The sequence below is a fragment of the Eumetopias jubatus genome, unplaced genomic scaffold, assembly GCF_037043125.1.
Source record: "Eumetopias jubatus isolate StellerSeaLion01/CBP00866 unplaced genomic scaffold, mEumJub1_p1.0 scaffold_16, whole genome shotgun sequence".
NCBI lineage: Eukaryota > Metazoa > Chordata > Mammalia > Carnivora > Otariidae > Eumetopias > Eumetopias jubatus.
This window is the reverse complement of record NW_028274822.1, coordinates 41,359,599-41,428,865: the sequence shown is the minus strand read 5'-3', so window position 1 is coordinate 41,428,865 and position 69,267 is coordinate 41,359,599. Positions and strand designations below refer to the sequence as shown.

At 38.4% G+C, this 69,267-nt stretch overlaps 1 protein-coding gene across 2 annotated transcripts; it reads right to left on the bottom strand.

Annotated features, from left to right (window-relative positions):
- Positions 1-29,089: 29,089 nt before the first annotated feature.
- DSC2 (desmocollin 2) lies at positions 29,090-61,362 on the bottom strand. 2 transcript variants are annotated; one of them, XM_028098335.2, is made up of 16 exons: positions 61,294-61,362; positions 53,754-53,838; positions 52,464-52,663; positions 51,409-51,528; positions 49,987-50,142; positions 46,475-46,619; positions 45,372-45,538; positions 41,441-41,575; positions 41,008-41,193; positions 39,255-39,511; positions 38,748-38,890; positions 34,258-34,485; positions 32,086-32,322; positions 31,607-31,731; positions 30,063-30,320; positions 29,090-29,287 (listed from the first exon to the last, which is right to left on the bottom strand). In XM_028098335.2, the coding sequence occupies exons 1-16, from the start codon at positions 61,360-61,362 to the stop codon at positions 29,090-29,092; spliced, it is 2,709 nt and encodes a 902-aa protein (XP_027954136.1). The 2 variants fall into 2 exon arrangements, with proteins under 2 accessions (XP_027954136.1, XP_087875851.1); XM_088019725.1 differs by lacking the exon at positions 29,090-29,287 and adding an exon at positions 29,384-29,419.
- Between the last annotated feature and the right edge of the window lie 7,905 nt (positions 61,363-69,267).

The following is a 69,267-nucleotide window of genomic DNA, read 5'->3' as shown; positions in this document are numbered from 1 at the left end:
TCATAGATTGTGGTGATGATTTCACAGATGTATACTTATCTCCAAACTCATCAAGTTGTATATATTAAACATGTACAGCTTTTTGTATGTCAATCTTGCCTCAATAAAGTGGTTTAAAAAAAAAGAAAAACAAAACCACATGATTATCCCAACAGATGCAAGCAATTGACAAAATCCAACCTCTATTTACAATTAAAAGCCATCAACAAACTAGGAATACAAAGGAACTTGCTCAACATGATAAAGGACATGTATGGAAAATTACAACGAACATCATACTTAATGAAGAAAGACTGAATGCTTTGCTTTGACATCAGCAACAAGACAATGAAGCACTCTCTCACCACTTCTATTCAACATTATACAGGAGCTTCTAGACAGGGCAATTGTACATGCACACACATGCGTGCGCGCACACACACACACACACATATATACACACACAAATCAAAGGCCTCTAGATTGGAAAGGAAGGAGCAAAAAGTCTCTTTTTGCAGATGATGTGATCCTGTATGTAGAAAATCCAAAGGAATCAAAAATAATAAATGAGTTCAGCAAGGTTGCAAGATACAAGATTAACATACAAAAGTCGACTACATTCCTATATATTAGCAATAAAAAATCTGAAAATAAAGGTAAGCAACTACTTCCATTCATGATATGTGTTCCATCTTCATGGATCAGAAGATAAATTTCCAAAATTCACCAGAGTCAATGCAATCCCCATTAAAATCCCAAAAAGCTTTTTTCAGAAATTAAAAATTAATCCTTGTAGAAATGCAAGGGACCCAAAGACCCAAATACACTTGAAAAACAACTAAGTCGTAAGACTTACATTTCCTAATTTCAAAATTTACTGCAAAGATACGATAAGACAGAGTGTTACTCGCATAAGGGTAGACATATAGACAAATGGGACAGAACTGAAATCCTATAAATTAGCCTTTATATTTGTGGTTAGCCAATTTGGGGCAAAGGTTTCAGAAAGTTCAAGGGAACTGGTCTTTTCAACAAAGGGTGCCGAGACAATTAAATATCCTCATTAAAAAATGAATTTGTACCCTTACCTCATACCACATGTAAAATTACCTCAAAGTGGATCACAGACCTAAAGAACTAAAACTATTTAGAGGAAAACTGAAAAATAAATCTTTATGATCTTGGGTTAGGCAATGATGCCTTATAACACCAAAAGCACAAATGATAAAAGAAAAATGAATAGGACTTAATCAAATTTAAAACTTTTGCTCTTTAAAAGATACCATACTGCAGAAAGTGAAATTATAACCTACAGCATGGGAGAAAACATTTCCTAATCACATAAAAATAAAGGACATATCCAAAAAATATTAAAAATTTTTACAACTCAATAATAAAGAGACAAACACAAAAAATGGGCAACGGATTTGAGTAACTGTTATCCAAAGAAAATATATAAGCAGTCAATAAGTGGATGAAAAGATGCCCAACATCATTAGGCCCTACAGTTAGGCAAACTTAAACCATAATGAGATACACACTAGGATGGCTAAAATAAACAAGAAAGAAAAATAACAAGAGTCGCCAAGGATGGAACCCTCATGCATTCCTGGTGGAAACATAAAATGGTGCAACAGATTTGGAACATAATTTGGCAGTTTCTTAAAAAATTCATCATACACTTAACATATAATCTAGCAATTTTACTCCTACCCATAAAAAATGAAAACCTACATCCATACAAAATCTTGTACACAAATATTCACAGCAGCATTATTTACAATAACGAACGAATGGAAACACCCCACAGGGCCATCAGCTTACAAATGGGTACACAAAATGTGATACATTCAAATGAAATATTATTTAGTCATAAAAAGAGACAAGGAACTGATGTAATGTTACAACACAGATAAACCTAAAAAACATTATGCGCAGTGAAAGAAACGACACAAAGGAGCACATATTGTGTGATTCCCTGTATATGAAATGTCTGAAAAGAGTAAATACATAGAAACAGACTAGAGTAGTTGTGTAGGGCTGGGGGTAGGAATGGGAAGTGACCATAAATGGGCATGAAGTTTCTTTTTAAGATAATAGAAATATTCTAAAATTAGATTGTGGTAATGATTGTGCATTCTGTAAATGTGCTAAAATTTATCAAATTGTGCACAACGTATGTGAGTTTTATGGAATGTAAATTATATCTTTAAAAAAGAGTTTTAAAAAATGGATAACATTGTCATTGATAAAAAATCATTCTTTGCACACCCAACTCTACAAATTGGCAGTGAGAAGCTCTTCCACATTTACAAATTAACATAAGTAATTTCAGCAAGACAAAATTGGATAATAACCACAAAGAAGTATTTCACTTCTGACATAATCAAATGTAAAACAAATTCCTTCACAAAATTAAAAGTCATGGTGGTAACAAATTATAAATATATATATGCATATACATATGCTTAATCAAATCTTATACTAATATGTTAGTGCAATATAACTACAATGTAAGATCTATCTTACCCTTGCTTGAATTAGCAAGGAAAATAACACAAAGATAGGGTCAACATGTAATAGTGTTGTTTAATTTAAATATAATAAGCAAAAAAGTCATTTTCATAGCATCATAATCATATTGCTGTGACAATAAAGCAATAAGTTGTTTGCTCTTAAAAATAATTCAACCATATGATGTATGCTCAATTGAATATTGTCTCTAAGAATATAGTTGTCAGCATAGATGAAAAATGGCTTTATTTAATAATGCACCCATTGGTCCAACTATGTTTGAACTCTATAGTTGGTATTTCTGACCTATCAAAAGAAAGCCATGTTCAATATATGTTAATCAAAACTCTTTAAAAAATATTTGAAGTTAAATATTAAATATTTAAATCAAATAGAACATATTATAATAAATGTGCATGTGACTATCCAGATTTTTTAATTAATTTTGCAATTTTTGCTTCTTTTTTTTTTGAAGTTTATTTATTTTAGTAACCTCTACATCCAACATGGGGCTCGAACTCATGACCCTAAGATCAAGAGTTTCATGCTCTTCCAACTGGGTTAGCCAGGTGCCCTGTTGCTTCATTTTTTTAATTAAAATTTACACAGCTGGCTATGCTCTACTTCATTTCCATTTCTCTTCTTCAAGGAAGAGTTTCTTCTAAGTTGGCATTTATACTTCCTCATAGGCTCTTGTAATTTTATTATGTATGTATGCACCTATAAAATATAAGCTGATATTGTGTGCAGTATGTGTCTTTATGCATCTTTTTTCAACTTGCATTTTTCACTCAACAATATATTTAAGATTTTTCTAGCACTACACCACAGTTTATTTTGCTCATTCCCTTACATTAATCATTTAGACTGTATTCTTGTTTTCCATTTTCTCTATTACAAATGACACTCCAATAAACAGCTTTGCAGGGGCAGAATATTAGAAGAGAAATATATTACTCCAATTCAGTTAACTATTGCCAAGTTGCTGTCCAAAGTACTAACATCAATTTATATTAATGTCCCCAGAATATTAGATCCCTGTTTCTCATATTCTCTACTATAATTAATTATACTTGGCTCTTCTAATTTTTGCCCATTCTATAGCTGTCACTTTAATGTGCATTTTCTTAATTTCTAGTGAGACTGAATATTGTTTCTTCTTGTTCATTTGCCATTTGCCTTCTGTAAATCATCTATTCCTCTCATTTAATCATTTCATTATTGTCTTTTTTAATTATATTTTCCTTATAGATTTATGTAGGTTGCTTTTTTACTCTTTTAGTGGTATCTTTCTGGATAAACAGTAATTCAGTTTTAAAGCAGTCAAATTTGTCAAGCACTTCCTTTAGTTTTCTTTTTTAAAGATTTTATTTATTTGAGAGAGAGATAGACAGCACACAGGAGGGGTAGAGGGAGAGAACCTTCAAACAGACACCACCACCCCCACCTCACCAGTGTGCAGCCCAACTCCAGGCTTGATCTCACGACCCACAAGATCCTGATCTGAGCCAAAACCAAGAGTTGGACACTCAACCAAATGAGCCACCCGGTAGTCAATTTCATTAAACATTTCTTCTAGTTTATACTTTTGTGTATTAATATCTCCCCCTCTACCCTGTCATAAACATATTATCTGGTATTATCTAATAAAAATTTTAAAGTTACTTCCAACGTTTTAATCTTTTACTCATTGAGAATGTGTTCTGTATGTGATTCACTATAGATGTCTAATCTTATCATTTGCCATATGGATAGACAACTATATAGAACCAGTACTGAGCAACTCTTCCCTTCTTAACTCACAATGATAATGCTGCATACATCATATGCATGGACCCCAAATATAGAATCTATTTCTGGGCCCTCTGCACTAATTCATCGGTATATGTGTTTATCTCTAGATCAACACTATAGGGTTTAAATTAATATAGCTTTACTGTAGATTGTAGTATTTGTTATGGTGACCCCAATCCCTATTATCTTCCTTTAAATTATGTTTGCTTTGTTAGCCTCCTACTCTTTCAAAAATTTCTTATGATCAGCTGACCAATTCCATGAAAAATCTTTCTACAATTTTTATCCAGGAAACTTGCTTACTTTTATTAGTTCTGGTAGTTTGTGAAGATAGTGTAGGATCTCCCATGTAGCTAATCCTAAAGCTGGCAAAATGGCAATTAGATTTCTTTCTTTAAATCCTTAACCTCTTTCATTATTGCTATTACATATTTTATCTGATGCATGTGCTTGTTAGGACCTCCAGTAGAATGCTGAATAGGAACAGCTATAGTGACCATTGTGGATTTGTTTCTAATTTTAAAGATAATGCTTTTACCATTTCACCATTCATTAAGAGTTCCTTCCTTCCATCCTTCCTTTCTTCCTTCCCTCTTTTCTTTTCCCTTTCTTTCTTCCTGTCTTTTTTCTTTTTAAAATTTTTTTTAACATTTCTTTTTTTTTTAAGATTTTATTTATTTATTTATTGGCGAGAGAGAGAGAGAGAGAGAGAGAGAGAGAGAGAGAGAGAGAGAGAGAGAGTGAGAAACAGCATGAGAGTGGAGAGGGTCAGAGGGAGAAGCAGGCTTGCTGCTGAACCAGGAGCCTGATGTGGGACTCGATCCCAGGTCTCTGGGACCATGACCTGAGCCGAAGGCAGTCACTTAACCAACTGAGCCACCCAGGCACCCCTCTCTTCTTGTCTTTTTTCATTCATTAATTTTTGTTAGGTGTGCCTCAGTATGTTTAAAACAAACAAAAAAAAAGTTTATTCCCTTACATTCCTAGTCTGCTAAGAATATTTTATAGCAATAAATGTAATTTCCACTTATTTTGAAACATATAGTTTTTCTCTCTGAATATGTTACTATGTTAAAATACAATAATAGTTTTCTAGGATGCCTGGTGGCTCAGTCGGTTAAGTGACTGACTCTTGATTTCTGCTCATGTCATGATCGCAGGGTCATGAGATCAAGCCGCATCGGGCTCCGTGCTAGGCATGAAGCCTGCTTAGGATTCTCTCCGTCCCTCTCTCTTTGCCCCTTCCCCCTCTCACACACGCACACATACTCACGCACTCACTCACTCTCTCTAAAAAAAACAAAAAACCAGTAACACATTTGGTAATAGGAAACCATCTTTCCATTCCTGAGATAAATCTTACATGGACATGATAACTTTTTAAATATATTACTGATTTGGTTTGTTGCTATTTATTTTAGTATTTCAAATATATGTCCATAAGTGAAATCAGGCTACTACTCTTCAATATCATACAATCCTCATAAAATGAGTTAAAGACAATTTCACTTTTTTCGGTTTTTGAAACAATTTATATACGGGAGAGATTATCTGTTCCATATATTTATGGAAGAATTTACCTATCACAGTCCTAGGCTTGATGGATATGAAGGTGTCTGTATGTCAAGACATTTAACTTTTAATTCAATATCTTCAATGGTTTTAAGTCTATTTAGGTTTTGTATACCTCCTTGAGCCAGTTGGTAATTTGTATTTTGTAGGAAATTGCTTGTTCTGTTTTCAAATTAACTGAATACATTAATATTATTATCTATTTATTTAAAATATCTGTCCTCTCTATGACTATGCCTCCTTGTATTCCTAATATTGCTTTATCTGTGCCTTCTCTATTTCTTACTTGTTCAACCTTAGCAGGGTTTATGTATATTTTCAAAGAATAGCTTTTGGTTTTGTTGATCCTCCATATTGTTTGTTTCTTTGTAAGACATAAATACAAAAGGCTACATATATAGCATACATGTTTTAAAAAATAGTAATATGAACCCTAGGGTGACCACTTTCAAAGTTAAGAAATAAAATATTACTACTATTTTCAAAGTTTCTCTATACCTCTCCTCAGGTGCATTTTCTTCCTTCCCACAACCCCTAAAACTAATGGATAATTTTTGTGTTAATCATGTATTTCCCTGCCTCTGCTTAATTTTATCTCATGTATGTGTCCTTAAAGAAGATACAGGTTTATTTTGCCAATTCTGGGCTTTTACATATATGTAGTCTTATGCTAATTATGTTACTTGATTTCTTTGCTCAAATTATGTTTGTGAAATTTATCCATGCTGAGCATAGAGCAGTAGTTCATTCACATTCATTATTATATAGTACATCATTGCAATGTGTAATTAATTCATTAATATAATTTTTGAAAGGGATCATATTCACGTATAGATTTCAGTTTATGTCATGCTTCTTGAAACTATAATTTGGTATTCTATTTGTAGAGATTGGTTATATTATTGAAAATAAAATAGGGGCGCCTGGGTGGCTCAGTTGGTTAAGCAACTGCCTTCGGCTCAGGTCATGATCCTGGAGTCCCGGGATCGAGTCCCGCATCGGGCTCCCTGCTCAGCAGGGAGTCTGCTTCTCCCTCTGACCCTCTTCCCTCTCGTGCTCTCTCTCTCTCATTCTCTCTCTGTCAAATAAATAAATAAAATCTTAAAATAAAATCTTTAAAAAAAAAAGAAAATAAAATAAAAATGTAAAGACACCATTAGATTAGTAATGGTGAATTAATGACCTTTAAAGGTATTTCAAAAATAACTTTTGTATAAAAGAATGCCCAATAAAAAAATCAACATTCCAAAAATAATTTTAAGATTAATGAATTACGGATTGACTATTTGAGTTATAAAAGACTCTCTTTGAATGGAAAATCTTTTAAATATCTGATTTATAAAGCCTAGAGCTGCAGAACTTTACATTAAAATGTAGCAAATTGAGTTTTTAAAAAATGATAACCAAGGGGCGCCTGGGTGGCTCAGCTGGTTAAGCGACTGCCTTCAGCTCAGGTCATGATCCTGGAGTCCCGGGATCGAGTCCCACATCGGGCTCCCTGCTCAGCAGGGAGTCTGCTTCTCCCTCTGACCCTCTTCCCTCTTGTGCTCTCTCTCATTCTCTCTCTCTCAAATAAATAAATAAAATCTTAAAAAAAATGATAACCAAGTATTGTCCATGTGGTCTGGGAAAAATTAATTACTTTGATTCATTGTACAGTATTATTCAAATTTTATTAACTGTGTGATAGAAAGTTTATCATACAAATAATTAAATCCTGATAAGAAAATCTAATGCCAAAGGAGAGTGAAAATGAGAGCAGTTATCTGAAATTGTTTTACTTTTCTCCCGTGTACAGTTTTACTGGGAATACACAGGTAGGCTTTCTAAAATAACACCCTTTTTCAACAAAGGAAAAAGAAGCTAAACAATGGAAATTTATGAAAAGTCTGAAAAATAAACAGGATCTTCTTAGCTGAGCATAATAGTTATGAAATTTTAAATTTCTCATTTCTCCTATAGACACCTGCCTTCTGCAAAAATGGAAATATTACCTTTCAAATTCTTACCAGCTCAAAGGTAAATCAAAAGATTGACCCCTCTGTCTGTACTCACGGGACTTAGATCATGCTAATAAATTTCTTTCTAACCAAACTCTTTGTAAGACAGGAATTCTAGTTAAATGGAAAGCATGATTAACCACAGGTGACCACAGATTCCATATATGGAATGCTAACTGCCAAGGGGATTACAACAGGACCAAAAAATGTGCATAGGCTTACATATATTTAGTGATTCAGAAAATGTTGCAGGATCTAGCTCTATCTCAATACAAACATCAACAATCTCCTTTTAAAAGGCTAGCTGATAATGCACCCATCAAATATATACCAAAACTTTGACTTTCTTAGGATCGTGGTTTTAAAATTAACCAGTTCGCATTTACTTCCTTTGTTTGCCTTAGCCTAATTTTTGTCTAATGCAAAAGTTAATAGCAATTATTGTACTTTTATTTTAAAAAGATTTCATATGTCAAATGTTATCAAGAACAACAACAACAACAACAAAAAGTCTGCTAAAGGAGTCTCATTATTCTTGTTAATTAATGCTATAAAATCTGAAAAGAGAGAATGCCCATTTGTCAGCATAGGTGGCATGTAGGATTCACATCCTCCAAGGGAAAACAGAATGTTATGCTAGAAAGGAAAACACTATTTTAATTCCTTTTGAAGAGTCCTTTCAGCAAAATGAAAGATTCACTGTGCCCAAGAACATACTATTTAAAATATATAATAGATAAGAATTCCCAAAGTGGATTTATTATGGTAAACAATATTAAACATATTTGAAAGGTACTGTTATTTGTAATGTGACAGAACAGCTGAGCAAATGAGCTAATGCAAATTAGTTTTCAATTTTTGTTACATCCAGAGGAGAAACATTTTAAGAGACATTCAGTACTTTCAAAAGCAGTGGGATGGTCTGATATGTTACTTTCCAGTCCTCACCCCACTCCTCTGCTCTTTTTTTTTCCCCCTTTGTGTGTTTGTGTGCGGGTGGTCATTAGGAATTTATTTTGTGGCAGTAGTGTAGACTGTACTGAGGATAGAGAGCTCTGAAAGGGATGCAGATGCAGGAGAAGGGTGCAAATGGGAAATGCCTCAGCTTATGGGACAGCTGAGTGGGAAGGCTAACCTGTTAAAATCTCAGTTTTGTGTTAAAGACTTGCTTTGAAGAGCTCTCACTTCAAACAAGGAATTGTTTTTGAGAGATCCATTAAAGCATCTATAAAATGAAAACTGTGTCTCTAAAGTGTTATGCCATTAATACTATACTGAATCCTATGAGTCAAAGGGAAATACCAACAGGAGATGGTCAACAAAGGTCTTCATTTACCCATCAGGGCAGAAACTGAAGTTATTTGTGCACTGGGGGTTTTGGATGAAAGAAATTATTCTATGTACTCTCCAATATTCAAGTCTCCAGAAAATCCCATTCAGTCTAAACTCTGGGAAATTCTTTTTAAAAATAATCCTAAACGAGTATGTCTAATACTAGAGCTGACGCTATCTCCGTGTGGACTAACACACACTTTCTTGCCTTGCCACACCCCAACACCTGCACCTCCATTGCCGTCACCGGGACAGTTGCTTGAATTCCACACCCTCCCCTCCAGCGAGATCTTGGGAGCATGGCACCTCTGCAGTTTCTTCTCTCCATTCTCCAAACCCTTTCGCAGAGAAAACACAAACCACTAAATCCACACTTTTAAGCATAAAAACTGGAAACTCTTCCAGATGTATCACAAAAGAGCACACTTTGAGGCCAGTTCCCATTCGTAAAGAGTCATTTCATCAGCTCATTTTGCTGGAACAGCTGCCTTGCAGATCAACGCCCTCATTTGTACAATTCATTGTCCATAAACATATCTTAGATCATAAACACCAACCCAATATTTCTAACTCGCTGATTCAGAGAGAAGACAAAGCTTTGATCCATCCACTCGCCCGCCGGTCCTTGGATGCGGGGATGCGGGTCTGCGGCTCCTCTCCACAGCACTTCCCGAGCGCAATCCCGGGCTAGTCTGAAACTCCGCGCGTAATCGCGCCGTCAGAGTTTCGGATTTTTCCCTGTATGTCTCCCAAATTCTCGGAGAATTGTCCCTAATTTCCTCTCCAGGCGAATCTCGTCCTGAGTCGCGGCTTTCCAGGGCACAGAAGACCGGAAGCTGGGCTCCGGCCTCCCCGAGCCGGACAAAGTACCACCCAAACCCACGCCTATCCCACCCCTCCACCCACCCGGACTCTACCCTCTCTGCCCCCTACCCCAACAGCCCCCTTCCCCCTGCATCACACCACCGAGCCCAACCCCAGTCCTGATCCAGCCTTCCCACGCCCTCGTGCCTCAGGCACACTTCGCCTCGGGCCAGGAGACTGGTAGGTGAGCTCTGAATAACTTTTAGCAGAAGCAAAACCTGGAATCCGGTGTTCAGAGTTAATTCCACGCGGGGACCCAAGAACACCACTGCAGCCCCTCCACTCACTAACGTCCCCATCCCAGGGGACCCTGGGGTGGGGCAGCCTCTTGAACCTCATCTCACGTCTGCTTTACTCACTCAGGGATCCTGAAATACCTGACCAAGTACTGTTCGTCCCTCTCCACCCAGACGTGCCCCAATCATCAAAGCTAGCCCGGGGAGCCGGGGGAAGAGGGCGAGCCCCAGGCGCCCGCGAAGGCCCAGGAGAGCGCAGCCACGCCGGAGCGCCACTCGTAATTCAAACAATCGGACGTGACGTCCCAAACACAAAACTCAGTCCCGAGTCGTTCCTCCAAGGTTCGTTTTCTGCTCTCACCGGTCCAGGCCCAAATTTGGCTCGGCTGAGCCGCGGCCGTCAGCTCTCTGTCCGCTTCGCCCCGGTTCCGCTTTCCCCGCGGGACCAGGGCGGGTCCAGCCCTTCCCCATCCCGGCTCCCGCCCGGGCTCCTACTCACCGCGAGGGTCAGCAGCAGCCTGCAGAGGGCTCCGCGCAGGGGGATCCGAGGCTCGGCGGTGGCCATAGGGGCGCAGGGCGGGAAGGGGGAAGGCGGGCGCCGGGCGGGAGGCCAGAGGCGAGAGCCCACGGAGGTGCAGCGGCGCGCGCGGTGCGGGCGTGCCTCGCTGCCACTCCTCTTTAAGTCTCCTTGGCCTCTGTCAGGCTCGCCTGCCCGGGAGCGTGTTCGCTCCTGAGACGGGATTGGACCCAGGAGACGCCGAGCCGCCCCTCCTGGTTATTTCTCAAGTTTTATCACGCGGGGAGCTGGGGAGCTGCCCTAGCCTGCCCCTCCGCTCCCCGGGGGCCGCGCCGAGTGCTGGCTCGCGAGAAAGCGGTCCCAGCCCCACCCTCTGCCGGCTTTCCCACGCCCCTCGTCTGCCCGGCGGTGTCTCGCCCCGCCCTCCGTCCGCCCGGCCCTGGCCTCCCAGATTGTCCCGGGGCGTACCCCTCACCCGCGCTGCTTGTGCACTCCCGCAGCAGGGCCCAAGTCCGCCTGCAGGGATCCGTGTCCCAACACCGGCGCTCCGGGGTGCCAGGAACACCATTGTGATTGGATCAGGGGAGTCTCCCTTCAGCTCCTGCTCAGATGCTGGGCCCTGTCTCTTGGTTGATACAACATTTATATATTCTTTCCAAATTTGACTAACATGGTAAGATAAAGGACGGAGGGAGAATTATCCCAAGTGGCATAAATAAACTGGCATTGCGTATGCCAGAAATTAAAACCAAGTAGAAGAAATTCTGATATCTGGCCATTTTAAGTACCTAAAATATGAGTGATTACATTCAGAGCTTTCTTTACTGCCAATTTTGTGACCTTATATGAAGCTTCTAAGGAAGAATTTGTTCTTATATGTAAATTGTTGATTCAGTAATTACATGGTAATTGTACTAAGGTGCCATTTTTAAGTTTGCTGTAAAAGGAAAATCTATCACACAAAACTCTCTACTCTAAAATGAGGCTTGCAATTCAATATCACTCAATAAACACCTATCAAGGCTCAGTTGCCTGGGCACTGAGTGAAGGGCTAGAGGAAAGAGAATGTACAAAACCCAGCTCCTGTCCCAAGTAACCCGAGGTCCTGCTAGGAGGGAATAAAGGCAAGCATCATAGCCCAACATGGTAAATGTTTTAATAGAGAGGTCACTTACAACAACACCTAGGCACATTCCTTTATTTCTCTCTAGATGAAATTTTGTGTCCTCGAAGCCCCCACTTGGCAGATTCAGAAGGAACTCCTTAGATCTGTTGCTGCTCTTCAAAGTCCATGTACAAGTTCCACCGTCAGAATCCTCAGATAATCCAGATTAATCAGGGAAGGTTCCATGGCCTTCATTCATCGTGGCCTGGTCATCCCAGTAGGCTGGTTGACTGAAGTCTGGGGCTTCCCTGAAACACACAGGCTCTTAGGATTTGGACAGTGAGTTCAGCATCTAGTCCCATCTCTGAGGCATTCAAGGCACCCAACAGAAATCCTGTCTCACCTCTGGAGGCCTCCATATGAATGAGCTTTCCCAGTTTCAGAGCAAGGTCTCCAACCTTCTCTCCACTCCAATCATTTTCACCACACCCAAGAAAGACCTCAGGGAAAGTCTCTCAAAGATTCCTCCTCTGGCACCAGCCAGCCTTTAGAAACACAAGTGAATCATGGCTTTCCTGTAACAGAGATGATGCCATGGATTGAACTGTGTCCTTTCAAAATTCATATGTTGAAGACCTAACCTGCATATGGAGACAGGGCCTCTCAGGAAGTAATTAACATTAACAAGGTTATGATGGTAGGGCCCTGATCTGATGGAATTACATCTTTATGAGAAGAGCTCCCCTCCTCTCCCTCTGTCTCTCTCTTTCTCTATCTCTCTATTTCTCTGTTCCATGGGTGGGCACAGGGAGGTGGTGGCTGTCTACAAACCAGAAAGAGAGTTCTCATCAGAAATCAAATAGACCAACACCTTAATTTTGGACCCTTAGAATCCAGAACTGAGCTCTAATGCTTGAGATAAGAGCCAACAGAGAAAAGGAGAGGGAGGGAGCATGTTCCACACAAAGGCCACAGCATTTCTGAAACTCTAGAGAGCCTTGTAACAGCTTCCTCCATCAGGGAAACAGAAAGGGAGTTTCTCCAGAACGCCTGGCATTCAGAAGTTCTATGACCCGGAATTAGATTAGAAAGATAGGCTTATAACAAACCAGGCTGAGGAGTTGAATTTCATCCTGGAAAAGATGAAGAACCTTCCACTCAATCTGTAAAAATGGTTACTAACTGCAGTTACACAGTCATCACTTTTGGTGAGTTAATGAACTCATTAACTTCCTTCATAACCTGTTTATGTCTTCATACAGCTATCCCTTAGTACTTAGGGAATAAAAGTCTTTGAAACGTTTTTCTTTATTCTAAGTAGCCCTGCTTTTCAATGATTTCAGTTTTATCTACTAGAGTGAGTCCAACCTGTTTATTACTGTCATCCAAATGACTAAAACTATAAGATAGCTATTATCTGGTTGTTTCAGTTGTACTGTGTAATTGAGGAGATTGCTAAGCCTACTGACTATGGAACAGTTACTTTGAGCTTCCATTTTTAGCTTCTACAAAATAAAAGTTATAGGAGTCTTTCCAGAAATCTTGTAAGAAAGCATATTGGGCATATTTTCCATTTATACTGCAAATTTTTGGTGCGAAAAGAATACTGAATAACTGGGTGTAGTTTTAGTTACTGAGTTGCATGTCCTGTTTTGCTATAGCATGTGCTTGTCCATCATGAGTAGATTAGATTAAGTTCTAATGAAAAATGCATTTTTATAGTTTAGAAGAATCATCATAGGCTGTTAAAATTATAATATAAATGTGACTTGAGGATAAATTAAAATTGCTTTTATTTTTCCTATATAAATTATAAAATAAAATGAGTTTGTTGAAAATCTATTTAAAATACAAGCCTCAGTTTGAATATAGTGAGAACTGAATCCTTCTAAAAAGTTAACTTTAAATCATCATGAGACATCATAAAGCATAAAGAGTTATTCTGAAATGTCTTTATTTTAATACCGCATTTCCCAAACTGCCAAAGCAGCTGGAAATCACTCCTAAAAGAATAGTGTACAAAAATGGGAAAGAAACGTGTTATTTTCCCTTGTTAACATTCTTAGTTTGAAGGATAAGAACAGCAATAATAAAGGATCAAAATAGGAAGTGATTTTTAAGCTGAAGTACACAATTTCAGGAATCCAGGTAAATCCTAAAATTTTCAGTTGAAAGTAAACCTAAGATTATTAAGAAGAGTTGTCTGTACTTAGGCAGGACCTCTGGCCACAGAAAGGGTAATGACCTTAAGAGGTGGGAGCTAACCCCCAGCCCACTGAGGAAACCTGCCTTGCTCAACTCAGTGCCAACAGGTGCTGGTCTCACACACTCACTCGCCTCTGTGGCTTATGTGGGTGGTGACATGGCAAATGTGGGTCTCCTCACACACACCTATAAAATACAACCAAGGCAACTGTATGATGTTTGGAATGAACCTGCTAATAAGGAAAGAGAAATTTGTGAAAAGAAGCTTAAACTAAAACCAAGTAAAAGATTGATCTTGAATAGTGCTTTAAAAAAAAAAAGATTTTATTTATTTATTTATTTGAGAGAGAGAGAGAGAGAGAGAGAGAGAGAAACAGCATGAGAGGGGAGAGGGTCAGAGGGAGAAGCAGGCTCCCTGTTGAGCAGGGAGCCCGATGTGGGACTCGATCACAGGACTCCAGGATCATGACCTGAGCTGAAGGCAGCCGCTTAACCAACTGAGCCACCCAGGTGCCCAGTCCTTCTTGAGACATAAAATGAGTTCTGCCATGATACAGTAGGTCAGAAGCACTTTGAGAATACCGCTTAGAATAAATGGTCACTGTAATAAGCAGTAATCGGGCAAATTACTTACTGGATCAGCAGTGAGGAATACTGTACAGATGTGTACTCAAATGCCAGGAGCCCTTGCAGACTTTATTTTTGGAAATTAGCTCTCCTTAATCTACCCACTTGCTCTTTCAGAGAGATACCTTCCTCCTACTTGGGAACCAAGTGGTCGTCGTTTTCCTCCAAGAGTAACCACCTCTGCTACTACCACTCAGGTTCCAGGAAAAGACACTGCTCTTCCTCTACCACCTCTCCAAAGTATGACTTGAGGCCCTCCACTAATTTCCCACAACGCCAGTGAGAACAGCCTTGACTTTTTTGTCATTTAAAAAGACTGCTGAGACTTGGAGTAATAGACAATTGAAGTCAAGAATAACCTATAATATTGAAGAGGAAGAAGAAAAAGAAAAGGAGGAGGAAGAAGATGAAGAAGGAGGAGGAGGTGGGCAAGAAGGAGGAGAAGAACCTATAATATCGCACTGCTGCCCAGGACAAGAGCCATCCAGAATCTCTGTCTGCCTCCCCCCTCTCCTGTCTTCCCATGGCAGGTACACCTCCCAGCTCTATCTCCACCCCCGTGAAAATGCGCCAGGCAGCTAAGAGAACCTCAGATTCAGACCAAAATCACCCTGGCCTCCCAAGCCAAGAAGGGTCCCCTTCCACTTTTCTATGTTGGGTCTATCAGGTCCTCAGTTGACATTCAAGGATTAATTTCTACCCAGAGTAATTGAAAGAGGGACTATACGTTCCCTTCAGGAGAAAACTCACTCCCATCTACAGAGGTGTGGCTTTTCACTATAACCTTGGCAACAATCATACAAAATTCAGACACTTGTACATTTCTCAAATTCAGAATTATCCAATATAAATGACACCGTGACAATCGTCCAATCTAGTTAGAATGTGCCAGGGTCAGAAAGCCTCCTTTTAGTCTGTCTTTATTCATTAATGATGCAAGAACTTTATAATGGTTTTACTTTTCTTCCACTAAAATCTTCAGACACCCTTACAAATATCTTCTACAAACAGGCCTTTTTAAGGTGGGAAGTGGTCTTCTAGCGACTTCTCACTGGACTGGAAGGAATGGTGATTTCCACACAAAATACAAAACCCCATTGTATGGGTGATAACTTCCTCCAGGAACTGGCCAAAAACAGTATAACAAAGCCCTGACTCAGGGTGAAATTTTAGTCCCTTTCATTGTGGAATCATCCCATAATTCTTCACTTCAGTCTCCTTCAGAGTGGAAATCTCCTCCCACTGGGTGAGGCTGTAGTTTCTCCTGGACATTCTCATGTCCCCAGGAGCTCATTGTGTGCATCCGTCTGTTCAAAAGGCATTGCTCAAGCAAGAAGGTTTACAGATGTGAGTGGGCTGATTTCCAGATCCCATGTGTCATTTATCTCCACGTCATCCTCTGATTCACTGCCCCATCAGCCTTCTTTTCTCCCACACATTTAGGAGGACCGTCCCTCAACACCAGCTTGGGGAAGGAGCATATCTCCCAGCTCAAATGCCTATCAGCTAGCTCAGGACTAGAAAAGCAGCCTTTCCCACCAGTTCCCTATGGGCAGTAAATTATTGACTTCATATTTTATGGATTTATTGTTATTAATTTGTTTTATTGATTATCAATTATCTATTCATTATTTTTACTTACTCAAGATTTATTATTCTTGATTTGTCTTTTTTTCAGCCTGCCCAGTTTCCCAAGCCCTTCTGTCACTAGATGAGGTTTTCCACCAATGAGCTATTTAGTCTTTACTAAATTGTTTAGCCAGTGCCACCACAATAATTGGTTCTTTTCTTGCATTGTTTTCAAGCGTCGTATTTGGGTTTGCCTTTCGATGTTATAAGCTACTCACATTCCTAACTGGTAAACTGGAGTCTTAACTTGCACGTACCTATGTAAGGTTATGCCAGATTCTCACTCCTCTAAACAACCTTAATGCAAGGGTCCTACCCAAACATTTACAAACACAAAAACTGAAGGGCTAGCAATATTCCTAGTAGGCATATGGGCATGTACCAGGAAAGCTGTTTTGTTGTCACCTTCTACTAACTTTGTTTTTAAATTTTATTCATTTATTTAAGTAAGTAAGCTCGACACCCAGTATGGGCCTCAAACTCACAACTCTGAGGTCAAGAATCAAATGATCTTCCCACTGAGCCAGCTAGGCACCCCCCACTTTCTACTAACTTTACAGTGTTCTCAACATGTTCAATAAAATTGGCTGTTTCTCCCAGATTCCAAGTTCTGTTCAGATGATGGTCAGAGGAAGGTCTAATCTTAACTATAATACTTTACTTTTAAAATGAGAATCTTGGGCCAAAATCTCCTTGCCAGGCACCCAAAGTAATAAATATTTTTTATAAATGTCAGAATAAATGATTCCAAACTCAGAGGTATCCATAAGAACTTCTTTATTTCCTCTTCAAGAGAACATTAAGTAGCAATCAGATAATACCTGGAACAGCTTCTCAACCATCTAATGATGAATTATCTGATCTCATTTATCTGATCTCAACAATACTGCTGTATTGTTCCAAAGGTCTAGGCAGAGACTGGAGACCACTGTCTCCCACACTCCTCTCATCCAGGATGGGTGGACAAGAAGAAGTTGGGAAGGGACAAGCACTATGGATGTGGCCTTGAGATATTTTCTCTTCTATGGTGACCTGTTTTTATGTAATACTTCCAGGATAATTGACACCAGTGTTGCCCAATCTCAACTTTTCTTTTCTCACTTGATAAACTGAGAGTCAGTTTTTCTCTCACCAGAGATACTGGAAAGTGATAAGTGATAAGCACACACGAGTTTTTATGACATAATGGAAGACAAAGGACATCTTATTTTCTGTCATGTTCCCTTGTTATAACATATAAATGGTCCCCTGAGAATAAGGTGGTCTGAGCCTTTCTCTACCAGGCTCTCCTGTGACAGTTTTCCAAATTCATCTATTCATAGAAGAAAGTACTGTATTATGGCAATTGGCCAGGAATATACTAGGTCTTTTTCCCCAAGTTTGTCCAAAGGCCTCTAGTTCATTTCTCCCCTTAATTACTTCTTTTAATTTTGAACAAATAGGGCAACGTTCTTTAGTACACAACAAATCTTTGTTCTTTGCCATTGTTGAGGCAAAACAAAAGAGACTGTTTTGGCAACAACATAATATTAGTAAAATGAGGAAAACCACTTCAAAAATAACAAAAATTCAAGGGGTGCCTGGTTGGCTCAGTCAGTAGAGCATATGACTCTTGATCTCAGGATCAGGAGGTCAAGCCCCATGTTGGGCATAAAGATTACTTTTTTAAAAATAAAAAAAAAAAAAAATACAAGTCAGCCTGACCTGGGTACTCTAGCCCCATTTGTTTAGAGATTCTAAGTAAAGTTTTAAATTGTTTGCTTATGTGTTTGACATAGTTGTCTTATGTCACTTTAGAATCTCTGGCCTCTCCATCTTGTAAAAATATAAAATTTTTAAAAAGATTTTTTCTTTTCCATTTGATCCAACTATGCAATTGATCTATACCAACCTGAGTAGGTTTCAATTTACCTCCCCAGTTGGTCAAACAATGATGTTCCTGGACCCTTCCATTTTTCTCTTTTGAGGTATAATTTACATAGAGTAAAATTCATAGACCTCAAATGGACACTTCAGTAACTTTTGACAAATATATATATGTACTGGTGTTACCATCATTCAAATCAAGATATAGAACATTTCTTTCACCGAAGCCAATACCCATCCCATGCAGAGGCAACCACTGTTCTGCTTTCAGTCACGGAGTAGTTTTGACTTCCTTGTAATTTCACATAAATGAGATCACACACTGTATTGCCATCACACATTGTTACCTATCACTGCACCACTTTCTATCTGTTGGATGTCACTTTTGTGTTATTCCACAGTTTAGTGGCTTAAAACAAGAACCTGTGATCTCACAATTTCTGTAGAATGTAGGCATGGCTTAGCTGGCTATCTCTGGTGCAGACACTCTGTAGTAAGGTGTTTAGCTGAGGCTGCATCCATCTCAAGGTTCCATGGGATCTGTGTCTTACTTCACTTCCGTGACTTTTGACAGGGTTTCCTTGATGACTGTTAGCCAGAGACATCAGTTCCTGGCCACATGGTCCTCTCTAGGGCAGCTCACAACATGGGTACTTGGCTTCCCTCAGAACAAGCAAGAAGGATAAGGTGACCAAAGCTGATGCCATGGTCTTTTTGTAATCCAGTATCAGAAATGACATTCTTGCACCTCTGTCTAATTTTGTTGGCTAGAAGTAAGTCACCAGGGACACTCTAAAGTCAACAGAAGGTGATTACAGGAGGGCATGAATACTGGGAGGCAGAGATCTTTGCTTTTGTGTTTGGCGTCTTTCATTTATCCTACTAATGATTAGAATAATGACTTGTTTTACTTAAAATATAAGAACTTTCACAGACAGGTGTTAGAATTTTAGTGTTTGTTTCTCTTTGCTGGTTTATATTATCAGAATAAAAGAGAGTTGATAAACATTTTTTTATTTAATTCAAGTTTATATCCCTCTCACTTTTGAAAAAGAAAGCTTATCAAATTAAATTATATAAAGCAGATACAAAAAAATCAGTTATCAGTAAAGCAACTGAAGTGGGTCAGTTACTACCATGAGTCCTGAATTTTGCTCTTAACTTTCTGGATATTCAGGCAAGGTATCACACTTTTAGTTTTGGAGTTACATAGCTCTCAGTGTGCAATAAAAGAAAATATGAAAGTTGATCTATGGTGTTAAACATCATCCTAGCATTGTACTAGCATGCTAGAAAACCATTAGGTGAACAAAAGGAATCTCATTTTCAAATATGCTTTTTCAAAAACTTTAGAACACTATTTAGATGCGATGTTCCAATACTGAACAACTTCAAATGCAAATGGCGTTTATATATAACTTCTGTCTTATCTCAAATAGGATGACTTTTTAATGTGGGGCCATCCTTCTCTACAATAGCATCCATTAGCACAGGGAGCCCTGGATTACATCAGGAGATCTGCTGGGAGGTCATTCAGTTCCTCCTTTCTGAGCAATCAACTTTACAAGTCTTAGTAAGACTTCCTTTAAAGGAAACATGTAAAATGACTAAATAACAAATGATAGAATATTGCCTTTTTAAATTTCCCATACAATGCTGAGAGTCAAGAGAAGAACTTTGTCTAAATTACAAGAGACTAGAAATTGCCAAAAATATTATTGGCAACTTTACTAAAGATGCTCAGGCTAAAAAAGCAGAAGGGAGCTTCCTGAGGAATTCAGTTCCAAGTGAAGACAAATGATACAAATTGAAGCATCGAAAGTCCCAGATTTAAGACAGAGATCTGGTCATCTGCCCGCCAGAGACATTTCCTCAGGGCCACTTACCAGATTCATGTAGGTATGAAGCTAAAACCAAACTAATCCAAGCCCCCTTGTCCCGCCCCTGGTGTACAACCCCACATACCACAGACATTCGAAATACAATCTCTTTAACTTGGGAAAAGTTTGACAATCAAAGTTTTATTAATGCCGAATTACCATTTCACTCATATTTAATTAACACAGAATCATAGAAAATTATAACTGAAAGTGATTCTATGTTGAATCTAGTATAACTCTTTTTACTGAAGATTTATACCCAAAGGAGTTACATGACTTATCTGAAGATAAGAAGGTTGAGATAAAACCCCAGAATTTTAGACTCCTATTCTTCTTATAGAGATAAATGAGCCAGTTAAACAAAACCAAAATGGTTGAAAGCAATAGTGCTGTTTTCTTTCTTTTCTGCTTAAACTTAAAATGCTTTGGCAGGGTTTAAATTATTATCATTCTTGGAAGAAATGGTATGCTCAATTATAACTGTCAAAAACAAAACTTTTATCTGCAAGTTAAATCCTGTTCTGATTTCTAGGAAACTATCCAAATTCTTTTATTGTCCTATAGCTTATTTTCTGAAGCCTTATGTGCAATGAATCATACAGAGCTTTAGAAATATTTTATTATGTAGAAGGTTTTTTAAAATGATCTTTATATGATTTCTATACGTGTTATGCAAAAAAGAGGAATTTAACTGTTTATTAAAAAACTTGGTAAAAAGAAAACATTAAAATGTAATTATAATAATGTAAGATGATGGATTTTTTTTCTTGCTTCAATTCAGTCATTTGCTATGAATATAAGATGTTCATTGTAGGCTTGACTTAGTAAGGCTGAGATTTACAGTTTTTCTTCACAGGTCGGCAAATCTTCAAAAATCCTAAAGCCCATGAGCTTTTTTTTTTTCTCTTAATTTCATTCTTTTAATTGCCCCCTGATTTTATAAATAATAATAGTCATTGTAAAATGGAAAGTCAGAAACATATAATGAAGAAACATTCCCATCACCCAGGGATTACTGCTCAATATTTTAGTATATTACATACATTCTGATATATAAATGAATTTGGGATTGTATTGATCTGGACAATTATTCCAGTTTTTCATTAACACCATATTTTATGCCTTTATTTAATTAGTCTTCAAAATAAAATGATTGCATGACATTCCCTTATCATCATTATCATAAAAATAGCTGTAGCTACCATTTATTGATATATTCAGGCACAAAGCACTAAGAATCTTTTAATCTATTTCCTCATTTATTCCTATTTTGTCCCCATTTTGCATGTAAGGAATCTGAGGCTTCTGTGACTTTCCAAGTTTACCTTGTTAGTGAGAACAAAGCTACAACTTGAATTCATGTCTTCCTAACTAGGAAGTCAGTGTCTATGATCATTATATACATTACCCTCGATCATTGTACATTGTATCACAATAACATATTATAAATCATTTACTTTCCTGTCATGGAGCATTTGGTTTATTTCTAATGATCCACATATTTAGTGCCACTGAGAGAAACATCCTTGCATGTATACGGGATCTTTGTGCCATATCTTCCTTCTTTAGGATAAAGTCCTTTTATCTGATTTGACTGGTGATTTTGCACTGAAGCTTGTATGTCGACACCCACCCCCTGCCCTCCACTTCTGGCTTTCTTAACTTTTCATTCCCTATGAGTTCCCTTCATGTTTTTGGTTCCTAGAAATTTTCCAACTGGCCCCCTTTCCATGGAAACACTCCTTAAACGGAAAACTCTTGACTCTTCCCACATGCCCCTTTCCTGTTTCATAGGCCCCTCTGAATGTCCTGGCCATGATAGTCATCTTATGAACATTCCCTGTCACCATACCTGACGTGGCTTCCCCACCACAGCATAGTGCTGCCAAAGGGCTGCCACCTCACGGACAGAGTCACCAGATGCACATGCTTTTGGGCTCTCTGGTCCTATTTGTCTCTGGAGATTTGACAATCACGATTTGTTTTTGGAATATATGCAATATAATTTGGATGCATCTTATTGGATAGCCACACTTATGTAGCAAAATCAGTTAATTTTTATTGAGTATTTACTAACTGTCCTGGTCCCACAATCCTATCTTAAGATTATGCCTCTGGTTTACCTTCATGTAGTGAGTAGGAACCATGGAATACAGAGTACATTCTGAAATGGTTCGTTTAATGAAAGCGTGGATTTTACTAATCAGTGTGTTTCAACTCTTTGGTACGATTCTAGAATTTAATGCATCTTATGTGAAGAAGGATGCTGAAAATACTCAAGTGTCATGAATCTCCAAACCATCACATAGACCCAATTGGTAAATCCCCATCAATGGTTCTCAACCTTTAGAGGTTGTACCAGTGGCCTAGGACACTTACTGAAAAGTGAAGGCTGCCATCCTTCCTCCCTGTCATCCTTGTGATTCTGATTCCACAGGGGACCTTTACTTGGACAAACACGACAGGTGATTGGATGCAGATGGTCTGTGAGCAACACTCTAAAATATAGTGCAAATATTTCAGCAAACTTGTTCTGATCTGTCAACTGCAAAAGGAACAATATTCTGCTGTGTCCTCTTCTGTATCCTAACATAACAACAACAACAACAAAAAGAGGCAGCTAGTAGAAACTCTACAGTTCTAAACTCTTAGCTATGCCCAGATTTCCTGCTGGAGCTAAAGGAGGTAGAGTGTCACAAAACAGCCCTTGACTTTTCCTTGCACTGTCACTACCGATAGAGGGTCACCAGTGAGATTCTTCTCCGTAGTCTCATATAGATCTAGAATTTAAATCATACCCAATGGGTTTGAAGGTAAAGAGTATGTCCCAAAGCCGTGACACAGCAATATTCCTCTATAAAATAAAAGATGTGGGTGTTTTTCAATAAAATAAGCTCAGTGTTCTGCGTACTACGCTAGTTATACACAGAGCACTAGTTTACTTCACACTTCCTGTCTTGTCAACACTAGGTTGTTTTGTTTTACCTGAAGACTCTATGCTGTGTGTTTAATTTAAAATGCAGCTGGATGATGCATTTATTTGCTCTATTTTAAAAAGTGAAGCAAAAGTGACCTACACTGTTCTGTAGCTATGTGGGTAGTCAGGGGCAGGGGAAGGTGGGGACAGAGGACCCACCTAGGAAGGAAAAACAGGATCTCACTTTCTAAGATTTTAGTTCTCAGACTGAAACCCAGACCCAGGGCAGAGGAAATAAAAGAAGGCATATGAACGATTCCCAAAAGCCAGAACCCCAGAAGCATAGCTGACTGGCTATTTACTAAGCCTTGCCCACAATTCACTGGGTGGATCTGTTCCTTAAAACAGCAGGACAGGCGTCTCTGTCTTCTGTGTTATCTTCAGGCCACCTTATCAGCTCACAGTGCAGTAGAGTCACCGCCTCCCAGGCTCTCAGCTACACGTATCTTTTCCTTTCCTCTCCCAATTTCCTTCTGGCCAATACACTTGGGCACCATGGTGTCCTATTAGAGGGTCATCCGGCTCTAAGTCGGAGGAAGCTCTGAGATCTGCACTTTCCTTGCTTCTGGTTTCTCAAGATACTTCTTGAGTCAAGGCCTGACTCTCAACAGTTTATGAATAATTAACTTGGCTTTGGCAAACCCATAAGAATCATTTCTTGAATTTCTAAGACACAAGTGGCTCTTGGTTGCTTTTCTTCGGGAACAGGAGGGTAGTTAGCCCTTTAGCAAAACTTATTTTCACTAGTGTTAGAACATGCTGATAATGAAAAGATGGCCACAAAAAAGATTTCCACATTGGTCATTGAGTTTCAACTGAGGAAAAACTGGCTTGAACTCATGACCTCAAGATCAAGAGCCGCATACTCTACCAAATAAGCCAGCCAGGCGCCCTGGAAAAAAACTGCTTCTTTAAGCAAAGCTGCCATCTAATCTCAGTCCGATATCTATGTGAATTCATTCATCCATTCATATAACAAACATATGGAAAGTCTACTGTTCTATATGCTGGGCACACAGTGGTGAAGATGAACAAGAACCTTTGAGAACTACGTTTCAATGTGGTGTAGCTAGTTCTGAGAATGTCAGGCAATTGTTGGGGGTAGGAAGGAATTAGCTAAACTGAACCACAATGTACAGATGGGATCTGCCACTCCCACCACCCCAAGTATTCCAAAACCTCACCTCCTCACTTTCTAAGTAGTGAATGTAAATGTTTGTTGTTCTATGTATTCAATGTCCCAGTATTGAAAAAAGAATTCAATGCAGAATCTAATATGCATCACATCTCTAATAGAAAATTTATGTCAAGGGAAAGTTAGGTATTTTGCTAGGAATCAGATAACTTAATTTGTAATCTTCCTTTTTTTTTCCCCTTTGTGACCTGGGCAATATAATTTGGCTCATGAGAATGCATTGATGGCCGCAGTTCAATGTGCATACAAATGGGAACACCTTTGTCTTCAATAAATTTCTCATATGAGAAAACACACACACATGCACACACACACGCATAAACGTATGAATGCATACACATACACACATACCTATAAGTGAAAATTTTACAGCAATGTGCTCTAGACTCATGTCATATGGCTAGAGACGGTTTTTGAACTATATCTTTTTAAAAAGTCTTATTCTTGCAAGAAAGAAATGGATGAGTAAAGATACTGTACAAGGAGGCCCTATTATGAGCAAGGCGTTATAAGATAGAGAATGTGTGTGGGGGGTACAGGAGGATTGGTATTTGAATGTGATTTGCATTTCAAATTTATCCTCTAAAATCACCGAAGGCCCTTAGGCAGAATGCCATGATCCTCTTTGTTCTTTGACAGCAGGGAGAAGGATGGAAGAGTGAAGAGATTGGAGGCATAACCATTGCTGGAGCTGAGTGATGCCGAGGAGTTGAGATGGGATACTGGTGGGAAGAACATATGAAGAGGAATGGAGGACAATAGAGGTAGGGTCCTCATGCTCATGAACGCTTGGTAGTATGGAAGCACAACTTCACTCACTGGAACAGTACAGTTCTTTTGCATCATCTGGAATTTTTTTTACCTGTATTGAGCACTTGCCATGTGCCAGGTATCATGTAATGCGTTTTACAGGCATTGGACCATTCCATAGTCACGTCCACTCAAAACTACATCATATCTTGTCTTGCAGTAGATTGTGTGGGTGGGGAGAGTAGCTAATTCATCTTGTACCTTCTCATACCAGCAGTCTTTATTAGGAAGGCCTTACATGGCTATACTGGGAAGGCATTAAATGACTGTATGCAAATGAATGAATGAATAAACTTGTATTAAAAATTCTCAGAAGGTCTGGCAGTTTGGGGCAACAAACAATATGCTATGCAAACAAGATAAAAAAGAATTGAGTTTTATGATGTCTATGTGGATATTATGTAACTTCTTGGAGCTTCAATTACTCAAGGAAGTGGAAAATATGATGGCTATAGGCACAGAGAAGAAAAATCACTGGATTTCTAGTACGTTGCTGCCTAAGGTGTTGACCAGGGCAAAGTCTGGTTAAAGACTTCAATGTGGAGCCCAAGAAAAAGCTGGAGATGGGGACTAAAGAGAAAGCCTGTAGTCAACGTCGAATTTTGCACAACACAATCAGGAACAAGATAAAAACTAGCCTTAAGATAAGGGATTCAAAAAAATAAAGCAGAAAATGATTTCAGGGATACCCCAAATACAGACTGTATTGAACTAACAGTACATCCCTGCTGAAGTAACTCCGTCCATTTCTTAGGGAAATCCCTCAAGGAAGCAAAATCTGGGGACTAGAAATTGTATCTGTTTTTCCTTTAAGTCTCAAGATTTATTACACTGATCTGTGGTCTATGGGTAAGATGTAGCTTCCTGAATACCAAGAATGAGAGACTTGAAAACAATTATGTGTCATGAAGTTCCCAAAGGCCATCACAGGTAAAATGCTAGTTAGGCTTTCGGGAAAGATGAATGGGAACACCATGGCAAAATGTCAGCTGTAAGGTACAGTGAGACTTGAGACTGAAGCTATGATTATCCCAACTAAGGCGTTTTCTTCTCTTATGATAATAATAGCAGCTAATGTATATTGAGTGTTCCTTCTGTGCCAATTCTTTTCATGAATTAATTCTTTTAATTCTGGCAACAAAACTATGGAATGGACTCCTACAACCCCCTCAAATATAGGTCATATAATAGAGGACACTAGACTCCAAGTTTAAGTGACTTCTCAAACCCCACAGCTAGGAAGGGTGGAGTTGGGATTTGCATCAAGGCACTCTCTGGAGTCTTTGTACTTTTAGGGTTACCCTGACGAAAGCCAACAGTCTTAAATTCCCCAGGCAAGTGATTTCTTGTTTTTGAGACAAGCAACCTTTCCAACTAGGAGAGAAGGCTAGGAAGGGCATGGCAGGAAGAGTCTTAAGCATATATAACTTTTATAGGTTTTAGAATTAGTGCCCATTTTAAGTAGATGTTCTGCTTTCCATCCAATTGGAACTAAACAGTTTCATAGTATTTCAAATTAGGCAATTCTTTGCAGATGCTTCAGAAATCTTTACAATATTCGTTATGAACAATTGGATATATAAGACCCAGTCATCAAGTAATCATTATGAAGAGACATATTCTCAATTGACAAACATTCTAAAGTAAAGCAAAATAAAACAGCTTTCAATTATCCTATTTTCTTAATTGATCTTTGTTAATATGAATTGAATTTAAATGACATTTTAAATCATTTAGTATTATAGGAGTGCCTTTTAGGTGGACAACTCTATATGAATTTCATGCTTAAAAACCATTTTTTAATTCAAATTTCTTACAGCCACCCTAGGAAAGGAGTTATATTATCAGCCCCCATTTTATGATAAAATTAAAAAAAAAACCACACACACACAGAGAAACTATGCAACTTAACCAATATCCCATAGCATGACAACCTTTAGAATAGCAAAATTATATACATGTGGTGATAACAATGGACCAATGATCTCTCCACATCAAACTCTAAAATTCTGAAAAATGTAGAACATGATTCTAAAGAATAGACGCACTTCTCAAAGTAAGACAAATATAATTATAGTCACATTGGACACATGATTAAAAAACTCACACTAATATTTTGAAACTACTTGATTTACTTTCTCATAACTAGTAACACACAACATTGTAGGCATGATTTATTTAAAATAACTTTGAGAAATAGTATTTTTGACTGAACAATAATAAAACTATTAAAAAGATAAATTGACTATGGGATAATTACCCAATGTTAATCCTTAAAAATAATTTTTATAAGCCAAGCTTGTGAATTTAAGATAGGCACATTATTAACAATTGTTACTATCAGAAATACATTTAAAATGTCCATGTGGTTGGTATACATAGAAAATTCATTGACTGAAATCAGCTGTCAAACCTGGCCTGGAACTTGGTTGGCTGTTTAGTTTAATTTTGTCTTATTGTTTCAAAATATAAATAGTTTGGGCCCACTCTACATGTGTTAAAAACTGTAATCTTAAAATATGAAAAAGAAAGCAACAACTTCTCAAACACATAGATACGACTAGTCGTTTCATCTAAAAAGTTATAAAATACTTATTCCTGGAGAACTTTCACGATCCCTGTACCTCAAAGCTTATTTCAAAACCCATCACTATTTCGCATTTAAAAACTATATCCTTGCACTGAAGATATGAACTGTAAACATGCTATTATATACTATCCACATTTCAATTTTAAATACCCTTTTGTTAACACAGAATGTTGCATCTAAGAAAAGCATGACTTATTTTTAGTTTCAACGGCAAAGTTAAAGTTCCTTTGTTGAGGAAATAATGAAGCAATGACCAAGATACTTGAAACAATAATGTCAACATTACACAGATTTCAAGAAAAACAGAATGATACACTTACATAAAACATAAACAGAATCACTCCCTTTAGAAGAGAAGAGAGATGGCTTTTTAAAATATTTAGATTCTCCAACCCAAGAAGAAATTTAAAAAATAAAGAGACGAGATAGAGAGATAGTGAGAGAGATATATAGAGACAGAGAGAGACCAAGGACCAAAACTCTGCAGAAGTAAAAATACATTCTTTTTTTTTAAAAGATTTTATTTATTTATTTGAGAGAAAGAGTGAGAGAGAGAGAAAGCACATGAGAGGGGGGAGGGTCAGAGGGAGAAGGAGACTCCCCGCCGAGCAGGGAGCCAGATGCAGGACTCGATCCCGGGACTCCAGGATCATGACCTGAGCTGAAAGCAGTCGTTTAACCAACTGAGCCACCCAGGCGCCCATAAAAATACATTCTTAAAGCAGTTTTTAAACTAAAACTTCTCTGACAAAGTAGGTAACAGAAACGTAGATTCAGTGCAGGATTTTATATAGAATAAAACACAGAAATTAAACTCCACCAAAATGGAATTGTATTACCAGTCAATGCCTGGCTGGGACTCTCCCTTTGCATTAAAAAGAAAGTTAATGTTATAAGAATAAAACATTATCAAGAATGTAATATACACACTTTATAATGTTTAGGAGAACAGCAGTTTTCAAGCACCACACAAACAATTCATTAGGTAAGTGAAGATAATGTTAACGCGAGTTCTCCACAATTTTCTATCAGGTTATACTTTAAGTAGTGTAGGACACACACTTGAATTCATTACATGTTATTGCACTATAAAATTGGCTATTGTCATTATACCCAAATGTAAACAATAATGTAGACTTCCTTAATTTTTCTATCTGTAGGTCTCTTTGGGTGGAAGACAACTGATTAATAACTATGTAAAACCTGGGAAATTTGTATACACATATACAGCATTTTTCTGTAAATACGCATTTGGCTAAAGAGATCCAATGTAAATAAAGAGGGGAAAACCCGAAACATAGCATCTTCTGTTTTTCAAAAATCCTGGCTTGTAATGAAAAAAGCACGGGTGGGAGGGAGATAAAGCCACTGGCTTTTGTAGACTTATTAGAATACACTCATCTCTTTATGCATGCTTCTGCTAGTGTCCTGAATTTGGGTTCCAAATGATCCAAAAATTCAAGCCCATCTTCTTCAGGTCGTTCACTGCAACAACCTATAGAACCAGCCACCGATCCTTTGCCTTCGTAGTTATACGTAAGGACATAGTCTTGAGCATGCTTATGCTTGTCATCCTGATTACACAGTTGCACCTTCTGCCAGGGGAGAAACACAATATATTTTATTATTATTATTTTAAACACCAAAACTTACTAACATAAAAATAATTGCTTTGATTTACCTTTCATTGTTTAATTTTTAATCAGAGTGTGTCCTCTAATGGATTCCTACACATAAAAAATGCACATGATTGGTCTGTATCATAAATCATCTATAAATTCACTCTACAGCATGTTTCTAAAATCTCACATATGTGGCAGCAAACCCAAGTACATGAGGGTTCATGTTAGGTAATCACTAGTTTCCCTTTCAAAATCATGTCTAAAGTGAGATGCACCCATTAAACTGAGCCCAAATTGATGTGGGCTGAGATCTTTCCAGATAGGCTTAGTGACCATAAGGCTATAATTGCCTCGTACCACACTTCTGGTTTCTAAGATTCGATTTGTCACATGGGAAATATTCACACAAAGTCATGGAAAAAAAATAATTTAAATATCATCACACAGATAACTTCTATATTTTAAAAACAAAACACATAAACTGGGACTGTTCTTATACAGAATAAGACATTTCATGTCCAATAAATAAATAAATATCATCTAACATTGTTTCCGTAAGAATTAAAACCAAACAGAAGTAAATGTCCTCTTAATATCTGAGCATTACTAAATCAAAATTAAGTAACAACAACTTTACAATTAATAGACTAATCATTACTGAAAACAAGGGTCAAGCCACTAAATTTGAAATAATTGAGAAAGTTGAAAAGAATCAAAATAAATTTGTAGGACCCTCAGGGAAACTCACTTCACCAAGATGGGTTTGAGTCAAATTATGCCACTCGGAGTAGGTGTATCTGCAGTTGTCCACCTCCACAGGTCCTCCCCTGCAGGAATCCAGGGTGTGATGGTGCCCAGTCCCCCGGCACGGTTCCAGAGTCTGGTGTCCGCTTTTCGCCATCTCAATGGTTTCCTGCCCTCCATTTTTCACTCCTGATCCCAGGGTGCCACAAATTCCCTGAGCCGAACTGCCCACAGTATGCGTTGTGAAGCCATTCGTGGGGCACTGAAATGCAAACAATTTGCATACAGAGGCAAACAACAACAACAACAACAACACGCAGATAATGCCATACATTTTTGTGTTAGAAGGTAAGCTCCCTAAGGGCAAGAACTAAATCTGTCTTAGCAATCCTGAATACCCGACTTTTGTAACCCCAGAACTTCATGCAGCGTCCAATGCATCTGCAAACTGCAGATGTCAAGCGGTCTATACCTTGAGACAAATCAGAAAGCTGAATGTATATTCCTTCTTAAAAAACTTCTTAGAACACTGTACAATGTCATCTGTTAAATCCTTCCAAAATCTCAAGGCTCAAAATCAGGATTCTGGTATCAACATCTCACGTGAATTTACCCTGCTTGGTTTAAATTTACTCCCTTCACCTAGAAGGACTGGACTAGACTAGAACAGAAACAGAAGCGGGGACCGGTATTTTTATTCAGTGTCTCCTGTTGTTCCCTTCAACTAAAACAAAAATATAGAAAAAAGAGTTGCCATAAAAATCTTAGCTGCAATAATAAATCCCTGCGATCTCAATAAAGAAAAATAAATCAGCAGGGCAAATAAGAACACCAAAGCTCTGGTCACTGATTTTCTATGCTGTGTTTCTGTAAGAAACCCTGTTTTATTTTTTCAATACCTTCCTAGATGTCAATACACTTTTCTAAATCTTTCCTGTTCTTTCCTGTTTTCTAAATCTTTCCTGTTCATCATCATTATGCTTTTTGTAGAAAATTTACATGTTCCTCATCCACGTACTAGGCTAGAAATCAAAGCTGGAGTTCTGTAGTCACTTGCTAACATTGCCGTTTCATATATTTGACCGCAGGCTTCTTGCTAACCCATATTAGAACCAGAAAGCCTCCATTAAAGTTCTTCCCACACTGATCAAAGCTTGTAGTCATTTTATTGCTGTTGCCAGAAAAAAAAATTAAAAATAATTATGCTGACGATCTGTGAATAATTAAATGAAATATTTTTACAGCACAAACAGCAGTTTCAATATATAAAAAAGTCTGGGCCTGAAGTTGAAGTCATGAAACATTTTAAGTAGAAATAATAATGAGATGCTAAAGGATTTTTACGATTAAGTAACACTACATGACCACATTGAAAGGCCACATATCACCATGAGAATCAACATTGTTCTATCTAGTCCAGAGGACCAATGAAATTTTTTATATTGTCAGTTTCCTGATTTCAAAAGAACTTTTCTCAGAAAAGATAATTATAGTTGGTTAGGCCAATTTGTCCTTTGCATTTATTTTTAAAAAGAACAAACTACTTACTATTTTGTCATCTCCTGGAGCTTCTGTGTTTGACACAATGAGGTTCTGCTGGGCTAAATCATCAGGAAATACTTTGGGCTGCTTCGCTGCCCCAGTACCCCCACAGACTAAGGTAAATAGGATACCTGGAGGATGGGAGAAGTTACTTCAGTTGATCATAAAACAATGTAGAGTTATGAATTTAGGATGATTAATACAAAGATAGCTTTCCAGAAAACATCAATATGATGGCTTATGGAGAAAGTCTGCCCTAACCAGGTATGCCACGAAGACGTGCTAAATGCTGTTTCTGCGCTGAATTTTATATCTATGCTGAGATAACAGGAGAACAGTGCTTTCAACATATAAGTTCAGTGTGTTGTGTTAAGCAGACCTAGAACTATACACAAATGAACAGCTACACATAGCAGTGCCGATTCTAAGAATGTGTCTTGAAAGTTATCGCGAAGGCGGTTATTCGAGTTGGTGAAGGAACTTACAAAAGAGCAAGGCTATGCCCAGCAATATGGCAAGGATGGCCCATTTTCCAAGTCTCACTTCTCCGTGGCCGGTCCTCGCATCTGTGCGAAGCGTGCAGTCGTTTTCAGTAACACAGTCACATAAGATAACGTTCAATGGAGTGATGAGCGACAGGCCGTGTCTATCTGTGATTCTGACAGGTACTCGGTATGTTCCAAATGGAAGGTCCTCCTGAAAGAAAAGACGAGCTGCCGTATCTGAAAGAAAATAAAACTGAGTGATAGAGAATGTCACTAATTTCTCCTAGAGTTAGGATATTCGCCATATTTCCTGACAAACGGATCTTCCTGATGGGAAGGCACCACTGCTACAGGACTGAGAATGTGAACGGACTGACGAGTTCTCATCTACAGCGACGGTAAACATCCTGCATATGCAAGTTTCTCTCTGCTGCCTCTCACGTAAACTTCCTTCGGCTCTCGTAATAATAATAATAATAAACAAACCCTTCTTATCGTAAGTAATAGGCATGCTAAGACATTGGTCTTTATCATATCTCTGAAAATTTTTAGTATCACCACTCAGTGCAGTTTTCTTTTATACATGGCTCATCAGAATCTGAAATTCTGGATGTTTCCCCTTACTCTGTTTTCATGTATTGTGCCAAACAAACATAAACAGTTGTGACTCACTGTCAGAGACTGATTCTGACAGCTTAGAACATGGCTGACCTTGAACACAGTGGCAGGCGTTGAGTTGTCCCGATGCTGTACTGTCTCATAGTCCTATAGCACCCTGGGACCAACTGTATACTTTTTAGTTTTGATGTACTTTTTTAGGTGAAGGGTAGAAAATACCCAGGTCAATATCCAGTTCAGTCTCGGGTACAGATCCAAAGACAGAATACTATTCTGAATATAAATGCCACATGCCCATGCCTAAGAATAATCCCTCCCCATTTAACTGGCCCAGGGTGACAGTCCCATTTATTTTTAGGGTGTTTGAAGCTCTAAATATAAATTTGGGTGTTTGGGTAAAGAAATCAGTGAAGAAGTCCATTTTAAAAGAAAGCATGGTTAACTTGGTAAGTTTATGTGTAAAAAATAAGAAGAAGACTAGCAGAACCAAAATTTATGATGCATAATGTGCCATGGTCTGATACATTCATTATCTTGTTTACTCCCCCAAATAATCCCATTTTACATATGAGTAAATTAAGGCCCAAAGAAAATAAACAGCATGGTCATATTTATATCACTAATAAACAGGGGAGCTGGCATTTAACAGAGCCTATTTGACTTCAAAGACTATTTGGGATACGTTCTTCTTGGTGTTTCCCAGACTTTTGGGTTATTTCACAAGTGAGTAGAACTTTAAAGTAACAAAGTTTTTTTTTTTTAAAGATTTTATCTATCTATTTGAGAGAGAGAATGAGATAGATAGAGAGAGCATGAGAGGGGGGAGTCAGAGGGAGAAGCCGACTCCCCGCTGAGCGGGAAGCCCGATGCGGGGCTCGATCCCGGGACTCCAGGATCATGACCTGAGCCGAAGGCAGTCGCTTAACCAACTGAGCCACCCAGGCGCCCTAAAGTAACAAAGTCTCGACCACACATAATCCTGCCGATGTTTTACTCTACGAAGCAGAAGCAGGAATATTAAACAAAATTACTACCTCCTTTCACACGATCTAAAAAGAACTGATGTTATGGCACCAAATCAGCAGAAAGGAGAAAATCTAAAAATAAGGTTAGTTCCCTGAAAATGCTGTCAGCTCACAGAGCAGGATTCGGGACACAGGGTCTAAACACGTCACCGTCTCTTCTGTGTATCCTCATTTTCCTTTTCCCTTCCTGTTCTCCTTCCCTGGGCTTTGTTTCCTAATCTGTCATCAAAGAAAATGGAGGAACATTCATTGGAAGCATGCGGTAGAAATTCACACTCAAGGACACCTTAAAGGCAAACCCCCTCAGCGTATAGCGGGTGGTGAGTCGTGAAGGCTGGCGTGCTGGGTGCCCAGGGCTTCGGGAGACACAGGATGCACTGAACTGTTAAGAGCTGACGTAGGGAGCGATGAAGCTGGCATGGAGAGAGCGCCTTCGTTTTTGTCATTCTCGTCAACATAGATCCTCTCGTGGCTAAAGTCAGAAGCACAAACTAAGAACTAAGTTGGTATCAACTTAGTATTCACGTACCGTTAATTTTTACCAATCTCCACTTTCTTTCTAAGTCTGAATCAGGATCACTCTCCAAACTGAAGTCAAAGGGCGGGCCATTCGTAGGCCCATCAGGATCAACAGCAACAATATCCGCAGATGACAGGACAGTTTTGCAGATTACTACTGTCCGCTTTAGTATTACTGGGCCATTATCGTTCTCATCTTCAAGTATAATTCCCAGGGTCCCGGTACATGTTCTCCCGTCTAGAAAAGTGGATGAAAAAAATAGAATTTTTTCATGTTCTGAGTTTTCACTAGGAAACTGTACATCAAAAAGACAGTTTTAAATATGGATGTGGCACCAGTAACATATAAATGGCGGTGACACAGTCGCAGGCTATGCCCTTAAAGAATGTTTTTTAAAAAAATGATCACAGGGGCGCCTGGGTGGCTCAGTCGTTAAGCATCTGCCTTCGGCTCAGGCCATGATCCCAAGGTCCTGGGATCGAGCCCCGCATCGGGCTCCCTGCTCCGCGGGAAGCCTGCTTTCTCCCTCTCCCACTCCCTCTGCTTGTGTTCCCTCTCTCTGTCAAATAAATAAATAAAATTTAAAAAAAAATAAAAAATAAAAAAATGATCACTTTCAAATAGGTTGTGCTATTTGAAATAACTGCTATTCGATTTGTCATTCATTCACTAAATAGCTGCAACAGACGTGGAAACTTTCACGGAGGTTAGTTTTGACTCATCTTTTGAAAGGAGAAAATATGACCAAGGGCACTGTGGTATAGTTGCAAGCACAAGGAGATTTGAGAAGGTGGGAGAGCAAAGTATGCACATCCATATTCCGGACATAAGGAGGGGGATGGGCAGATTGGCTGGAATCGATACCACAGAGAAGAGCTAAGAGTCCAACCTAAGGATATGCATATAGAAAGTGCGTAAGGTTTTGGAGCAGGGGAAACGAAAGGTGGAAGATGAGAAGAAAACAGTACATAGAAACGTTTGAAGAGGAAAAAGATTCCAGAAGTAGAAAATCACTTGTAAACCAAACTCATCACAGTGGCTGCAGCCTGAGGAATGCATCTGTCTCTATACTTAATAAAAACTTACTGAGTAACTACTTTGTACAGGGCACCATACTGGAAAATCTAGGGGCTTCAAAGATGAAGTGGATGTGGGTCCAGGCCACAAATCAGTAACACGGTTGTGAAGTCTGAAGGTGTCTAGATCACTTCTTTCTGCTTACTTAGGAGGCCTTGGGACATCAAGGCTGGACAAGAAGATAGTGCTGTCTGGGGCTGTGTCTTACATGAAGCTGCCAACCTGGGAAAGCTGGAAGACCGGGCACTGCCCTGGGGTCACAACCTCGACCAAGGCAACAGGACTTGCGATACCTGCAGTGTCATCAAGGGCTAGGACACCTGGTTCTGAAATGTGGGCCCCGGAAAAGGACAAGATGGAGGCAACTATGAGACTGCTACGGGCTAAAGTGGGAGAGAGGAAGAAACCAAAAACAGAAAGCAAACCAAACACCTCCTACGTAATATAAGCTTGCAAATCAAAATTCCAGAAGGAGCAAGAGCAATGCTACAAGGAAAGCTAACAAAATCACCCACCAGAAGATTAATTTCACTCTATGCAAGACATCTTTGAAGCATGTATATTTAGTATCTCCAAAGACATAAAAAAGGGTAACTGTTGAAAGAACAATGAAATTATAGCTTAAGTTCCAGTGGAAACAAAACAGCAACATTCCTCTAACAGGGATTCTAGAAGAAGAGAATAAATAGAATGGCAGGGAAGCACTATTTAAAGAGATAATTGCTGAGAATATCCCAGAATTAAAGAGAAGCATGGATCTTTCTTTTTTAAATATATTGTGAAGGCAGTGCTACATAAATAAAAATAAACTCACACCATAAACATTGTATTAAAACTACAGAATGCAACCTAGGGAGCCAAAAAAGTTACCTAGACATATTACCTATGAATGGACAATAATGAGATTGACAGTAGATGAACCTCAGCAACATGAGACACCAGAAGATAATGGAGTACGACCTGCACGGTGCTGAGGGAAAGGACTTAACTCAAAACTTTACATTAAGTCAAATGATCAGATCAAGCAGGAGAATGACATTAAAATATTTTTCAGAATAAAATGGGTAGGGTTTGTCACCTAGAGCACACCACTGGGAGAACTAGTAAAGGATGTACACCAGCAAGAAGAAAAGGGAACCAGGAGAGAAGGAATGAGATGTAAGAACCAAGGCAATGATCTCTCCCTTTGGACAACTTAAAAAAAAGAGAGAGGAGAGGGAGCCAAAGGAAGCAGGGGGATCTGTATTTTATCTGCCTGGCATACTTTTTGGAGGGCAGAATGATTTCACGTCTCAAAATCTCTTGTCCTCACCCTATGTGCTGTGTCCTGGCTCTCTCTGAAAACTGGGATTGCAGAATATCTTGAACATTTCTTGCCACTGGAGTCCACACAGAGTTGAAAGCACGTGGCTTACTGGCTGAATCTGATTGATTGCCTTGTCTTTAAAAATTGACCTCTACAATGTCTGCTCTTTTACCACTGTGCTAAATGCCTCAACGTCCCTTCCATTCACCTTTAGAGTTGTGCAATTCACTCCATTTTTTGAGGCATTGTGATTCGTATCGGTGTACAATATTTAAACCGAAGATCTTAGACATCTAATTCAGTGTTTCATGACTGTATAAATAATACTCTAATTCATTGGAGTGTATGCGTGCAATGCTCACCTTCTAATATTAACGCAATTCTATGTGAGTTAAGTACTAATTCCAAATATGAAGTCACGGAAAGTGAACTACCCATGGTTTTGTGACTTTTTTCTGCGTGGCACCCTCCTGATCAATGTTTCAAAAATTTTGAGAACACACTCCTCCCCAAAGCTGGAATAATACAACAAACATAGAAACCTAAAGCTGAATGACACTGCCAAGAGAGTTTAATTTGAGAAGACATTGAGAAGAAGAGAGAAATTGAACCCAAGTTTGAAGAAATAGCTAGGTTCAGGAGAGCAGAAGGTAGTACCAGAAAGCATATGGACCACAGAGGAAAGCGTGGAAAAATTTACACACAGAAGCCTTGCAAGAGTTTTAGAAAGAGAAAGCCAGTGCTGTAGAGAAGCAGGGAGATGGGAAGAGAGAATGGACCTGAGGTCACTGCTCACAAGGCAGCATCTTTCATTAGGAAGCAGCTGGGAGGGTCCAAATGAAATTAGCCAGCATAGATTTTAAGAAAAGATAAAAACAAAACAAGGAAAAAAAAACCCTTTTGTATGATCTCAGTTCATAAAATAAATAGTTGTAACATTTAGTCCCTACCCTCTTCAACAGAAATGAATGGGAAAGTCCCCATGACACTTTTATTCTATTCCACAATGATGATTAGCTCATCTAAACTCCATACAAATATTTGAACTCTCAATTATTTTATCTCCTCTCAACAAAGGATAATGTAGAATAAAATTATATCCCAAATCTCTTAATTCTGGATAACAAATTTATTTGATCCATCAACAAGCCATTTGCCAAGGGCTGTTCGAAATGTAAAAAGAACAGATTTGATTTTCATGTTATTCTTCTTTTTCACTTGCCTTTGACCAAAAAGCATGTCCTGACAAAGGGACAAAGGAAACTGAGGCCTTTAAAGGACATTCTTTAATTAATCCAAGTTAAATTAATAATAACTACAACCTTACCGATTCAATCAATGGGTAGGAACCATTTCTCATTCATTTAGAGAGAACTGAAATACCTAAAACATCTTCCAAGATTGCTTCTAAACTCTAATGTTGTAAACTATAGTGTAATAACTTATGTTTGCTGTAGTTAGCATATTTAGTTTATGGATGCACAAACGTCAAATGTATGTTATGCACTAAATGGATCTCATACATAACCATTGTGCTCATATTCCTCTCCATTTTGTAGGACTCACAGAACATTTTACATTTCATATGGTTTTACGGATTCAGTGGTTGTCTTTCTAATTTTATAACATACCATTAATCATGACTATGATTATTTTTATATAATGTCCTTAATTAGAATTCTAATCCCCAAGTATACTGAGAGTTTCCTGTAAAAAGATAGAACAGTTTTGTAGGAATGCACTATGGAGTAATCAATATGTTCTTCATGCAATGAATTTTCCTGCCAAAGCGAATACTTTAAAAGAAATGACTAGATAAATTGAAGCTAATTTTACTAAAATAACTTTCTCAATTTTCAGTGTTTGTTTACTTTTAATAAATTATGGTTTCCAGTATTTCTATTACTAAATTATTTTATAATTAAGAAAACTGAGGGTGTTATTAGAAAGCAGCCATGAGTTAATAAATTACAGCAAACCTTTCAATTGCTCTATGTCTTCTGGAGAGAAATACATTTTGAGAATATATGCAGCTGATTTCAAATAGATGTTGGTGGTTTACAAACTGAGGATGTAAGTAGGTGGAAATTGATGGGCTTAAACACAAAGTTCTTACCTTTGTCTGACGCAAGAATTGTGATATTATATATACCATCTCTGATGCTCTCTGCCTCTCTATCCAGGTTTCTGAAAATTGTGATTGATCCTTCGTTTTCATCAATTGTGACCCACCCTTTCGGATCAGTTAATTTCTTATACCTGTTAGTAATGATGAATGAAAATACAAACTGTATCATAGGCCAAATTACAATTCTGGCATCAAAACAAGTTATGAATTTTATTTTTTTTAAGATTTTATTTATTTATTTGACAGAGAGAGAGAGACAGCGAGAGAGGGAACACAAGCAGGGGGAGTGGGAGAGGGAGAAGTGGGCCTCCCGCTGAGCAAGGACCCCCCACACACACACACACCCTCCCCGCCCAATGCGGGGCTCAATCCCAGGACTCTGGGATCATGACCCGAGCCGAAGACAGTCGCTCAACCGACTGAGCCACCCAGGTGCCCCAACAAGTTATGAATTTTAAAAACATGGTAAATTTGGAGTTAACTAAAACAGGATACCTTATGCCACTGCTACTTCTTGTTTCAGGGTCATATGCTTTGTATCCATTGCTCTTTGTTCCCACTGGCACATTTTCTTTAATTTGAACAGTTTGCACTGCAGGGCTACACTCGGGGCCCTCATCCTGATTTTTTACATTTACGGTAACTGTTGCTGTGCTCATGACTGATTGTGAACTAGCCTCTTTAGAATACGGAGCTTCATTAACTACGCCCATCTGTAGGTTCACCTGTTGTCTTTCTTCATAATTCAGTGGCTACAAAACACAAGTGTCGTGAAAATCAGATCAAGACATTTAGGATGTGGCCATGCTAACTGGCATACATAACTAGTGTTGAGAATAGTCAGGAGAATATTAAATATATACCCAGAAACCAGGTGGTGGTTGGAGGAGGGGAATCCACCTGATTCAGTATTTGGGTGGAACCAGAAAAGCAAAACAAAACAAAACAAAGACTGTTTCTCAACTGTCAGTAATATCAAGAGGTCCTGATAATGAATTCAAAAAGCATTTAATGCAGGTGTTTCAAGGTTAACACTTGAGAAATTACTTTAGGACCTCCATACCCTAATCAATGGTTATTTACTACTCCATTCATTTTGGGTCAGCTTATCCTATCCTTCTGAAATGAATAAAATTATCTGTACCTGGTTTGGGGTAGAAAATGTGGGTCAAATTTTATAAAATGCTTCTGAGAGAGGACAGAGAAGAAAATAGAAAGCTCATGGACATTACACTTTCCTTTTTTAGCTCTTCCATCCCAGTTACTTTTTAAAGAACCAGTAGTACCAAATTTAATGGAAGGTTTTTATTTTATCTTGCCTGATATGTAGCTGTAATGAGAATAGGTAAAGCCATTTCCTGCAAGACAGAAATTTTGTCAGGTCTTGGACTTCACGGAGATAAAATTGCTTCTTAGAATACCAAGGATTAGGGCAGGCGTTGGATGAGGCAAGAGATACGATTCAAGAGACATTTCTCTGCTATTTTGAAACATAGAAATTAACCCACATAATTTTCATCATTGTAAGAAAAAGGATTTGTCATTTTTGATTCATGCTCTTTGTGAATATGTACAAAAGGGAAACTACATGGACCCAGGATAGAATCATGTTCTAGTTAAAGATGCAGCAGAAATAAGACTATGACTGTGTCCAAAGCAGGTAGCTTTATGGGCTACCAGTTGGCTGCTGAATTGGCAGGGAAGTCTGAGATGTTGCAGAATAGTATTAGAAGGAGGTTTCACAAGTATTTGCATCTTTGAATGGTTGAGGATTCCCATTCTCAACCAAGAAGGAAGCTACGGTTGTAATGTATGCTAGATATAGATGAACAAATCTACAAATGCTGTCCCTATGGGTCTCACCAGGAACAACTCACCATTTGGGAAATTCAGGAAATAAGTGAAGGCTCCCTGATTCAGCTACAGAAAGAATGGGCTAGGAAAGTTTGGCACTGTCCCACAGGCATCAAAGCTGTGCCAGTTTTTTAATTGTTAAGACATGTTGGTTACAAAGTGGATACTATTGAACACACACACACACATACAATATTATTTTAAATACCATGACTTTATAAAAGGTTCTCCAATTTGAATATACTCATCCTGTTACAGTTATGGAGAACACAGCATTTATATTTACCGATGTATCTATTTTATTCTTATATTTACCAGAATTCCCTTCTTTTCATTAAGTTCTAGTATGCTAATTTATGATATTATAAACTACAAATAACTAATTTACTCTTACCTTAACCACACACAGAACTCCTTCATTGGTTTTGGGGTCTGTTACTATTTTAAAATTCCCATTTTCATTGCCTTTTAAAATGGTATAATTAGCTCTCCAATTCACAGTATTCATTAAATCCTTATCCTCAACAGTAACACGTAAGATTTCTACATCAACTGTATTTTCTTCCACTGATGTCACATACTAAAATAATAAAAACAAAAAAGCCTTAATTAGTAACTGTCACAAATAGAGCACTGTGGGAAATAAACTCAGTTCTTTTCATTTCCAAGGACTATGTTTACATGATTTCAAACCCTAAGTCCAATTTACTGTCATGTGACTGGGGACACTGCATTTGAAATAACGGGACAGGCATGGATGGAGTTATGCATGTTTAGCAATTAACACCGGGACCTACATTTTTCTTTTATTACTATCATGTACTTACAGAAGTACGGGTAAATGTTGGTAAGTTGTCATTTACATCTCCAATATTAATGATGCAAGTTGAAGTTGTCTGCAAACCGAAATATTGACCATCCATGTCTTGTACTTTTATTTTCAACTGGTATTTATCAATTAGCTGAAAAGAAAGAATTTAATTATTGAGTGAAAGCAACATTGTAACTGAAATCTTATTTTACACTCTAATTTTTCTTACATTAAAAATTTAAGAAGTACACTATTAAATTTCATAGCTTTCATGTACTGGCAAAAGACTAATCTCCTCACACTAGTAATTTTCTATTAATTTATGAAAATAGAGTAGTTTCTCAAATTTAAAGTGCTGCTCTATATAGAATATAGAAAAATTGGTTTTAATTTTACTCACCAGAAAGGGAAGGGGTAGCCATAGCACATTTTAAATTGCCTAGCAGTTAATCAAAATCTTTATCTCCTATCCAAAGTACATTCTTAGGCTGAAAAATATATAGCAGTTACTCTTACACCAGTCTTGAATAATAAAGTAAAATAGCCTCCCATAAAAAAGGCAGATTTTTAAATATTTACATTTATAAAAAGATCTGGAACTGTAATTTTTTTTTCTCTCTATGGAAAATGTAATCTGGTTCTTAGGGCTTTACATTCATCAGGGACTGTAGAAGGCTCATTGCTAGTTTTAAAAAAAAAATGTGTTTGTCTTCATAAACGTTCCATTTATCCTAAGTACTGAGGCATGAAAGGATTAAAAGCAATTCTAATAATAATGCATTCTGGATGAATTTGAGGAGTCTTGGGTTCTTTTCCTAACTCTAAAAATAACAAATGTAATCTCTCCGGCCATCGGAAAAGTCTTTTTAGCTAGGTTTTCTCTTCCACAAAACAATGATACTAATACCCTTCCTATATAATTCACCTCTTTTCATAAGACAAAATAATATGTAAAAAACCATCCTGCCCTTCTACCAAGAAGGTTTGCCCTTCTCTCAACTCCATCACTTCTTAAACTTTGTCTGTTACCTAAAATAAAACTAAAATTTCTCTATCTCTATGCTTTTTACACACATGATTTTCCTCATGTACTCTTCTTTCATAATCAGTCACATAGGCAGAGTTGAAAAATACTGGCCTCATTTAAAAACTCATGTTAGTGTGCTTTCAAGGAGAGAATACATATTTTGTTTGTAGTGAATTAAGATTTATTTAAAATAATCAACTGGCTAATAAGACAAAGAAAGAGATGAAGTTTGGGACCTAAATATTAACTTGTGATATCTTCAGGTAGAAGAAAAAGTGTGATGTTTAAAGAGCTTAAGGGGTTAAGGCGCCTGGGTGGCTCAGTCGTTAAGCGTCTGCCTTCGGCTCAGGTCATGATCCCAGGGTCCTGGGATCGAGCCCCGCATCGGGCTCCCTGCTCAGCGGGAAGCCTGCTTCTCCCTCTCCCACTCCCCCTGCTTGTGTTCCTGCTCTCACTGTCTCTCTCCTTCAAATAAATAAATAAAATCTTAAAAAAAAAAAAAAGAGCTTAAGGGGTTGAAAGGAACAGATGAAAGCTGGAATCCTGGCATCAATAAGTGTCTCCAGAGCACTTTTGGGTAACACTCCAAGACGCCTTCATTAGTCCAATGTTTTCAACTGACTTAGTAGAAGGAGCTATTCAAGACTTGATAAAAGAAGATTTGGTCTATAATCTGCTTTTCCCGAGCACATAAATCCCATGAAAAATCTGTATAATTTCTGGAGCTATAACAGCAATTCATTCATTCATTTATTCTGTAAATGATCCTGTACTCTTCACTGGCACATATAGTAAAAACAAATGAATTTATAAATAAAATAAATACAACTGTAATAAAATAAAATATAATTTCACTTAGGAATGTCCTTGTAGATGCAGTAAAAAATGATTAATTTTATCAAATTGTATTAAATGCCAACCCATAGTCTAGTGAAGAAATGGGAGGTATGCATAAAGCAGTTCTGCTACATAACATACGATGTTCTTCTCAAGGGAAGTACTTGTGTGATTATTTAAGAACTAAACCAGTTATTGTTTTGGGGGTTTTACTGCACAAAATACCATTTTTACATGAAAGACATCTATCGTTATTCAGACTAGTGTATTTGGAAGCCATTATATCTTAATAAAGTGAATCTGTCACTTCAAGGAAAACAACTATTTGTTTTCAATGATAAATTGGAGTTTCAAACAAATTGAGACTTCTGAAAAACTTTTATCAACCACTGTGATATCAAGGGAGGTGAAAAGGTGTATTTTTTTTCTATATTGCTTAATGAAATGCGTCAATCTATGGAAGATCTACATAATTCAGTGAAACACTATTTTCCAAATGGTCAACACATGATGTTACAAAATTATACATGGATAAATTGTCCAGAGTACAAGACAGACCAATGGATTTAATATAACAAACTATAAAAGCTCCTTGATAAGGCTTTAGAGTGCACATTGCAAAAAACACATTTATGAAACTAACATTTATGAAACAAAACTTGTCAAGTTTTGGTGTAGTATCAAAAGAGTAGCCACAATGACCTAAAATTACTATAAAAATACTCCTCTCTTTTCTAACTTCATCTCATGTTGCATTTTCTTTATATACTTTAGCTAAAGCTACATATTATAACAAACTGAATGCAGAAGGAGATATGAGAACCCACCAGTCTTATATTAAGCCAGGTATTAAAGAGACTTGGAAAAATACATTATAGTGTCATTCTTCTCAGTAAATTATTTACTGTTTTAGAAAGTGTAATTGTTTTTTATAAAAATGTTATTTATAGTAACATGTAATATATTTATGATTTTTAAATGGATGAATAAATAAATATTTTAAACTTTTGTCAGCTTTAAATACTAATGGAATAAATACCAATAAACAGAGCCCATATAAACAAAAGATCTGTGGAATCTTCAATAATATTTAAGAGTATAAAAGGTCCTGAGACCAGAAAATTTGAGGACCACTACTCTAATCCATGAGGAAGATGAAATGAATCTGGTATGAAGTTTTAGGAATCAAAGAAATACCTGACAAACATGTATTACTATACCTTAAGATTAAGGATTATAAACATAGTAAGTAGGCCAGATAAACACTCTAAGAATTCAGATGAGTAAATGCTTGGTGGAAGAGGTAATAGTTGAATAACCAAGTGAATGACTCACTAACCTAGGATAGCTGCAGTGGAAATGGACAGAATATAAATACAAGGTAATTTTGGAGGTAACAGCACCATGTTTGGGAAAGTGATCTGAACAAGGGAGCAAGAGGAGACATCAAATACAATTCTGAGAACATGAACTCAGGGTGACAAGAGAAAAATTATCAACAGGAAAAGAATGTATTAATGTCATTTTACCTAGAAAACACGGCAAGGAGAGCATGTTTAGAAGGAAATAAGAGTTCGATTTTACGTGTATTGCATCTTAGGTACCTGTGAAACATCCAAATCAGGATTTCAAGCAGTCGATTGAAAATGGTAAACTGGAGATCAAAGAGAAATAAATTTCCTCTTAAACTATGTAAGGGGAAGAATGTAGATGAGATTGTTGGGGAAGGGATGATACAGGCAAAAAAAAAGCATTGTTATCTGTGAATAACAAATGTCTGCACATTTCCAAAAGTTTCACTTTTCATATTTGACATTTCCTGTTTTTACTATTATACTAAAAAATGTTAATATTAGGTGACTTGACTTTGTAAAACATACATTTCAAGAGAGAACAGATTAGCAGTTCAAAATTAGCACACTGCAAGGTTAATGACTTCCATCAGCAAACTTAATAACTTTTCTAAAATTAGATTCACAACATGCTTTTCACAAACACATCTACAGGTGCTATATGAGATATATACAGAGATGATTCAATGGCGATGTGATAATCAGGTTTTGTCTGCTGATATTTATGTTACCTCTCGGTCTAGCTGAGATGATGATGTGGTGATCACGCCTGTAGCTGGATGCATGGAAAACAGCGTGGGGTATGCTGGCAACTGCTCGATGATGGAGTACTTGAGACGCGTGTGCATCGTGTCAGGTTCATCTTTGTCAGTTGCACATACCTGTCCCACGGTAGAACCTACATATTGAAAAATCCTCTTTAATTTCCAAAACTTTTACATTTTCAACATCCCCTTTATTTCATTCCTTTCCATCTACCTCAGAAAGCTTTTGGACCACTTAATTATATGGCTGAGTAGTAGTTTTTATACATTTGCAGACTTTTATATGAAGTATCATTTTTAAATATTTCCCAGCATTCTAACATTTGGGAATTTGGTGACCATGTCCGTATTTACTGTATAATTTTATAAATGTTGATAATATCCATCCACTGCCCTTGTATTTCTAGACTAAAGAATTCTAACTACTCTTTAACTTCTATTTCTAAGTCTGCCCTTACATTGATCAAATGGTCAAAAATGTGTCCAAAACTCTTGGTTTACTTAGATCTTTCTGGAAGACTCAAAAATTGCATTCTGACTTCCAGCTGATAAGGTCCATTGACATAAGATTGAGAAAACCTTTGTATTACTCTCAATGACCTTTATGATAATGCTCAGAGTACTGCCAATCGTTTAATCAGTATGGGATATCAGTAGATCTCTTCAAGGCTAAGACTTTAATTGCTCAAAGACTTATTCTTTTTAAAGTGTGTTCTCTTAGAAGTATTTATTTTATCTCACACAGTAAGTAATTGAGTAATTTCTCTAGTTTTCAGGCACTAGACTTAGCCTTCCAAGTGTACGATGCATCATTTAATCTTCACAACAATTTTGCATATCATAACCCATTCTACAGATAAGGAAACTAAGGTTTGTCAAGACTAGAAGTCTGCCCAAGGTCAGAGCACACAGCTAGTGAAAAGCAGAGCAAAATTCCCACCCACAGCAACCCTGATTGGCAAGTCCCTCGTTCTTGCCAGCGGAATATGCTGCCTCCCAATGGTCAGAGTGAAATTCAATTTATGAATTAAAATGTTAAGTTGCCATACATTGTTAAGATAGGTACGCACCAACTCTGCAATTTTCGGAAACGGTAAAAACGTAAGTTGTTTCTGTAAAAATTGGGTAGTTATCATTTTCATCCTCAATTCTGATTACCAGGGGCAGTGGAAGTTCTGGAGTATATCCATCCGGAGTTGTGGCGAAGGCAATTAGCTGTGAAGAGTTAAATAAGGAGAAAAGCAAAATTGAAATATGGTTCCAACTTCCTTTGGCTTCAATTTGGAGACTGTTCAGCACTGCGGCGTGAATTTCACCACTTGTTATTGTTTGGGGATGTCGACGTAACCTTAATGTCACAGGAGGTGGTTAATGCCATGGTGTACTACAGCATCTTATGTTTATCTAATATAATAACATAGATAATCCTGGTTTCTTTACTAGTGCTGTACTACTAGGGATGAGTGTTAACAACTTTTATTATTATTTTCCCAGAACAGTCTTGAAGATTATTTTGTGGGGTTTTTTGGTTTTGTTTTGTTTTATTAAGTCTATCATTTTAATCCCGGTTGTTAACATAGTGTTGTATTAGTTTCAGGTGTACTATAGTGATTCAACATTTCCATAAATAGCCGGTGCTCATCACAAGTGCCCTCCTTAATCCCCATCCCCTATTTCCCCCATCACCCTACCCACCTCCCCTCTGGTAACATGTTTGTTCTCTATAGTTAAGAGTCCGTTTCTTGGTTTGCCTCTCTCTCTTTTATTTTTCCTTTTGCATGTTTGTTTTGTTTCTTAAATTCCACATTTGAGTGAAATTCTATGGTATCTATCTCTCTCTAACTTATGTCACTTAGCATGATACTCTCTAGCTCCGTCCACGTCATTGCAATGGCAAGATTTCATTCTTTTTTATGGCTGAGTAATATTCCATTGCATTTATATACCACTCTTCATAGCCACTCATCTATCAATGGACACTTGTGTTGCTTCCATAATTTGGCTATTGTAAATAATGCTGCTATAAACATAGGGGTGCTTGTATCCTTTTGAATTAGTGCTTTTGTATTTTTTGGGTAAATGCCAAACAGTGTGATTACTGGATTGTGGGATAGTTCTATTTTTAACTTTTTGAGGAATGTCCATACTGTTTTCCACAGTGGCTGCACCAGTTTGCATTCCCATCAACAATGCAAGAGGGTTCAGGGCGCCTGGGTGATTTGGTCGGTAAAGCATCTGACTTCAGCTCAGGTCATGATCTCGGGGTCGTGAGATGTGATCACATCGAGCACCACCTGTGTCAGGCTCCCTGCTCAGCGGGTAATCCGCTTCTCCCTCCGCCCCTCCTCCCCACTCATGTTCTCTCTCTCTCTCTCTAATAAATATATAAAATAAAATCTTTCATAAAAATAAAGAAATAATGCAAGAGGGTTCCTTTTTCTCCACATCCTTGCCAATCCTTGTTGTTTCTTGTGTTTTGAATCTCGCCATTCTGACAGCTGTAAGGTGATATCTCATTGTGGTTTTGATTTGCATTTCCCTGATGATAAGCAATGTTGAGCATCTTTTCATGTGTCTGTTGGCCATCTGAATGTCTTCTCTGGAGAAATGTCTGTTCATGTCTTTTGCCCATTTTTAAGTGGATTATTTGTTTTTTGGGTGTTGAGTTTTGTAAGTTCTTTATATATTTTGGATACCCTTTACTGGATATGTCATTTGCAAATATCTTCTCCCATTCAGTAGGTTGCCTTTTAGTTTTATTGTTTTCTTCGCTGTGTAGAAGCTATTTATTTTGATGTAGTCCCAACAGTTTATTTTTGCTTTTATTGCCCTTGCCTCAGGAGACATATCTAGAAAAAAAGTTGCTATGGCTGATACCAGAGAAATTATTGCCTGTTCATTCTTCTAGGCTTTTTATGGTTTCAGGTCTCACATTTAAGCCATCTTGAGTTTATTTTTGTGTATGGTATAAGAAAGTGTTCCAGTTTCATTCTTTTCATTCTTTTGCATGTAGCTGACCAGTTTTCCCAACACCATTTGTTGAACAGACTGTCTTTTTCCCATTGTATATTCATTCCTCCTTTGGTGAAGATTAATCAACCATATAATTGTGGGTTTATTTCTGGGTTTTCTATCCTATTCCATTAATATAGGTCTCTATTTTTATGCCAGTACCACACTGTTTTGATTAGTACAGCTTTGTTTATCTTTTTTTAAAAAAAATTATTTATTTATTTGAGAGAGAGAGGGAGAGGGACCACAAGCAGGGGGAGGGGCAGAGGGAGAAGCAGGCTCCCCGCTGAACAGAGCTGGATATGAGGCTCAATCCCAGGCCCCTGAGATCAAGACCTGAGCCGAAGGCAGATGCTTAACCGACTGAGCCACCCAGGTGCTCTTTGTTTATTTATCTTTAAAGATTTTATTTTTGTTAAGTAATCTTTACACCCAACATTGGCTCAAACTTACAACCCTGAGATCAAGAGTCACATTTTTCACCAAATGAGCCAGCCAGGCGCCCTGATTAGTAGAGCTTTGTAATGTAACTTCAAGTCTGGAATTTTTGTTTTTCCTTTTCAAGACTGCTTTGGCTATTTAGGGTCTTTTGTGGTTCTATACATATTTTAGGATTGTTTGTTCTAGTTCTGTGAAAAACGCTATTGGTATTTTGATTGGGACTGCATTAAATCCATAGACTGTTTTGCACAGTATGGGCATTTTAACAATATTTGTTCTTCCAACCCATGAGCCTGGAATATCTTTCCATTTCTCTATTATTTTGTTTTGTTTGAAAGTTTCCAGTGCATGGATTTTAAATACCACTCTCTGGATCTTCAATAACTTTGGATTCTTATGACTCCAAATTCCCCAGGTGCAGTTAACTAGAATATTATCCTATATTCTACTAATTAGAATTTCATGCATATTGGTAGTTATATTTAGATAATTCTCTTCATGAGACTTTTTTACTTTAAAAAAGGAAAGTTAGAAATAGAACAAATGCATGGCTATAAATTGTATGTGGAATGCAATTTATTTCTTTTAATTTTATAATATGAATTTCAACTCCAATTTTTCTCATAACAGCTCTCAGAGAAAGCAGAACATCACAGGTACTTAGAAGGCCATCTTGTAGCAATTCCAAACTTAAATATTTAAATCTAGGGATGCCTGGGTGGCTCAGTCGGTTAGTAACTTTTGCTTTCAGCTCAAGTCATGATCTCAGGGTTGTGACATCGAGCCCTGTGTCTGGGCTCCCTGCTCAGCACAGAGTCTGCTTGAGATTCCTTCCCTCTCCTTCTCCCTCCCCCTCTGTCCCTCTCCCCACTCAGGCATGCTCTCTCTATATATAAAATAAATAAATAAAATCTTTTTTAAAAAGTGAAACTATCATACCAACACCAATCTAAGAATCTAATGCTCTTTATTCTATAAAGCTCTTTTTGCTTCAAGTCTGTGCTATCAGATGTAGCCAGAGCAGAGACAACAAGCTCAGAGAACAGAAAAAGGTAAGCAAATTGAGAATGGGAGATGAAACAGCCAAGCTTAATAATTACTAATACAATATGGAAACTTTAGACTTTACCTCAAAAGATTCATACTCCTCACGATCCACAGGACGAGTGCAATACAGGTTTCCAGTATCTCTCTCTACATAAAATAAATTTGTAGGTTCTCGGTCCACCCCAGGTCCTCTTATGGAATAGAATATAGTGTAGTTTTGTGCAGTGTCAGATTGAATCTGGAAAGTAGATATTATATACATAAGAGACAAATTTTTATTTCAGCAAAACTTTCACCTATATATGTTTATGCAATCATGTTGCCATTTTTGTTGCAATAAGTAATTGCCCCCTTTAATTTGTTATCATGTATGAATAAAAAACAGCAACAGAATAAGGAAGGCTAATAATTGAGAAATTTCAAGAGCAAGGCATGAGGAAAATAATGTAGTAGTGTCTTAGTTTTCCCGAATAACTGAGAAATACACTAAATGGTACCTATATGAACCAAACATTTAAGACTTTAACTGTCTGAGAAAACAAAGTATTCAGAGTATGAAAAATTACTCTTTCGTTAATTTTTTAAACTTGAAGTTTTATTATACATAACATTTGAGACGCTAGGTTTAAAGTTACTGTACACAGGGAAAAACCATGGGAAATGCTTTCCTTAATTAGTTTCTATTATTTGTCAGCATCTTTTTATTATAGAAGCTGAGGTGAAAGGATGGGTGGAAATGGGGGAGAATAGAAATGACATAACATCTTGGCAAGTGTGATATTCTGGTACTTGATTCAAAAAGCAAATTTTTTCCCAAGTTGTTTTGATCCTCTTAGTAAGATCTTGACTGTATGTCAGGATGACTAACAATGATTTTCAAACGATTTCTTTCTCAACTTTGAGATGCTCTTTTCTCAACTGTATGAAATTTGTTGGTGGGATATAAAGGAGAGTTTCTCTCAAATTTCAAGAACTGAGAGAAAAGAAACCCAAGTCAAGGACTCAATGGTCATGGCAATGGGTAGTAGAAGAAGGCAAGATTCACTGGGGTTGCTACTGAAAGAAAGAGAGAGAAAATGTGGATCCAGTATGATTTAAGTAGTGGCCTTGGGGATTAACAGTGGAAAGGATGTATGTGTCTTTTGCCCTTCATGGCATTTGTCCTGGTGTCAGCAATTTCATCTATTATGAAAGATGTTTGGGGTTTCTAGACTATGCGCCCAGGCAACATGCTGCTAATATGAAAATTCATTAAGGAACCATGTGTTTGAGAGTGCTAGATGTGTTTTACAATTTCATAAATGGACTTTTCAGGACTAAAACTGCAAAAAAGTGTATGCTGGTATAAAGATATATATTTTTACCCATTTACTGAAACATATAATACACATACTCATGTAGTCATACAGAACTGTTTTTAAAAATAACTTTATATTCATCGCCCAAATTAAAAAAAAAAAATGGAAACCACAGACTTTCACAGTGAAAGGAAAGTAAATTGTACCTGTTGAAGAAAAAGTGGGAAAGGACCCAAGGAATTCTCTTGCATCGAACAAGGAATAGGAGCCCATCTTCTCTTGGCACGTCTTAGAACTTTTTCTTTAGAATGCCTCTTCTTTAATACCTCAATTTAGAACACAGGAAAAAAATAATAAATTCCATGGTTACTTTATTCGCAAATATTGGAACTCTGACACATCTCTCATGAGGATTAACTGGGAAGGTGTAAGACCGCGGTGGTGCTTAAAAACCAAACTAAAAAGATAACAAAGAAATAGCGGTCCTCTCTGTTAACACATCAGTACGCTCAAGAAAATAACTTGGTATGAACATGGAAGAAGGAGAGATGAAATTGGAAGCCTAGAAGCAAAATTAAAAAAACAAAAACAAAAACAAAACCAACAACGTTACTGTTGCCATACTGCCATGCAAAACCATGGGAGGAGAGAGATGCAAGGAAAAGAAATAAAGTGAATGACCTTCTAAATCTAGCATATGCACCTTCCACTCACCAGCAACTAGGAAGAGCCAGGGACCAACAGAGAGATCTGTGTCAGAACGGGGAGAGAAAAATGGTGATAACTCTCAAGCTGCTGCACTGAATTATGGCCGATGGTTAAATAGAAATCACCTGGATCTTTGGTGTCAGAGTCCAATAAGCATGCCTGAGGTCTGAATCTCAACCTAAAATAGTCATCTACTTTTTAAGACTACAAATTATGCTGTCTAAGATACATATAGACAGAGTTTCAAAATTTGTTTTGGAAATCTATTCTACAGGAAAAGATCAAGAAATGCTTCTTTGTGTCTAATCTCAAATTCTCAGGCTGTAGCCTCCCAATTTCTCTGTTTGTGTCCCAAATGAAAAGCAATGACAACCTAGAATAACTGATGTGGCAAAACCTTTTTCCACCATTTGAACACTGTTAAGTTGCATGATGGTTTCCATTCTTCACCAAGCTGAACTATCCCACGTCATCTCTGATTCCACATCTTCCCTGGTAATGTTACACCTGCAGAATACAATTCATTATGCTTCATTTTTATAGTTTGGTGTACCTTTGTTTGATGCTGTAAAAGAACAAGTAGTTTCTTTTCTTCTTGGTTCTCAGTGTTGTAAAGTAATATGGTAAAACTTCTCTCCTCTGAGGACAAAAGAATAGCATTTGTTGTATAGAGAGAACCGTCTTCTAAAATCTGGAAATCAGGGTCACTTGAATAAATTAGATTTGCAGACTGAAAGCACTCCTTCAGGTTAACTGTAGAAAATATACACATGCAATCATTTGTAAGGTAAAACAAAACAATATATAGTGCTAACAGTAATCTATGCATTTGGGGGTGGGGAGCCAAAAACTTAAAATTACACTGACACTTGTAAATGTTGCATTTTTAGAAGTACATGTGAAACTATATGGTTAATTAAATTGTGCATAAACACATATGTCACTTCAAATACCTCCTTTATGTCCTTTTAAAAAAGAGACATTTGTCCTAAAATAAAGGCGTGTGAGTTCCAGTGTTTTAGTATGTAAACCAATACCAAAAGAAGTTTTTCGTTATTAACTGAAATTAGCCATAGAGTAACACATGAGAGAACTTAAACAGAATCTAGAAAATTAATCAGCAGTTATTAAATAAAAATATTTCTTAACTCTTTGCATCTATTGTTAGAGTCATTATATTCTGTGTTCTCACTGTCTGCTCTTTCCTTGTAAGCTTGAGTTATGTGAAAAAAATTAATTGATAAGGGGCACCTGAGTGGCTCAGTCAGTTTAGCGTGGGACTCTGGATTTCAGCTCAAGTCATGATCTCAGGATTGTGGGATTGAGCCCTGCGTCAGGCTCCACGCTGAGCAGAGCCTGTCTAAGATTCTCTCTCTCCCTTTCCCTCCGCCCCGCCCCCACTGCTCTTTCTCCCCCTCTCTCAAAAAAAAAAATAAATAAATAATTGATGAAAAGCAATTTCTGGAAATATGTATCAGTAAAATACCAAAATGTTTTATTATTAAAATCCAAAAACAATACCTTTAAACTCAAGAAATAGATTCAATACTATTTCTCAATTTCATAGAAGTATGTTATAACATATGCCATTACCCCCATGTAATATAAATATTAATAATTATTTGTTACTCAAACTAAGCCTTTTTATCCACTTCATATAGTCGTGGTTTTCAATAAAGGACAATATTTCTTTTATTGGAATGATATTATGTGCATTACAAATGATAATGTAATATATTAGTTTTAACTATTGATTCCAATACAGCTATCCTTCTAAAAAATGACACTAATTTTACAAGATCATACCAAGTAAGATCTATTACACATTTTAGCAGTTTCTTACCTCTACCAACAAATTTCTCAGCGTCTAGTTGGGAGGGAACTTGTAGTACGACTTTTTTGCAGGCATCACAGGTAAATGTTAAGATCTAAAACATCAAATCAGTGTTACACATTAAAAAAAGATCCTTTTAATCTGTACATAGTTCATATAAATTAGAAATTGGTATAATTATAAATTAGTTTATACAAGTAGCAAAGTAAAATTTAAAAACACACTGCAGTAGAAATCAGAACAAAGTTACGTGGAGAGGAAGGAAACAAAAGACCAAGAGTCATGGCTCTCTCCTTCGCAAAGCATGTAAACTCCAAGAATTCCTTACCCTTTTGGGTTTTGTTTCCTTTTCTGTAAAAAGGAGCTAACGGTAAATTCACTGACTAATATAGTGAGTATACTGAGGAATGAATGACAACCAATGTGAGAGCACTAAAAACTTAGGAAGGCAGCACAGGTAGGTGAACAGGAAAAACAAACAAAAACAAATTTAGAGAGTCAGCAAAGTGTTTCAATTAATAGTCAATTGCCTATGAAACTATGGTACCAAATCAATAGTATCTTAAACAAAAACCCAATGCTTTAAAGAGAAGCATCAACTCATTATCACGGAGTGACTTGGAGATTACTTATCTACGACCCCACACAAACAAGCACAGAACTTTGAAATATGATTTTATTTTGAAGGCGCATCTTCTCGTAAGTGACCAGTAAGGTCATTCTACAAAATATTTCACTTAAAATTTTTTAAATGAGTTAGTGATTTATGGTAAGCAATTCCAATACAATATATATTTGAACACACCGAAATTTAAATCTGTTCTCCCTAAAACTGTATAATGCACGCTTCTGAAAGATTCAACAATTCTACAGTTTTGCAAAGGCTTTTAACCAAAAGCAAGATAGCTGACTAGCATTGATACTATATTTACAAAGTCTATAAACACAAATTAAAATAATCAAAATTTGGATTAAAATTTTTATTTCTAATACACATTTTTATTTCCACTACACATGCCAATATACATTTAATTATCCAATTTAAGTTATATATGGAGGATCAGGCAAGGCAGTGATTACATGTCATTTGGAAATTAGGGATGGACACAGTGAAGAGACTATTTGGATTGGAAATTAAAAGATGAGAAGAACCTTCACTGGCTGTATTATCTTAGAGAGGACAGGAGTAAAATGAGATGTGTGAAGAGTCCAGTTCAAGGTCGTTGAAAACATGCATCTACTTCTTCATTCAACCAACATTTACTGGTTGCTTACTACGTACAAGGCAGTGTTCAGCAGTGAACAAAGTCCTTGACCTCATGGAGATTACCTTATAATGTGAGACAAAAAAAAATAAATATACAAAAGTCATGTAATTCCAAGAGATAAATGTTATAAGAAAAATAAAACAGGGAGAAAAGGTGACAGAGGGAAGACCAGAAGCCCGCATGAAATGAGGAAGCAAACCAGTTCACTAACTGGGGAAGAGTCTTCCAGGTGGAAGAAAAACCAGAACAAAGACCCTGGAAGAGGATTTTACCTGGTATGTTAGAGGAACAAAAAGGCAGTCATGGTAGGAAAGCACAGTGAGGGAAGAGTGATATAAGATGATATTAAAGGGACAGTCATGGGCATATCACATATGGTCTAAAAGGCCATAATAGGAGTGTAGATTTTATTCTGAGTACAAAGAGAAGCAACCATAGGTTTAGAAGCTGTGGAATGGCATAATGTGGTGAGCATTTACACAGACTCATTCTGGTGGCCCTGTGAGAACAGACTACAGAGAAGCAAGAGTGGAAGCAAGAAGACCAGTTGGGAGGTTCCAGCAGAAATGTAAGAGAGGGAGGATGGTGACTTGGACTAAGGTGAAAACAGCAGAGAAGGTGAAAAATGGCTGGACTAATTCACTGCTCTAGAGAACAGTATCCTGGACATCCATTCATTCATGCATTTAACTAATATTTACTGAATGTCTACTATGTACCAGACACAGAGCAGTAAACATGATCCTCATGAAACTTTCAAAAGGGTAAGACAGAGTGGTAATTTCAATAAAGTAGGATAAATGCTCTACTAGAGAGGTACAGGGTGTGATAGGATAGCAGGGGGAGCTAGCCTCTTGTAAGAGCGAGGTGAGGTCACCTGAAGAGTGGCTGTACATTAGCCATGTCAAGAGGAGGCATAGCGTCCATGTTCCAAATACAGAAACAGCAAATGTGAAGCCCAGAGATGACACAGGTCTGAAAACAAAATCTTGAAAGGCTGATGCTCACAGCACAAGAGGGACAAAGTTTAAAATGAATTCAGGGGCGCCTGGCTGACTCAGTCAGTAAGAGCCTGCAACTGTTGAACTCGGGGCTGTGAATTTGAGCCCCACTTTGGGTGTAGAGATTGCTTAAAAATAAAATCTTAGAAAAGAAATAAAAGAAAATGGATTCAGAGAAGTAGGTGTGGGGTAGATTCTGAACAGTGTTAACTAAGTATATGGAACTTTTTGTTCCTAAAGACAGTAAGAAACCAAAGATTTGCTTTAAGCAGATAAATGACATATGCGGCTTCCCACTGGAACAAGGTGAGTCGGAGCAGTGTGCGGAATAGATCAGGGGAATGATTCTCATTTCCAGTGGCAGCTAGGTCATTCGGGGGGGCGGAAATGCCAAAATGAAAAATAATGGATATGTTTTTTTTGTTAACGGTCCTAAACCATCTAACAAAGAATTGCTAGGCAGAAACTGAGGATCAAGCTCAAACACAGAGTGGTAATCAGATGCAACTTCTGATCTGAAAAAAGACTGGACTCTGGTTGTTTGGCCTCAGTGAAAGAGAAGAAAATCAAGCACAGACCTGCCTAAGATCTAAGAAAAGAGCTGCCCACATTAATCTGGGACCCCAAATGTAAAACCTTCACCATAGAGGGAACCTGAAGCAAACTGGTCCTTGAATGGATTTGTGATTCACATTCACCTTACTTGCTTGGTCTGGGAACCTCAAGCCACTGATTAAAGAAGGCCTGGCATGTAATCACCTCCATAGATGCTGAAAGACGTTTGACCAAATTCAGTAACAATCCTAAGATTTAAAAAAAAAAAAAGCCCCCAAGGAGTTAATAAGTACTTCTTCAAGATGATTTTTATATTATATTATGTTTTAATCACAACATCTAATGTAAAGCATTAGCAGCAGCCCCACTAAACTCAGAAACAACATACTTTCCAAGGTCATCATTTATAGTTAACATTACATTAAAATATATTAGGCAAGAGGGAAATATCAGATGACATATGGATTGGAAAGGAAGAAGCAAAAAAAAAAATCTCTATTTGCATTTGATATGACTACCTGGAAAACTGAAAGAAATCAACTAATAAATTACTATAAAACTAATAATACTATAAATTACTATAATTACTATAGAATTGCAGTAAGGGAGCAGAAACAACTATTAAAATACAGAAATCTTTAGTCTTTGTACACATAAATACAAGTTAAATAATATAATGAAAGAGAAGGAATTATTCTCAAAAGCAATGAAAAGGTAAAAGGCCAAGGAGTAAACCTAACAAGAAACATGTAAAGCCCTACTTGAGAAAAATCTGAAAATATTTCTGAAGGGCACAAAGTAGACTCACACAAAAAGAAAGATATATCATTATTTTGGATAGAAAAAAAATCAACATAAATATATCAATTTCCACTAAGTTAAATCATAAATTTCATAATGTCAATAAAAATCTTAGTAGTATTTTTTCTGGAACTAGACAAGCTGACTTAAAAGGTCATAAGGAAAAATAAATAAGAATAGATGGGAAAATTATGAAAAAGAAAAGCAATGAAAGGATATTAGACTTAGCAGTTTTTTAAAAATACTATGAAGTCAATAATTAAAACTGCCATTTTGTATATGAATAGGCAGAAAGATATTAGATGCATACAAATTGGAAAGGAAGAAGTAAAAGAGTTTCTATTTGTATTTGTTATAACTGTATACAGTCCATTAATGTTCTAACTTTGTTATACTCAGCAATTATAGGAGTTCCTATTTCACCACATTCTTCCCCATGCTGTGTGTTGTCAAACTTCTGAGTGTTTGCCAAATGAGGAATATATCACTGAAGTTTAACTACATCTTTTCTTATTATGAGCGAGGCTGAAATATTTTTAGGGGCCATTTTTAGTATTTTATGGGACTTTTTCATATCCATGTTCATGTTGGACTATTTGATTTATAAGAGCTCTTTATATACTTGTAGATTAGCCTTTTAAAATATGACCTGCACTTTTTTTTTCCAATCTGAGTTACCTTTGACTTTGCTTATAATATTTTTGTTTGCGTTGTTATTTTTGCCATGGTCAAGTGTGTACACACACACTTGTCTTAATATAACTGATTTATATTATTTATAATATTGATCATAATTTGATATAATTGGTTTTCTCAATATTAATAAATGGCTTTTGAAATCTAAGCCATGTGAACCATAGATAGGCCTTCTTGACTCCAAACTTAAACAGGAATTCACCATGTTTTCTTCTATTAACTGTATGGCATCATATGTTAGATTTAAACCTTTCATCTGTTTGGACTTTTCTGTGTTCTACATGAGTTATGGGTTCGACTTCATCTTTTGCCAAACGACTGCCTAGATCAAGTAGTCTCATACTATATATATAGATATATAGTATAATATAATACCGTATAATATAGCATGCTCTATAATATATAATATCGGAGATTATACTGAGTATAGTACTATACTAAAATACTATAGTATATTAATATAATAACTAATATATTAGTATACTATATACATTATATATTATATATAATACTCTATATATATCCTCAATGATGTGATATGACACCCATTATAAAACAGCTTTCCATCTAGTCATGTACAACCTTTATGGAGGGGTGAAGGAGCTGTTAATATCTACCAAAAGTATAGTCATTTATACTTTTATCTAGCAATACCATTTCTGGTAATCTAATCTATTCTATTCATACACCTGCCCATACATGAAATGACATATACACACAAGTTTATTCACTATGACATTATTTGTAATAGCAAAAAGTAATAGCAGAGATGATGGACAGAAGCAGAGATATCCATAAGGTATTTCTGAATGTAGATTTAATAGGACTTAATGATGGATTTGGGGAGGGGAGCAGTGAGGAAGGAAAAGCAAACAGCTTCCAGACATCCTACCTGAGCAACAAGGTGTATGGTAGTGTCATTCACTGAAATACAGGATGTCAGAAGAAAAGCAACATTGTTTGAGAAGATAATAACTGCTGTGTCACACATCATACTGGGTAGATATAAAGACTTATTGTTTAATGAAGACATCCCAATTACCAAAATAAATTTCATCTAAGGAGTCACCTGTATGATATTTCACAGACAGGACCTAGAATAGGGAGTCTGATTCTGAGTAGTCAGGAACAGGAAGGTCAAAAGAAAAAAAGGGAGTGAATTTCAATAAAGGCACAATCTACAAGGTGGAATTGTATAAGGAATGGTTTATATTTAGCAGTGGAGATCCGTTATGACCTTAGAGAGTGAGCAGCCTCATTAGATGTTTGGGTAGAAACCAGAGTTCAAGTGGTTAAGACACGTGTGTGGTGAGGCGGTACTAGGAAGCAGGGAGAAGCTGCTTTGTAGAATGGTGAAGGATTAACTGGGTACATGGAAGACGAGGAAATGTAAAGGGTGTTCCCCCAGTGAATAGGAATTATTCGCTCCTACTTAATAACATCTTCTACTCAAACGCTCTTTACACATCTATCACACTTGAGGCTCACGAGCACAAGAACCACCTGAGGCTGGCAGGACTTGGCCCTGATATGCACACAGACACCGGAGCAGCTAGAAGGACGCACACAACACCTTCCAGCTAGAATGTAGCAGGATGAGGGGTGCTTTGCTATCTATCCACTTCTGGCCAATCCAGCTTTGAAGCTAAGAAAAGTCACCTTTAGTTTACTCACTTCATTGTCTTTCTTCCACAAAGGACCTGAGAGCACACAGAGAAAGTTTTGTGTGTAAGCATATGCAAAGCAATGCTATTTATTGCCCATACCTATTACTGTCCATGCTTAATTACACCTATTACTGTCCATGCTTAATTAGCCCCTTTTCCTTCAAAGAGTAATGGCCAGTGGTTTAAAAAGAAGGGGGAACTTTATTAGGGATCTAACCAAAGTCATTTCTTTGTCATCAACTACATATGTTGTGACCGTTATTTATTCCATTCTCGGTTTTCTCAACCATAAAATACTAATTGCTGCGCACCTGGCCCTTTCTATGATACTAATGTGCCCTGGGAATTTAACTAAGGGTCTGAAGTCCATAGAACTCCTAGAGAAAGACTGTGTAATGACAGTACTACAATTTCATGACTTAAAAATTTAAGGAATTCACTGTAAACTAAGAGCGGTTGAGAAGTGAAATGATCCGAATATTTCATCCCCCCAGCTCCAGCACTCCCAGAAGGAATCTTCCTGCTGTCTGTTCTCCAGGTTTGTCCCCTTGTCCTTCAGGCAACCTTGTGCTCCAACGCCTGGGGCTCAACGAGACACTACCGGGTTGAGCACTTTCTGGCACCTGGTCTATTTAATTTTTCTCTTCCTAGGGGACTCAGGGCGTCCAGTCTGGGAAACCTCTGATCCCAAACTCGCCAGGGGCTGTCCACTGGCACTGAATTCCTGTACCTTCTGCCTCCCCCCTCTCCGTTCCTGGCCATGGGACCCCAGGCTTTTCTGCCTGGGCGGGGAACTGTCCGTCCCCAAATCAAGCCACCCCTTTTCACTCCCAGATTTGGGTGGGTGAGGTCATTGCTACTGTGTTCTTTAAAGTGGGGAAGAAGTTAGAGCGAGAGGGCAAAAGAGAAGAATCCAGATGCCTCTGCACAAGAGATCCGGACGAACATTTCCCTAAAGATTAAGGGGGTAGCAACCGCACACGCTGACAGTGGGAACTATACAAAGGGTCATCTAGGGCCCGCCCATCTATCATTTCCAGGCCGAGTGTCGAGACCACTCCTCTACAGACACGCACACGCACACGGACACACTGAGAGCAAGCCCGAGAAAGGGGCGTAGTCCTCCCACCTAAGGGCACTTTCGGTCCCGTCCGCCCAGCGCTCCTTTCCGCCGCGGCCGGAACCGGGCACCGCGGCCGACGTGGACAGCACCCTCCCCCGGAACGGCAGAGGCACGGAGGAGCGGCGCTCCGCGCTCGTCCCCAGAGGCCACGGCTTTGGATGGGCGTCTGCTGCTGGCGTCTGCGTCTCTATCTGCCTGCGCTGATTACATCTACGGATGACTCCCTTCTCCTCCCCTTCGGGAGCTCGGCGCCCAGGTCGCGAACCTCTTTCTGGCAACCTTCCCCCATTCCAACAACTCCATTCGTTCAACCGGCCGGCGACACATTAACCTCCGCTTTGCCCGCCACCCCCACCCACCCCTGTTCCCAGAGTTTCCCCTGGCTCCCCCATCGAGCGGAGCCCCCTCCCGGGAACCGGCAGCCGGGCTGCCACTCACCGTGAGGGCCAGCAGCAGGTGCCCGCAGAGGGCTCCGCTCCGGGAGCGCGTGGGGCGGGCGGGCGCCATGGGAGTTCTCGGGGACAGGTCGCCGAGAGGCGCCCGGAGGCCGGGGTGGGAAGGCTCGGCGGGCCAAAGGCCGCGGCGGGAGTGCAGACTGGGCCGGTCGCGCAGGAGGAGTGGGAGGCACAGGAGGTGGCGCGCGGGGAGAGGCGCTTTTCCTCTGGCTTTCTCTGAAGCGCCTGCCTGCCACCCAAGGGGCTTTTCCTCTGGCCGAGGGTGGGGCTCCAGGCGCGCGCGCAAGACACCGATCTGCCCCTCCTTGGTATTTTCTCAAGTCTTCATTTCTTTAAGAGCGCAACAGGTGGGAACTCCCTCTCGCCGCCACCCTTGTACCTGCGCTAGGTGTTTCTCAGCAGCGGACGCCACCTATATGCCCCATCTCGGGCCCCCTCCCCCGCCCCGGTGTCCGCCTGTAAGATTAGCAGCTGGCCCTGCCCAGCAGAAGCCCTGACTGTACAGAGACTCACTCCCCGGGCGCGGCGGGCCTAGGGAAGGCAGCGCGGGCCTGGGCGCGCTCCCGCGCCCCGCCTCCGCCCCGCGCGCTGCCCTTTCGGCCGGCGAGCGGCTCCGAGGTCGGACCTTCTGTCCCAGCTGCCTCAGGCCTACCCGGTGCAGAGGAACTCCGGGGACTCTTCGCTGGAGTAAATGTACTGCAGACATCCAAGGGTTTTCATCTGTGGCACGCCTTTCTTTGGGGGTCTTGTTTTTGCTTTTAGAAATGTCATGGCCAGGTCAGGATTCTCGTCTGAATAAGACCGTCAGAGCTATGAATGTTTCACGAGGTTAAAGTTCACCCCTTTTAACAGAATTCTACAAATTTTGACAAGTAATAGTTTCTTCCTGGGTTTTTCAGATTTTCCATTATGACTTATTTGACTTGTGAACTGTTCAGAAGTGTCTTTAAAAAATGCGTGGTGTTTCTAGTTACCGTTACTGATTTCTATTGAACTTCGTTGTGGTTGTCAGACAACGGGATTTTGATTTTTTTTTAAATTCAAGACTTAAGAGTTTGTCTGCATGTTTCATGTGTATTTGAGAGCAAGATTCTAAATGAGGGGGTTCTGTGTGTACTCATTGCAACAGGCTTGTAAGTTGGGCTGTTCCAATATTCCCTATCACTAAATTTTATAGCGTTTGGTTATGTAATTATCCAAGAGGTATATTAAGCCCTCCTTCCCCTCATGATTATGGATTTCTTAGATCTTCCTTGCCTGCCGTTCTTTAAACGTAGCCAGAAATTTTATCATCACACAGAAATTCTGAATTGTCCTCCTGGCGAACTGAACCTTTATTAAGTACTACACTTTACCCCAATATTTTTGCTTTCCCTAAAGTGTGTTTTGTGTCCTATTAAAATCACTGTCAGCTTTAAAAAAAAAAAAAAAATGGCCCAAGTCTGCCTTGGGCTAGGGTGGTGGTACCGGGGGTCGTGGGATTGAGCCCCATGTCGGACTCTCTGCTGGCGGGAAGCCTGCTTCTCCCTCTCCCTCTCCCCCTGCTTGTGTTCCCTCTCTCGCTGTCTCTCTGTCAAATAAATAAATAATCTTAAAAAAAAAAAAGAAAAATGTCATGGCCAATATAGCAATGATGCGAGAAAATTACCATAAAGACATTAATTAATTAATTAAGGGATTCCAGGCTACAAAAAAATAACAACATCAAGGGTAAGTTACAACAGAAGATGCATCGCTTCAGATCCTAGACGTTAAATAAATGTGTGCTACCCCTGTTCTCCAAGACCCTCCCTTGTCCCAAATTAAAGCCATCTACTGACCTTCTAATACCTATCTCCTAAAATGAACTGGACGCTTACTGGAGATTTCTCTCTTCCTTTCCTACCACCAAAACCGGAGTTTGCAGTAAGAAAAGAAAAAGAATGGAATACAATTTATATTTGGTTTGCAATGTATTGACCTAGGTGAATTACCTCCGACCTTCACCTGGAAGATTAAAATATGAAAGCAGTATCCTTGTGCTCTCCAGAGAACAATGACGGGGCGTTCTGACTCATCCTCCTGCACCTCTTTTCAACTACTGGCTTAAACCGGGGAAGTCTGACCGCAAAGGAGAAACTTCTCTGTTCCATTTCATTTGGTTTGTCTCCTATGAGATGTTTGGAGAAACCTGTTTGAAAAGCCCAACCATGTCACTCACACCATTTCAGTTCCTAAAAACATGTACCATCCTATACCATTATACACAGAGCCAAGATTATTATAATAGTGACCATATAATTAAACTCAAAAGTAATGTCAAACACTACATGGCTTGCATTCTATGTATTAGTCCCATGCTCTATTTTATTAATGAATGACACATAATGAGCTGTTCTGTTATTTCTATAGCCACAAAATTTATCATTGCACCTTTGCTAGTAAAATAAGCCTGGGTCATCGGCATGAGACTATAGTTGACATGCTTCTGTTTCCATGTTTTTTAACCCTCATGTTTTCCCAGCAATGATTTCATAAACACACCTCATCCTATTAATGACATCATGATCTCTATCATGAAGCTCTTCAGAGGACAGAGAAACAGGCTAGTTTCAGGTTCTAGAAATGTACTCAGGCTATCATCATAGTCCTTGACAATAGGACATTTCCAAACTCTTACCTACACTTCAACCCCTAATGCCTTAAGGGTAGCTTACATTTTTCCTCATTCCAAAAAAGGGTGGAAGAGCAATCTGAAAAGAATTCATCTTAGATATTTATTTTCATCTTTCACAGTGCCTAATTGAGGCTATTGAAAGGGTGACGGCGGAGGGTTTTTTGACTTTTTTTAAACAAAGGAATGAAATATAAGGGACTTCCTCTAAACAAGTGGCCCGATTTATTTAATGCATTTAGACTAGACTTTATGGTCACTGAAATGGATTCCTCTATAAAACAATTTTGAAATTTCAGGTATAAATTTGACAAGACAATGAAATGGGTGTAGAATTTTTTTGTAAGAATGTCTCTTGGGGGGGTGCCTGGGTGACTGAGTCGGTTAAGCATCTACCTTCAGCTCAGGTCATGATCTCAGGGTCCTGGGATCCAGCCCAGTGTCTTAGAACTCCCTGCTCAGCGGGGATCCAGCCCAGTGTCTTAGAACTCCCTGCTTCTCCATCTGCCCCTCCCCCCCGTGCGCTCCCATTCTCTCTCTCAAATAAATAAATTAATAATCTTAAAAAAAAAGAAGAAGAAGAAGAAGAATGTCTTTTGGCTGTGAAGATGACTCTGCTGACTGAACTGGTTTTCCAGTGTGCTATAGCAAAGCGTGCACCAGACCAAAAGTCAGGAACAACTTAAAGAAGTCACAGTTAAGTAAGATAATTAAAGTAATACTGAATGCTGTCTATGGTAACTTCCACTTCTAAAATTAAACTACTTAGACTTCTTGTGGCTGATTTTTGGAAAAAGTTAGCTGGAAATGGATGTTTCCACATGGAAAATCAGAATCAGAGTTGTCCTTAAAGAGATGAACAAACAGCAACCCCAGGTCCAGAGGGGCACATCTATGGTGCCTAGCTTCACAATTTTCTAATTTCAGAAACCAGAAAGCAAGCATGTTAATGGTGACCAAAAAAAAAATCTCAGTTACTCACTGAAGTGTACATAGAGTACCTGAGCTGTATGATTTCTGCCAGTCCTCCCACTACCGAAGGGAGGTGGGTCCACATGCACAGGTGACCCTCAGGGCAAATCTATCTTGGGATGGTGTAGGGCACAAAATGGAACCCAGAAGCAAATGAAACACTTAAGATGTTCTAAGTGCTCCCTAAGTGCTAATTAGTTTGTGTATCCCTCCTGTGCTACCATATCCCTACAACGCACTCCTACCCCCACTCAACCTCATCTCTACCACAGCTCCCTGGTTCCTGTTCTTCCAGTATCCACCTCAGACACTCATCTAGGGCTGAACCCCAGGGTTAAGGCACTCACCACACGCAAATCCTTCAACCCTCTTCCCCTCAACATGACCCCCAGACCTTCTCTGACCCAAATGGATCAAGTGTGCTACATTAAGGTGAGATGCCACAGTTTGTACTAGTTGTGCACTTTCTGAAAATTTAGACCTTTTTTTCTTAAAAAGAATCCTTTTATATGATGAGAGAAACTTTTTTAATGTTGTTTATTGTCCAATAAATAAATTTTTTTTTAATGCTGTCCATATTTCTTTGATGTTCTCTTTTCAAAATTGGCCTCAATAAAGCATAGTGTACTAATCAAACTCAATTTCCATGACATTTCTAAGTATATTTTTGAACTAAATAAGGGATAAAGTGTGAAACAAATCACAAATCAATTCCTATTACAGTACTTTTGACTTAATAAACCCTCAATAAAAACAAGCCAATGAAAGAATTTTGAGGCAATCATGTTGAACATGACCAGAGACGGTCCATGACACCTGCTTCACCTTTGATAGATGCCATTGATATATGGCCCCTAGGAGTGCTATGAACAAATATACAAAAATATAAAACTACAAAATGTTCACTTGTTGGCCTTACTAATTAACTCATTTGACAAGTATTTATTGAGAACCTGCTATGTCTCGGGCATTGTTCTCAGCATTAGGAATGCTGTGGTGAACAAGACAGGGCCCATGCTCAAGGGTAACACACAGGGAAAAATAAGATAACTGGGTAGGACAAGAAACATGCTCCATTGAGATATACAACCTGCTGACTCCTTGTAAAAACAAAAGAGAAGATTGGTCTCAAGTTAAGTACAAAATGATGTATAAACAGCGTTCTATAATGTTGAAAAAATCACCGATATAAACATCATGTGTTAAATCTGTTCATGGATTATGAAATGTTACCCACTTCTTAAAAGGACCTAGAGACAAGAAATGCACTGTTCCGTGAGATAGCCGAGCCTAGAGCCTACTCGCTCTTGGCTCCTTTGACAGCAACATGTCCTTTCTTCTTCCCTTGCTGACTGTGTCCATGCATTCTCCGTGGCCAGCTCCTTCTACTCTGACTCCTAAATATTGACACGAACTCATCTGTGTTTTTTTCAGACCTTTGCACTCAGGCCCTTTCTACCATAAGTACTTTGCCCATGCTCTTTCCTCTACCTGGAACTTTCTTCCATCTCTCCAACCTGGTTACCTCCCACCCCCCCTACAAATATTACCTTTTATTTTCTCCTCTACCAGGTCAAATTCTCTCTATGAAGTCAAGCCTTCCTCATGAAACAGCTCCTCTTGTTTAGAGTACTTGTCACAATGACAACGTTAAATTTGTTTTGAGTAATTATTTGACTAATGTTTGTTTCTCATCAAAGATGGGAGGGTTTCATGACTTCGGCGACTTGCTTTTGCTGGCTCAACCTTGCACCTCCAGCTCTATCCATGATGAATCCCCGCCCATAGACACCTAGTAAGTATTTGTTGAATGAGCAAGTAAATGAATGAATAAATGAGTAATGCCTAAGCACTTTTTTGAACAGTAATTCTTTGTTTTCCTTTCTCTATTTTTAATATTTATTGGCCTATTAAAGTGATGTCTTGGATCACATTTAGCAGGATGAGAGTTCTTAATCTGATCTCATGCATGATGAACATGTATTAGCATATTTGTTAAAATGTGAGATGGGCCTATCAGGAATTTCTGGTGTGTTTTTTTGACACAAAAACAGATAAATATGCTAATAAATTTTAATTTAGAAGTCAGAAAGAGACCAGTGCATAAGTGGGAACTTAATATCTGATAAAATGGGGACAACACACACCATTGAGAAGAGGAGAAATTATTTTGTGGTGGCATTAGGAAAACTGAATCATTATTGGAGAAAAACAAAACTGAGTCCCTACTAAATACCACATAAAAAGTGGCCTCCCGATGGTTTAAACTTTCCTGGGATGACAAGACATAAAGTCCACAGAAGATGATGTGGGAGAATATGTGACCCAGAGGTAGAGAAAGATTTTTGAAATGATACCCCAAAAGCATGTATCACATGAGAATAATAATAAAATAAGATATATTTGATTACATTAAAGTCAGGCTTTCAATTCAACAAAGGACACCATGAATAAAGGTAAGATGCAAATGATAGATTGGGAAAGACATTAGTTATGACTAACACAGACAAGGGAATGATATCCAGAACATGCAAGGAACTCCCACACATCAACGGGAACGTGACAGAAACCTCAATAGAAAAAAAAATGGGCAGAGCACGACCAGGTATTTTACAATAGAGGAATCTCAAAGCCTACAAAGTATATTTTTAAAAATTAGGAAACTAAATGTTAAAATCGTAAAATAGGGCGCCTGGGTGGCTCAGTTGGTTAAGCCACTGCCTTCGGCTCAGGTCATGATCCTGGAGTCCCGGGATCGAGTCCTGCATTGGGCTCCCTGCTCGGCGGGGAGTCTGCTTCTCCCTCTGACCCTCTTCCCTCTTGTGCTCTCTATCTCTCATTCTCTCTCTCTCAAATAAATAAAAAAAATCTTTAAAAAATAAATAAACAAAAAATAAAATCGTAAAATATCCTTTTACACCCGTTGAACTGACAAAATCAGATGATTCTCTCTGGTCAAAGTTACTCCCCAATTAAATCTATAACTCTCTAGCTTCCCAACTACTGCATACTCACATACTCTGAATGTGGCTGAAGATGAACTCATACCCAAGTTCAGGAGTTTCACTTTAAGGTCATGATCAGTGTCTTAAGTTGGAGTTAATGCTGCCCGCTGCCTTACCCTATCTGCCTAGTCCACCCAACCACCCCCCATTCTCCTTGGCATTTTTTCCCCAAAATCTCCTTTTCTGGGGTGCTTGGGTGGCTCAGTCAGTTACGCATCTGCTTTCCTTTGGCTCCAGTCATGATCCCAGGGTCCTGGGATGGAGCCCCACCCCAGGTCCCTGCTCAGTGGGGAGCCTTCTTCTCCCTCTCCTCCTGCCCCTCCGCCTGCTTGTGCTCTCTCACTCTCTCTCAAATAAATAAAATCTTAAAAAAAATAAAAACTACTTAAAAACCTCCTTTTCTCTGCTCAAACCTCCTGTATACCCCCCTCAATTCTCACTTTCCATTCTGACTTAGCTTTCCATTTCACAGAGAAAAAAGAAACTGTGAAGAACTTCTACAAGCTTCCCCACACCTATCACCTGCCTGCATCTGTTCCATCCACGTGGCCTTTTCTTCTGTGCTATGGATGACCCACCTCTGTTGGCAGCTAAGGTCACCTTCTCCCTTGGTGCATCCATTCTCCTCTCCTCCCTCCTACCCAAGGGCATTACTCTGGTAGTTCTGCTCCTTGTCTCCGACAGCATCAATTTAATCCATCACTATCCTCCTTTGTAGCAGATCAACTAAACCTAAAAAAAAAAAACAAAAACAAAAACAGCAGGAGTCTCTGCCTTTCTAAGTCCCATCTCTCTGTCCAGCCGATCACACCCCATTTCTCGGCTCTTCTTTACCGAAAACAATTCTAGGAAAAGATGTTTTGTATTGACTGTCTTCAATTTCTTCCTCATTATCTCTTGAGCTCTTTCCAATCAGATTTTCTCGCCTACTGCTTCACCAAAAGTGTTTTTACAAAGGTTGGGGGGACTTTCAGATTTCTATACGAGTCATTTTTCAGCTTCACATTACTGTCTTAATTGCAGAGTTTGCACATTCTTCACTTGGTTTCTCTTTTTCCTTCTGCGCCTCACCGATTGATTCCCTTTCCCCGCCATGACCTCTAACTAGTCAAATGCCCCGGATTCTGTGATTAGACCTTTCTTCTGGTTCGATCCCTGCTCACTCCCTTGTTGGTTTCACCCAGGCTTCTGACTTGAAACACCATCTCCATGCTGATGATTGGTAAACCGAAAGCTCTATCTGCCACCTTTCCCTTAAACTCCAGGCTTTAACTGTCCACGTGACATTTTAGCTTAGTTGTCCAGAAGGCACTGCAGAGTTAATCTT

Bases quoted from the DNA above. Each gene is read 5' to 3' on its own strand.
- DSC2 (XM_028098335.2), bottom strand. From the start codon at position 61,362: ATGGCGCCCGCCCGCCCCACGCGCTCCCGGAGCGGAGCCCTCTGCGGG. The intron at 51,529-52,463 runs GTACACCAAACT...TTCTAAATTGAG, and splicing joins TTTTACAGCATCAAACAAAG to GTATTAAAGAAGAGGCATTC. The intron at 41,194-41,440 runs GTAAGTACATGA...TTATTATTTTAG, and splicing joins CAACATTTACCCGTACTTCT to TATGTGACATCAGTGGAAGA.